General features: G+C 39.1%; 1 protein-coding gene across 2 annotated transcripts; it reads right to left on the reverse strand.

Annotated features, from left to right (window-relative positions):
- Positions 1-254: 254 nt before the first annotated feature.
- Positions 255-50,832, reverse strand: LOC141769588 (phospholipid-transporting ATPase ID-like). 2 transcript variants are annotated; one of them, XM_074638817.1, is made up of 28 exons: positions 50,648-50,832; positions 36,630-36,718; positions 35,591-35,649; positions 24,052-24,165; positions 22,327-22,425; positions 17,994-18,055; positions 15,509-15,581; positions 14,455-14,525; positions 14,118-14,200; positions 13,042-13,200; positions 12,771-12,859; positions 12,091-12,284; positions 11,801-12,009; positions 11,412-11,455; positions 10,952-11,117; positions 10,581-10,769; positions 9,995-10,110; positions 9,301-9,465; positions 9,089-9,200; positions 8,521-8,626; positions 8,302-8,434; positions 7,891-8,074; positions 7,304-7,527; positions 6,567-6,650; positions 5,471-5,716; positions 5,240-5,378; positions 4,332-4,462; positions 255-4,157 (listed from the first exon to the last, which is right to left on the reverse strand). In XM_074638817.1, exons 2-28 carry the CDS (start codon positions 36,670-36,672, stop codon positions 3,828-3,830), a joined length of 3,624 nt encoding a protein of 1,207 aa, XP_074494918.1. In that variant the 5' UTR covers positions 36,673-36,718; positions 50,648-50,832; the 3' UTR covers positions 255-3,827. The 2 variants fall into 2 exon arrangements, with proteins under 2 accessions (XP_074494918.1, XP_074494919.1); XM_074638818.1 differs by lacking the exon at positions 50,648-50,832 and adding an exon at positions 35,748-35,841 and having other exon boundaries at positions 36,630-36,720.
- Positions 50,833-55,184: the final 4,352 nt, after the last annotated feature.

A 55,184-nucleotide genomic window follows, 5' to 3' on the forward strand; every position in this document is an offset into this window, starting at 1 on the left:
AGCATTTATGGTGAAAAAGTGTGGAGGTGCAAAATATGCCACACTTTTAAAGCATTATTGAAACATAAATATGCACCTGGACCTCAATCAATCACAATTGTTAAAAAGGCCTCAGTGAGAGACTACAATGAACATCGTTTTAAGAATGATTGCATTTAGCCCTGGACAATAACAGAGAAAACTCCAGATGCATTCATAAAGAATTGGAAAATTAAACACCTTGTTCTTAATGGAAAAAAGTACAACTGCACCGATAAGACATCATTGATCTTTTAGATCCTTTTATTGCAGTTTTTTTTTTTAAGTACAAAATGATACAAAATGGTTAACAGGAAGAGCGGAGATTAAAATAGATATTTTTGACTGTCTGAGAAATAGTTATCAAAAATCCCTCGTTGCAGTTTCAGTCTTCAGGGCTGGAGATATAATGACAGTAATATATTCATAAATATCTAAAGTTTTCATCATGGCTACAATTTATTTTGGAAAGTATCACAGAAATACTGCAAACAGACATTAGTGGATTGTGTAGAGGCCACTCTGAATGAATTGATTCTGCAGACAAGGCTCTGCTGAGTGTGATTTAGGGGCTCATTTCACCAAATCTGCTAAATGCAACCTGCGATTTGGACAAAATGTGACGCTGTCACCATCTGTGATCTGTGTGTAAGCAGCGCTCGCAGATTGCTTTTGTGAAACGGGCCCCAGTACGATGAAATCAGAAACATCTGACACGAGTAGCTACCAGAAAAATCCTCAGAACACTGAAAACATACAACAAAACTTATTTTGAACTTGATGTAAAACAGAATGAACACTTGGGTGGAGATCCAAATATTACAGCAACAGTTTTACAAACATGCAGTAAATGTTTCTTCTGCATATTCAAACTTTGACATAATTTCCATAAAGAACACTTTACAGTAAATTATAACTGAGTTGTCAGTGGTGCAAACCAGCTTCACCACACTGACCGGTGAAATGAAGCTTTATTTACCTTTATTTAACCAGGTATATACGTTCTATAAGTTCAGCCAGGACAACTATTCTATCACATGCTGAGGCCTGTAGTTTATTTCTCATATTATATCCTGTCATTCACTCATAATTTCCTGCTGTCATAGTTTGGGGCTGTCAATCGTGTTATCAATATCACCAAAGACTTTCTGTCAAGACTTTATTTTTACACATCATTTGTTATAATAAACAATTATCTTTTAATTATTCACTCGTCCCTCCTGATTTAACCATTTTACTTTACAGTAACTTTAGAGTAAACTACGACACACAGAGAGCCTTAAAAAAAATATTTGGTTCACCACCACCAGTTTTAGTGGGATAGTACATTCAATTCTGGGCAACAGCCGACGAAATCACATGGTGGCAACAGATGTTCAGATACAAACAGTTGCTTCAACAAGTTAATGTTTTGAATTCAACAGTAGATAAAACCAGTAATTGCATATCCATGGATACCACGAGACATGGAAAATATGGGCAGCTATCAAATATTATTAGTGCATAATTATAAAACCAATTCTATTTGGAGTATTCTTTAAACCTTCACTTACCATATAATACTGCAAATATGACATTTAAAAATAACACCTCAAATATGTTTACGTAACACAAAAACTTGACCGGGTTGCATTAAACTTATTTCTTAACATTCTTATCTTTAATCAAACATTCTCGTCATTGTTGTTTCTGCGTTGTATAATATAAGAATTTTCTTTTCTTTTTAACAGCTTCTGTGTCTCAAAGTATTTTCAGTGAGCTGAAGAGAGGAAAGTGTCGAAAACAAGCCATATAACAGCTAAGATACACTGCTTTCTTACGAGGAGAAATACGGTTAACTAACTAATAAGTGGATTGTCAGACATACAGCAGCGGGCTCGTTGCTAAAGCAAATAGATGATTTTGAATTTATTACTACAACATGATGCAATGCACTATCTGATAAACTGATTTTAAAATGGGGTATAAAAGCATTATGATTCATGCTGCATGATTAAAAAGTTCACGGGAATTGTCTAAGCAGTGCACTAAAAAGAACCCAGGAATGGATTAAAGGATCATCCAGTCAACTTTGCAGTGTGTGTACTGCATAATAAAAACAGGTAGCTATAGATGTGGTTGATTTTCCTACAGGAAACCGCTCGGACAACGTTTTGAAGCCTGTATAGTCGGTCTAGTCCTCTTGCTGTTTGATGAGGTGAAAATGTGCGTTTTTCTTTCGCACTTCTAACAAGGCTTATTGTGAGCCAATAAATAACAACATTGGTATCACGTGGTATCTCTGGATCGTAAGGGATCAAGTTGCCAGTTAGTGTGGGAATAATGGATAAATGGAGTTTGACACTGGTGTCTCCATCAGGCCGCAGAATATGTGAATATTAACCGTGGCAACAAGTGAAAACTGACGTTAGCACATATTAGTGGTCTTAGCTTAATCGGCCGAACAACAATAACCCATAAAATTACAATTTGGCATATTTAAACAAAACCAACAGCCATAATCCTTACAACCTTAACTGATGTGTTGTCACCGGGTTGATTGTCAAAATTAGAAAAATAACAGCTTCAATCCCTGAGGAGCCACGTTAGCATCTTAGAATTAGTGACAATTGCGTCCAGTTACCTAGCGTTATAGTTCCCTCACACAATGTATAACGAAGATGCACATTAAATGGGGATTAAGAAGAGGGCGGACAACTGAGAAATAATTTATACCCTGCACTACACCACTGTTTAGATGACAAGCTAAACGTTACCTAAAACTAGATATCAATATCCTCAGATTACCATCGATAATGTTACATGAATCTTGAAACATCACTTAACAAAGTAACCTAAATCTATTGCAAAATGACTTCATTAATCTACCACGAAAGATTCATCACTTGACATGACTATCTGTCTGAGTCACTTGGTCCACTTAACCATAAAATATGCAGGTTGTGCAACAAACTGGCAACCACTTGTTGTGAAGGGAATGCAATGGAACGGGGGAGGGAGAGTGCGACATCTAGTGTCTGAATGTGATCAGTAGCACCTTTAAGTTGCATGAAATTCTTTCAGGAAGCAGAAAGTGATGAAACAAAACATACTGTAAGGAGAAAAAATGTCCAAAAAATGGTGAATCCTGAATCCTCCTGCAGAAACATTTTTTTTTAGCGACATTTCGAGCCACCGAGAAGATGAAGGCTTGTTGGGAGCAACACATTCATGATCTTTCAAACATTCAGTTATATCCCACCAATATGTGACGCTGCCAAAGTGCTACAGCTTTCAAGATAGGATAATAAAATGCTTTAAAAAGACACTTAAAGGTACAAAATATTAGAAAATATTCCTATGCAAAATGGCTTTGCTGGTTGTATCCTCTCTATAAAGCCCTGCTGTGCATCTGGACTCCCAGCGTTAAGGAAATCTGGGTAGTCTGTAAACATGATGACACTTTGTCCTTCTGGTGAAGCCAAAATGTTTACCTTCTGTGGTTGTTCCTGAAAGTGAATCACCCCGTTACTGTTTCTAGTGTAAGATTTCATCTGTTGGCTCTGCATGAGGCATGTTTTACATGAACACTCACGATCTTAGGAAAGTGACCCATCAGAAGTGGCGACACATTTTGCTGTAGTTCCCTTTGATTGGATCATGAAACATCTTTGACATGAAGCTCTCTGGAAAGCCCGAGCAAGTTCTTCATGGTAACAAATGTATAAATGGGAGCTTTAAAACACCTCCGACTGCCTGCAGCATACAGCTGTCCAGTCGGGATTATTCCTTCTCCCAGATCATCCATCTTGACGTTAACCAGCAGTCTGTCAGAGGGCAGGATCTCTGATAGTCCTGTACATCTGCAGCGACGTCACCTCCACATCCGGGACCTTGGTGTTCTGGGGGCGTCCTGTTGGGCTGTACCCAGCCGATCGTCCAATGGGACTAAAACCCATGTTGGTGCGACCCGTGTTGGCTAAACCTGAAGATCGCGACACAGCAGGACGCCGCAGGAACCGGCCAGATGTCACCAGGTCCCCGTAGCCCTGCGCGTGCGAGAAGGCGTAGCCTGAACGGCGGGAGCTGGTGCGGCGCATGCGGGTGCGTCGAGGCGGAGTGGGAAGTTTTGCTTTGGCCTGTCTCACCTTGAACATCACCTGAAAAGTTTGGGCAGACAGTTAAAATGTTGGATAGAGGCACACTTATCCAAAGATGTGCTAGCCCTTTCTGTGATTCATTTGGTAAAATACTGGGTCTACAAGAAGCCAGAAGTCTGAACACATATAACCCCCATCCCCCAAGATGTAAGTGTAGAGTAGTTCCATCTTTACCTTGTCATTGATGGTGGGGCAGAGCTGAATAAACAGGAAGCGGTAGGTAACCACAGGAAGGACACAAAGGATGGAGGTGAGAAGGATCGTCAGCCAAATGTTAGGCTGGTTCAGAGAGTTTCGAGCTGCTCCTGGACAAAACAACACACACACACATATACAAGGTTTGTATTTGTACACTTGTCGGGATCTTCTCTTGACTTTAATACTTTAACCGTCATCACTCCATATACGTACAAGCACCAAAAAGGGGAAATAAAAACAAATTCATGTACAAGATTGCAAACAAAAAGAAAAAAGATCACTTGGGTTGGATACGGTTTGATTTTTTTTTAGATAAAATTGCCAAAATAACACCTACATTTTGATGTCAACACCAAAAGGATACATTTTTTGATACCTGACATGGCGATAATTAATGTTTTTCAACAAAATTCCCTTTTTTTATTTTACAAAATAAACAAAACTTTTCGAAAGCACCAGTGTTCAAATTTGTCTCGACACACGTGTCAAGAGTGTGAATAAAATACAGTCTAAATTCAAGAATTCTGTGGCACAGAGACATTTTGGTTGGTACCAATAAAGCTCTACCGATTCAAGGGGCAGAATGAGACTATCCCAAAAAAGGTTTGGTGCACACAGCAGCGGTCTGGGACAGTTTTGGTATTTAGTTTTGTTGTAAACCAGATATTTTGCCTGTGCAAACACACCTAACTCCATTTAGACACTGCATTTGGAAGTATAATTCAACCCATTTGAATTATGCTGTCACCTTTACTCTGGAAGAGCCTCGTATAAAAGAATGAGCAAAGCTTTCCTTAGGAGCAGACCAACTCGCTAACCAACAGAAATGTGGAAACGTACACAAGAAGTCAATTGTTTGGCGAGTTTATGAGGTTACAACTCACCTATGAAAGGGAAGGCTGACGGCAACGTGAGAAACAATCCGTTACTGTACATGGTGAACGTGACAGCAAAGTACATGCCCAGACTGCCCAACACGAAGAAAGTGTTCACTGCTGTCCAGTAAGACATCTCCAACCCCAACTATAGACACGGAGAGAAAACAAAAAATATGTGTAATTCTTTTTATTCTTTAGTCGGACAAATACAAAAGAGAGGATTAATGTTTCTGGTACCTGGATGGTGACGGCAAACAGCAGACATGTCTGGGTGGTGAGGGCGAAGGACTGGTAGTCGGCGACGTCCATCCCGTCGTCCCTCACGGTGTCGTGCATGGCTGCGTAGGGGATGAAGAAGAGCACCATGGAGCTGTAGATGCTGTGGAGGGCACACTTGAAGAAGGCCTTCTTGCTGAAGTACAGGTTGAGTTGACCGGGAACATAGAGTTGAGGATGCTGGAAACTCCACACAGCGTTCACATCCTGACGAGTAGGCAGAGACAAAGATATCAAGCCCTGCACAAAGCGGCGCACAGCGCAGCGCAAACGGTCATTGCTAGTTTCAGACTGACTCAGTTGTTCATTTTCACGCCGAGCGCCCACGTTGTGTAAGTAGAAAATGTACGTGCGCCAATCTGTGTGTCCATGGCCGTGTCAGGCACATTGTTGTCGCATTGCTATCTTTAGGCAGCAAAAAAGATTGCACCATTGACCAACAAAAACCTGGTCTAAAGTCTGGCAAAGTATTTTCCTACTATTTAAAGGGCACATTATTCAGATAGTAAGATGCTCCTACATAGGCGGTTTCGCAGCGGAAATTTTGAGCGTCAAACACTTTCCTTGTTTCCAGCTCATGTGATCTAAACATTTCCAATATCTCCAGAGTGTGTAAAGTCCAAAAGTCCAAATATATTGAGAAAAGATGTAATCATGTACAAAATTCCCATGTTTTAATCAGACGAAATATTCTGCTTCAGTCCATATTTGCTGCCGTTTAGCCTTTCAAAAACAAAGTTTTCACTGCAGAAAACCGCTCACTTCTCTAATTTGCTGAATGCGCCAGGTGCAGGCACACTTGGCTTTTATAGGGAATGGGAGATGACACTCTGATTGACACCCCTTTGCAGGTTGCGCCTTACTTTGTGCCCAGATTATGCGCCGTTTAACTAGCAAAAGTGGAGTTGGACACGCCGTAAATGCATTGGGACCGTGCACTTTAGACCATGCGCTATAGATCGTTTGAATCCTGTGTATTTGTGTTTTCTGCTCTGTCAGCTTTGTATAAAAGGTGTTCATACAAAGTTTATTTTGCATACACACATCAAATATTTACCTGATCGAACAGACTCATTCCCAGTACAGGTAGTGCTGTGTACACCAGATTGTAGAGTGTTATGAACCATTCATCGTACACCGTCTGAAAAGCAAAAGCAGAAAATCCTTTAATGACATCTTAATTCTTAAATACCAGTGGTGGAAGAAGTACTCAGATCCTTTTACTTAAGTAAAAGTACCAGTACCACAATATAAAAATACTCCCCTACAAGAAAAAGTCCAGCATTTAACATCCTTCTTAAGTAGTAATTATATCAGGAATATGATCAGCAAAATGTACTTTAAGTATCAAAAGTAAAAGTACTTGTTCTGCAGTACTGATATATTATTATATATAACATTATTGGATTGTTAATACAGATGCATCAATGTGTCAACAACATTTTACTGTTGTAGCTGCTCAAGGTGGAGATATTTTTAATTACTTTATATACAGTTACTGTATAAGTCTGGCTTCTTGACTTGAAATCTTTTTTTATGATGTTTGTATATAAAAAAAAGACTTTACAACTAAGACTTTGTCTATTTTTTATTATGTGAAATTCAAAAACAATACACCTCTATTTGTAAATGTTTTGTTCTATATTTCCTTACATACTATCCCTTTAGACTTTCCAAAAACAGTTTGTGAAGCTGATTCTTAAATCTGGTGCATTGTTCTTTCTTCTAACCCTCATTCACAGTCCTTCCTTCTCCTCCTCATCCAACCTCCTCCATCTTCCTTCACTCTCTCACCAGCGCAGAGAAGCCGCAGAAGAAGGCGAACCAGAAGTGGACGAAGGTGAAGGTGAAGTTCTTGTAGAAGAAGTAGCGCAGGAACTTGCACATACGCAGGTAGGACCAGCGGCCGTGCACCAGCAGGAGGCGCTCCAGGAAGCGGAACTGGGCGAAGGAGTAGTCGCTGGACAGCACCGCCTGCATGCCCTCCTGACCTGAGATGCCCACACCTATATGAGCCGCTGGGAGGACAACGAGAAGAAGAAGAAAAGAGTGTCTGAATTTCTCTGCATCCCAAAAACAGCAACAATAAAAAGAAGCGTATATATTTGCTATTTTTGAAGAATATTTCAGTCGCCTTTTTTCTGGTTTCAGGCGACCACAGATTATATCCTACAACTTTAGTAGTAGTATTGTATGCGGCCTCACGCGAACAGCTTTTTTCTGAGCGCTCTGCCTTTTCTTGCTCTTATTTTTTGTGTGTTTTCTTTGTTATAAACACTTGCTGTGTTTTATCTCTTAATCCTCCTATGCAGATTTCTTCCGTAAGACAAAAAACATCTTTAACTTCCACTCATAAAGCTGCTCTGTTGCCCCGCTGATACCTTTGATCATGCTGACGTCGTTGGCTCCATCTCCTATAGCCAGAGTGACCGCCTGCTTGTACTTCTTGACCAGCTCGACCACCTGCGCCTTCTGCAGAGGAGTGACCCTGCAGCAGATCACTGCTTTACACATACACGCCGCCCTCAGGAACTCCAGCTCCATGCTGCAATCCAGGGCGTACGCCTGAGGGAACATGGAGGGAAATAGGGAAGTGGTGAAAGGCAGGAATTATACAAGAGATGATAACAAAACAAATGAAAATGCAGGCACAAACGACGCCTTCATAAGGTTGATTTGACAAAGGTTGGGTTACTTTTGCACACCTGATGATCCCTTTAAGTAATAAGCAAGACAAGTCACAGAGGACAGTTACAGCATGTGTTGTAATTAGGAAACTTCTCATGGCGTACCAGGCTGTGTCCGTTGATGACCAGGCCGTACTCTCCATTTGCCACCTCGTCTGCGATCCCTTTCACTCCTTTCAGAATCCTTTCTGTCAGAAACACTGAATCCTCCGCTGGTTTCATGGAGGACAGTGCATTTCTGAAAATAAAAAAAATAAAATGGATGCATGGAAACATTTCATAAATCAGTTTAGTTCCTCATGTTGAGTCTAGACGTCCTCTGACCTCAGTTCCTCTCTGACATCCTCAGGTGAGTTGCCCGAGACGACGAAGACCTCGTTCATTTCCTCCCGCAGTAAGTTGCACGAGTACCCGATGTTTTCTGCAGTTTCTGCAACACAAATAATAAACATCAGTAAGCAGATGATAAACACAGTTATGAAGTGCAGAACAAAAATAAATGTCATATAAATATTACATTTGTTACACAGATTTGGTGCTGCATTTTGGTAAACATTTTTTACCACTCGAGAATTGATAAAAATGATCAATAATCCCTCCAAAATACCACATTAAGACACCAAGACCTTGAGGAACACCATAGAAAAAGCCATGCTGTGATTTGGTATCAAAAACTTTGGTATTAAAAAATGTGGTCAGTACAAGATCATAAGGTCTCATAATTCAAACCCATATAATCATTCATATAAATACAAAACCTTCTGATTATTGATTGCTAAAGATGACATATTACTGTGCACAACAAAACTTTCTCAGGCTTGTCTCCTCAATCCAAAACATTTATACAACATGTTATAAATTAAATGTGCTCATCATATTGGAGGTTGTGTACCTTGCTTGTCACCAGTCAAAACCCAGATTTTGATGTCAGCTTTGGACAGCTGCTCGATAGTCTGAGGTACTCCGTCTTGTAACTTGTCTTCGACGGCTGATGCTCCAAGCAGCTGGATACACACACATTCAGATACATAATCAACATGCAAATGAATAAAAATCCAGTCACAGTACATTAAGCTTTACTGAAGCATGAGTTCATTTTCCTACCAGCAGGTCCTTCTCTATCTCCTCGTACAGCTCGTCCAGTTTGTCCTCTCGGTCGTCCAGCGCGATGCTGGCCTCATAGTGGCGCTGCTTCCACTGGTTGAAATACTCCTCATCCAGATCCTTATAGGCCAGCGCCAGAGTCCGCAGGCCCTCCCCTGCAAACTCCTGCAGATCAGCATGCACACACTTATATGGATGAACAGTGCACATGTAGGTTCACACGTATACATACAACACACACATCCTGGAAGGACCAGCACACACACAAGTTCATGGCACTGGAGGTTATAAACAGAAGTCAAACTCAGCTGACCCAATAAACTCCAGACAAGCAGGAGATAATCGGTTGTTTATCTTTTCTACAACATAAACTGAACAAGAAAGAAAAAGAAATAAAGGGAGAGGAAAGGCAGATTCAATTATTTATGCTTCCAGGACAGCAAGAGGTTTTTGTCCTCTGTGGACTTCATCCAAATTTATGTTTGCAGCTGGATGGAGCACATGCATGTGATCTTGAATTGAACTTTGTCTCTATAAACACACACAAACACACTTGACACATGATGACAAAAGAACCAACACACAGGCAAACAGAGACAAACATCCAGCAAAAAGGCATGAGAAGCATAAGAAGGATTCAGATAAAGTATGAGAATCACATCATAGAAGAAATGAAATGAGAAATATTACTGACATTAAGGTGCTCTGTAGTGACGTCCATCAGTTTGCTGCAGGACTGATGCAGCCTCTCGTAAATGATTGTGTCTGCACCTTTACAGTAGAGAGACAGCTTCCCCTCTGGACTCCGAACTGTGCACAGAAATATACACATAAATGTAAAAACAAATTTAAATAAATAAATAATAATAAAAATAATAATATAAATAAATAAATAAACAAAAGGATAATTTAATAGAAGAGTAGATAGGGGACATAATACAAATATTAATTAATTAATTAATTAATTAAAACAGAAATATAAATTTATGTCTAATTTTATCAATTAATTAAGGCCTACATTTATTTTTAATATTATTTTTGGTCAATTTAATGGCATATAGTAATTTATCGAGTCATTTATTTATTTATTTTTATTTCGGCAGGTTCCGTCCTTCATAAAGAACAAATATGTGTTTCGATTTCAAGACAAGAAAAAAGGCGGTGACCTCAATTATGACTCAAAAATACAGTTAAATTCTTTAGTGACAGCAGTCTATATTAGAAATCATACTAAATAGGAACCTTTATTCCCAACAATCTGTTTTCAGATGATTATATACCTATGACGGACATCCTCTTGCGGACGTTGTTGAAATCCAGGATGGCCAGGAGTTCATAGCTGCGCTGCTTTCCCATTTCCATGATGGAAACGCTGTCTGGTGTACGTGAGCGGAAGACAAATCCAAAGTTTCTGGCTGCCGTTACCAGCGCTCCCTCATCTGGAGACTGGGCCTGGTAGAAAAGCTCACCTGAAGGAGCAAAAAGGTACATTTTTATCAGTGGAGGAAGAGGAATTGCTTTCAGGTTTATGTAAAGCTGGTCATTTCTGATCACTTTCTTCTTTTTTTTCAAAACAATATTTGCACTAATCTATAAAAGAACAGAGGCTGTGTTTCACTTGCTCACACAGACACACTTAAACCCTCCTCACCTTCTTTCTTCTCCTCGGCCATGACGGTGTGGCAGAGGGCCAGCAGCCTGAAGAAGTCCTGGACCTCTGGGTTCTCCAGCTTCACCGCCTCCACCAGGGCGTGGTCGTGGAACATGAAGCGGGGGTCAGCCAGCGGGTTGAAGGAGAAGTCCACCTTGTCTGTATGCTGTTGAGAGAGAGGGGGAGGTAGGGTAGGTAGATGGAGGATGCATCTTTAGATCTGGTTTAATCCAGTGAAATCAAGCCTAGTCTACAGGATGTAACTCTCGTGACAAGATAATTGGCAACCACTCAGTTATTTTTCGACAAGCCCCCCCACAAGCCCGTTTTTTGGTTAAGTAACTGTAGTGTTGATTAAACCCACTGGTTCTTAGATGATAAAGTAACACTGTTGTAAACACTCTAACAAATGACCTAATTTGCCATTTAGGTATAAGGATTTGCAGAATTTACAACTCACCTGAGTAATTTCTAGCCTTTGACCTTGGTAGTCAAACACATCCCCTGAGAAGAAGAGAAAGAATAGATGAAACTCGTGAGTTACAAAACACAAATGAACCAGTTACATGATGAATACAGAAGCAGCTCACAAGAAACACACGATGAGAAATTAATGACTCACTGCTTTTTGTCGTTAGGATACAACAAAAAGCATGCATGCATTATTTCTAGTTTAGCCATTTTTCATGCTATTTTTTGGGGTAAGAAACCCCAAGATGCCCATTCTCTCTATTTGTATCTTGCAAGAAACTCCTAGTCTCTTCAGACGTACTGAGATTCACAGAACCGGAAACCAACCTAACTACAGAGAACAGCTTCAGAGCTACGGATTAATGTCTTGAATCTTACCATAAGATTTTCCGTTGATGGTGCACTTGTTGAAGGTCATGATATTCTGGGTGAGCGTCCCCGTTTTGTCACTGAAGACGTACTTGATCTGGCCGAGCTCCTCGTTCAGCGTGGTGGTGCGAGCCTCGGCGGGGGTGTCTTTCCGTGAGTAGTACATCTTCCTGTCCCAGTCGATGTAGAAGCTGTTCCCCAGCCGAATGAACTCCACACTGCCGAAAGATGTATGTACGGGAATTGAGAAGAAGCAGATATAATCTTGTTATGTTATGTTGCTCTGTTTATTTTGTTACCTGACATAGAGAGAGATGGGCACCACGGTGTTGAGGATGATGACGTAGGACCAGAATGTGAGGAAGGCGGAGAAGGCAGCATCGTTGCCATCTTGTCTGGGCAGGAAGACCATGAACTGTGAGCCTTCGTTCATCTCCCAGAGGTAGTTTCCTATCGCCAGGATGGTGCACATGAAGGCCAGGAAACCAAAAATCTGCATGGAAAGTTTTGGACAGAATTCAGAGGTCAAAGGATGGTCTAAGGGTCAAAAAGGTGAGCTAATACTTTATACTGTAGAAGTAGAAATATCTGGAAAACAAAAAACTAACCAAACCAAATTAAACAAAAGGTTCGTGCTAATAATTAATGTTGTGTAGTGTGAACTAGGCATAAGTGGAATGCAGCCATCATTAATGTTATTACACACGTCAAAATGTCTGCTGTAAAAAAGGTCTATCGCTGCTGCCGTAAACTTTAAACACATCGTCAGTATCGCAGAAGAAGAACTGCAATTTTAAAGATATCTTGTCACAAGTTCCTTTCATGTAATAACTTGATTTATCCGTAAGCACCGATTTCAAACCCAATCAACTGATGTACTGAAAATGGACTGCTAAATTATCAACACCTCAAATTACGAAATAATTAAGTGTTGGCCGTCCTGAGATCAGATAAACAGGCGAATAATTAGAGGACTCACACAAAGGACTAAGACATTCATCAGTCGGTCTATGCTGGTCCTCTTGAAGGTGCTCTTCCCACAGTTCTGCATCAGCTTTGTCTCTGGACCTGCAAATAAAGAGGAACAGAAACAAGTTAAATGTCAAATGATCTCACCTCTTCCTCTATTTAAAACCATCTTCGTGTTTCTTTATGTCAAATCAGACACTTAAGTTTTGTTCTTCATATCTCTCTCCTAACATGGTAACAAGATTCCACTAGTTCCCTATTGATGACAAGACCTTCCTCACCTCCAAACAGCACTAGTCCGAAGCACCACTCGGTGTTCCTCAGGGTGCAGCCTCGCAGCAGGATCTTCTCGTTGTCCAACGAGTATTTCTGACTGGTGTAGGTTAGCGTTCCTGTGAAGCGGTCGAGGCGGTTGTTGGGGGGTTCACAGCGTACCTCGCCTTGAGGGAGAGCGAGAGAGACAAATTAATTATTAAAGCATGAATGCATACAATATGTGTGACTATTACATGTTTGCATTTATTCTGATTAGAACAGAAGGTTTTGTTTGTAGAAAATATAGACATTTTAGTGAAAATATATGCCCTCTGTGTCACAACCCGTTCATTAACGTGTTCCTGGGTCAGATTAGGAGATGGTTATAGTACCACTAGGAGTTTACGAAAGACCTTCTTAGCACACTTTCACAAGCCATGGTCCGTTTGGCTAGTCCGAATCAGAGTGAAATTTATACTTTTGGCTTCTATTTAGTCCGGTTCGGTTTCACAGTGTACAAATTAAAGTGGACCAAATGCAAAAAAAGATTTGCTGAGGGGCGTGTACGAAAGAGCGAATTTATCTTTTTCATCTCCAGAGCTGCCACTTCTATGCAGGGAATCACAGACTTTGATATATTGCTGTCAACGTGTTTTCGCTTTGACTCGGCACTGATCTACTGTGCACATGAATCCCTTCTCCTCCAGTTCATCTCCAGTGACTTTATTTAAACTTTAACATATTCTGTATGTTCTCTTTGGCCCAGATGTCAAGCATACATCAGACTTCTGCAGAACACCAGGTCCGTCCTCTCCCACTCATGTTAACCTCGTTTACCTGTGTCCATCTCAACAAATGCCCGCACAGGCAGCCTGCAGAACTGCATTCACAACTGCCCAAACGAACCGCACTAGAGTTCAATTAAAACAGACTAAATGTTGGCTTGTGAAAGTCAAATCACGGAACACAGTAACTGAGATGGTGAGAAATCAGGACACAACTGCACACAGATGATCAGAAACCTGGACACTTTGTGTGTTTATATACTGTGCACGCTTGCAATTTGAGAAACCAACAGTTGGTTGTCCTCTAGTAGTCTTACCGTTGAAGTCTGCCAGTTTTTCGCTATCCTCTCCCAGGTCTCCTGTCACGGGCAGCGCCTGTCTCACCTTCAGGTTAGTCTCTCTGAGGAAGAGGAAGAGAGGAGGACAATAAAGAGAAGAAAGAGGAGGGAGGATGATATGGTAGACACAAAGAGAAGAAGGAAGAGAAAGTGGCACGGAGGAAGAGGTTGAAGAAAAGCAGAAACAGATGATGACAAAAAGGAGGAAGAGGAGGACAAAATGACAGACAACGAATAATAGTGTGAATACCTGTTGGTGCGTTAATTGTACGTTAAACAAGCTCACATCATGGCGTTACACAAATACTAGACTAACCCATCCAGTTCTGCTGTCTCGATGTACACCAGGTTGAGCGGTTCACTGCTGGAGAGCAACAAGAGGTCGGCCTGAAATTACAGCACAGAGGGATTCATCAGTGAAATACGTTGCTAGTTTGTCTTTCTGATAAACAAAACAAATATGAATACAACTCTGAACATCAGTTTTATTATTCATCATACTATTGGAGCTGTATATGGAGCAGTGTCCAACATATTTAGACTACAGTTGCCTGCATGCGTTATTGTAAATCTGTGATCAATAACAGAGACAAATAGAGTGATTTCCAGCAATAATAATACAATATCCCTTTTCTAATAAAGTTTCTATCAAAGAAGGAAGTCATTGTAACTTAACACTAGTTGAAAACTTTGTTTTTGCTGACAGCTTTGTGGGTTTTCTTTCTTTTGCAAAGGAAAACTAGAATGACCTCCTCGCGGTTGTATGCCTCCGCCAACCTGTCAAGTTGAAGTTTACATCCATGTCTGTCCAAAATGTTTTCACTTCATCATTTTATCTTGTTAGACAATTGTGTAAAATTGTCATAATTAGCATAATGTGTTTTGTGAGGACACAGTGACCTTCACCTTTGACCTTTGTCAACCAAAATCGAATCAGGTCATCCTTGGATCCGAGTGGACATTTGTGCCAAATTTGAAGAAATTCCCTCCAGGCGTTCCGGAGATATCACGCTCACAAGAATGGGATGAATGAACAGACAGACTTTTTATGCCTTCTGGCGCGGAGGCATAAAAAGAGAGGTTGTCCAAACACTGAATATTGCAAACACCCAAAAAATGTAGTGATGCAACATTTCAATCTTCAATGGTCTTTTAAAAATTCTAAAAAATGTTCATGGTATAAAAAAGAGCTCCAAAGATAAAGGTTTTAAAAAAAAATGTTAACTCACAGAAATAAAACAATAAATCAAGATGACAAACAGAGTACAACTGCGCAACAAAATGCAAAATATAAAGGAAATAAGCGCAGGTGAAATCTGTTAGGAGAAGAAGTTTATATATATATATATATATTTCACCAATTTACTCACCGTGACAAACTGGTTGTTTTCCAGCTTGATGATGTCTCCCACCTGGACGTCCATCCATTTCTCGCTCTGCAGTCTGAGAACAGGAAACAGGCTGTTAAGTGGATGTTTGGACTCTGTGAGTTCAGAGAAAACTAATGTTTTTCTTTTCTCTTTTCTTTCAAGAGAGTCGGGAAATAAACTGTCCATAAATAAACACTGAACACCAAGGTCATTCTCATATTAGTTCCCGTTCCCTCACTGCATGTTCCTGCCAGCTTCCTGTATTATCTGTCTGCCAATAATAGGTTTTAAAACTTGGCTGGAACACAAATATTTGATGCTTTTCAGGGTTTCTATTTCATCTCTCAGTCCAGGCTGACGATTCAAATTTGAGCAGAAGACATTGTTGACTTTAATTTGGAGTAATTAGTATTAAAGTATTATAACATGTTTATCGTTTTTCTTTAAAGCCTCATACACTTTAAGATTAAATGCACAATTTTATAAACTTTTATACTTTTTGACAAATTAACCTTTACCCTGAAGATAACAAGTAGCCTACAATGGATTTGACATTCCTCAGTACATTTTAAATTAGGTTTCAGTAGATTTTTGCTCAAGTTATTTCATTAAGTTAATTATTTTTGTGCTCTTTTCACCACATTGTAAAATGTTTTTTGAATGCCAAATAATTAACTTCATAATCACTATAGTGCTTGTGATGATTATTTGTCATTCGTTTCCAACACTTGTAAAATAACTGATTAATAGAGTAATTGAAAGAATATTTAATACAATCATCAAACATGAGAAAACAATTACTTTTTACCGTCCATCTGGCCTCTCAATCAATATTGATGCAAATATGCATGTTTGATAATAAAACTCACATTCAGTCTTTGCTGGAAATAAAATCTGCTTCATAAAATGGTAAAAGCATGAATTTTATCCACTTTACAGTTTTTGTTATTGAGAAAACAATAACTTTTAAATGAAAAAAAAAACTCTACTAATGAACATGACAACCGAATCTGTAGAAAACAATGTTTGTACTCCAACACACGCCACATCGAGCACTCCTCTCGTATTAGCAGACATCAAGTCAACAGGAAGAGAACTGACTCTTCCTACCATCCAGCAGCTGCTTCCTGTGGAGCCCTGAACACTGACCAGTTGGCACAGAGCCGCTGCCCAACAGCCAACCAGAGCAAACCCAGGAGGAAAAACAGACGCCACATACGTGCAAATATCTGTATCCAGTGCACCAAACACATCTAAATATACAGTTAATGTTGGGATCTTACTGTATACCCACAAAGGTCTAAGCTCATCAATAATGTTAATCACAACATGTTGATCATATGTATTGTCCTTGTTGTATTATGTTTGCACAGAAGCAAATCATTGATTGATATCATTGAGGACACTGAGGTCATGTGTTCGGCATTGTTTCTGGATATTTGGGGATTTTAACAATCTGAGGACGAGTTTACATTTTACAAATAGACACATGGTGGAGTTTTAAGGGGTGATTCTGATTTTTTTTTTAATTCAGTAACTCTAAATTTGGTTTTAGCTTACGATAAAACCTAACAAACAAAACATAAAATACATTTAAATTAAATTTAAAAGTATTTATTACAGCTTTTTGCCAACAGAATTATATATCTGGCTTTGCATCAGCCAGTAAACCTTATAGGAAGATAAACTTACATCTTTAATAAATTAAGTAAAATCTAAAATGTTTTTTTTTTTATGCCTAGTCAATAATTTCTCAAGGGGGTGCGGTTGTGTTAGGAAATTTGGACCCTATTGTCTTAAATGCATATTTAAAGCTCACTTTCACCTTTGTATGACTTTCAGTTCTTTTGTTTACAGGACAAGCCCACTAGATATTTTTGACCTTCCCTTTATATTTTTAGTGTGTATTCCTGTATTTTGACCCATCTTCGTATTCCTCGCGTGCTGCATAACCTAAACTGGCCGACAGGAAGCAGCTGCAGGACGGTGGGGAGCGCTTGTTTTGTGTCCTGTTTGACCTGAAGTCTGCTATTTCAAATATGTAAGGTATTCTTGATTTGTACGTGGGATCTGATGGGCTTTATTTTATATGTTATATATTGCATGTCTTTAATGCACATATTTGTACATATTTCTTATATTCTCATTTCTTATTTACTTATATTTCTCTACATATATTGTGTTATATATTGTAGCATAATGTATGTATGTAATTTACATGTTACTCCTTTATTTCTATTTTCTTACATTTCTTAATGTTTATATAAGAGCAACTGTAACGTCACAATTTCCCATATCTGATTCTGATTCAGATATGAGCTGAAACAAGCAAACACTATAACTTTAATAAAGCTAAAGGGCACCCAAGATGGTTCCCTGAGGAACACCAACCTGTACAGAAAAGTAAAAGGACCCTGATGGTGCGACACAAAAACCAGGATGTAGCTACCTGAAAATTTGGATATATGCACATGAACAAACTTACTTTCTGTCAATAAGGACTTGAACTTTTCTGTTGTTGACTTGATTGTCGCTCCTGTGGCGATTCTGGGAAGAAGAAACACAATGAAACAGCACTGAGTCATAAAGAAACTAAATGGTATCACTGAATGACTCATTAGTTCTGACGACAATTCCCATGAAAGGGAATTATTAGTCAGTAATTAACATATTGCGTTATAATTTGTCATAGAGATACTGAGGTCTCAATGTGTGGGAGGTGATATGTTGTTGGAGTTACAGTATCAAACGGGAACCTCCCGTTAGAGATAGGCAGTTAGGCCTTTGACCTTTTCTCAAACCTCTAATTAGCACTTATGGGTCTCCTTTGTCTCATTCTGTCTCGCTCTTTAGTTTCTGATCAGTATTTGTACAGAGACAGTCAGGCGGTTTCCCTTTTATAATGACCTACACAACTGTCAACTGTTTTCTGAAGCAATTTTTAACACTACCCTAACGGACAAATTTACTGCTTCATCTAGTTAGTTACTACTTAATTTACTATTTTAAATCATTAAAATTGCACAGGTCAGATATTACAAAGAGTCAGTCAAGCTTTGCACAGAACAGAAACTCTCGTACTTCTTTCTGTCCAGAAGCCAAAGGGTTTAAGTCCAGATTTCTTGCTCTGTCAAACAGCAGTCGGAGTGAAAATGAAGGAATGACATACGTTAAATATACTATCAAAGGAAGCTAAATTTTAAAAGAAAATTAACTTGTTCTTCCTGTGCCAAACCCAGAGGGGTTTTTGGGGGGTTTTGTGATTTACTTCCTGGTAGGTCAAGGAGTTTCTGTTTTCAACTTTTACATTATTTTTTAAATGATCTCTATGAAATCTAGTTGACTGAAAGGCCTCAGGTAAAGGAACAACCAATTACAATTTGGTCACCATCCTAATTTATGACACCAACAATTAGGTTCCCAACTTTTTACCCCTTAAAACAAAACAAAACCTACTACTAAATCCATTTTTCCCCCTTGCTTTAAAAAAAATAATCTGAAAAGGTAAAATCAGAGTCATTTGCAAGGGGAAAAAAAACAAAAATTAGAGGCTATGATGCAGCCACGGGTGTGCCAGTGTGTGTCTGTGCCACCCAAAGAGGCAGCTGGCACACCCAAAAATCAGATGCAGAATTAATTTTTAGTTATATTCTTACTTAAACGAGTCACTATTACTAAACAAAACAACCCACCATTACCCATCTGCAGCCGTTCTATAATTTTACTAGTGGACGTTGGCAACCCAACACACGCGTTTACAGGAAAAAGGTCATGAGAGGTCGTCGCGTGGGGCTGGTGTTACACCGAAATCTGTGACCGCAGAAAGCCAGCAACACCAGGTCACCATTTCTGACGGCTATTGTCATAAAATGTGTACTTAAAATAAATAAATACCTGTGTAATAAATGAGCCAAATATGTGACAGAAAACACATGAAACTAAATTGTTAAAAAAACATAATGTATTTTAATATTTTTTACTTTAAAGATATATTCACAAAACTCTAAAATAAAAGCAAAAGATAAGTACAGTGGGGTCACATTATCTGACGACAGCCGTCAGAAATGGTGACCTCATGTGTTGCTTGCTCTCTGCGGTCTCCGATTTCGGTGGTCACAGATTTTGGTGTAACACCGGGACCGGGAGAGGCTGCACAGAAAGCTACTGGGGCCGGTAGGAAACAGAGTGGCAGCTGGCAGTTTTGCTTACACAACTTTTCATAAATATATCCTGACGTGGCTGTATTAGTGCCCAACTGTCTCCTCCTCAAAGTTATCTTAGTAGGGGTACCGTACCACAATTTGGGAGCCATTGGAAAATGAGGCTTAATCCAAATGAAATGTAGAAACTACTGTTTATCCATGGAAATAAAACTAAGCAATCACTACAATATAAGAAATACAAAAACTGCAGTTCAGTAGGCGGAAGCTCTTAAAAAAAACGTCCTTTCACAGCAGCTTTCCCAACACTGGCAGTGTTTCAGCATTTGTTTTGCAAGGTCATCCACCTTGCCATACATGGTCAGTCTGGAGTTGCTGTGTACCTGCTAATATCAACTCAAACCTGAACGCAGTGACATCACTAAAGGAACAGATGGGTACCGGCGGCGAGGAAGACCGTTCCGGCTCGCCACTGCTGCCAAACAAAAGGACTCTTGTTCTCCTCCTGCAGCTAATGTTTAACCCATGACAACACTAATTTCCTCATGCTGGTTTGGCATTAGGTTATTGGATGCCACACACACGCTTTTGCACACATACTGTACATACACGTTTGTTTGGTTGACCATGGCGGGTGAAACGAAAAGTCATTTTCCTTTAATTGTTTTAGAGGTAAGTTTCCTTCCGTTTTGGTTCCCGTAAAGTGAGAAGAGAAAAAGAAAACAGTTTGTCAGCCATTAACTAAAAGAGTCTACTTCCTGATGAACTATCAGTAGAGGTCAGCTGTGATATGGGGAGGGGAACTTTTGTTATTACTTAATCAGTCAACTCCCATATGGCATCATTTTTTATCACCAAAGGAGAACTGCATCACAAGATTTCACAAATCTGACTAATGAAACAGTCTGTTGAGGAATATTTTTACAGAAAAGTAATCCCTTGACTAAAAAACTGAATGTAGTGTGTTGTTTTGAAAATGTTAGGTTTGTATTTGCCAAAATACTTCTTGGAATAAGGGAAATAAAATGCCAACCTGAGCTCGACTCAGTTTAAAATATGCTTATATTAAAACTTAATCAAACAGAGAAACAGTTAATTTGACGTTGAGCTAGATCACACGAGTTAGGAAGAGTGTGAAGTGTTTTGTACATGAGACTGCTGATGTTAGTGGAACTGTTTATCCCACAATCAGAGAGTAAACGATGATTATCAGCTACATGAGATAACATGAAATAACATGCAGTACTGTGTCGTTTTGTAAAAGCGTTGGACTGATATATTTTAGTTTAGGTGAGACCAGTCTTTGGTCGGAGTCTTAGGAGTCTTTGGTCTCAAAGTCTCAAGCTTTGTAGGCACAACAATCCACCCTGACACATTTTGGGACAGTCTAACAGCATCACGCTACTTCCACCGTTGCCACTGAAAAAAGACAGTCTTTGTTCACACCACCTGAAGAGGTTACTTGTTGGGAAAACTTAAACATATCTCGTTTTAAGTCAGAGGTTCCCAAACTGAGACGGTGTTCTTTTTTCCCTACTTAGAGGCATGTTACTCAGTTTCTATATTAAAGGGACTGTTTGTAAGAATCAGAAATGCTTGTTAACAGCGACACCTGTGGCCGTTAAGTCAACGAAAGTCAGCGTCGGGCTCGCGCTTGTGTTCGCCCTACATAGACATGAACGAGCATCGCTCAAAACAGTGAGGCGACACACGTCAGCTAAAACCACAATATCACTCTATATTTCACCTGCTTGGCAGTAATGTTAGCTGACCAGACAAAGGTCTCTCCATGAATCAATGCTGATCCTAGTGTTGGCTTTTCCTGCATCAGCCTCCTGACCGCGGCCGGAGGGAACAGGGGAGACACCGGAGTTTTGGTCGGGGATGATAACGGTTGTCGCTGCGGAGCCCCGTCACTTCACAAGACACGGGAAACCTCTGTTGGTCTGGAGGAGCTGCAGCATTTATTTCTGCACAAACGTTCACTGTACATTTACTAGATATTCTCAGAGCTACTAACTCTTCTACAGTGTGTCGTGTGCGCGCATAAACGTGAGAGTGGAGCGAAATAGCGAGAACGAGCGCGGTGTGTTAGTAAAGGCAAGCAGACAGAGGAGCAGAGGAGCAGAGTACAGCAGAGTCTCCGGCCCTGGAGACCAAAGCTACTGTCTCCCCCGCGTCCTCCGACCGCGGCCAACACTGTTTTGCAAGACGGGCTTCACTAGATATAACTTTGCAGTTTTGGTGCTTCCGTGTAGTTTGTGTTGGAGTCTTGTCTGAACAGCGTAGCCACACACGAGCACGTGTGGGACACCGACCCAGATAGATTTATACGTGTAAGAAGTTACAAACAGTCCCTTTAAATGTGTAAAACACTGTTTTACACCAACCAAACTACCAACGCTGTCATTTTTCAGGTGACAGTCTCTACACAGCTTCTTAGGGGTTGTAAAGTCTGCAGTGAAATCTGGTTCTACATGCTTTAAATCAACTGGGAACTGAAAAAAAATCTGGTACATTATACGTATTGCACGATTCTTCTGATCAGTATGTGTATTTTGATGCCGGCCAAGATTCAGGAGCAGACTACTGTACTAGTACCTCAAAAGTCAAAGTGGTAAAAATTGTTAAAAGTGAGATGCTACTCAAAACACTTACGATATCGTCAGTGGCATCCTTGGCAGCGGTGACTGTCAGCACAAGGACCAGAGGTACGACCGTGGTGAACCAGGACAGAGATGAGATCTGAGGAATCACCTGAAGAACACACACACACACATACAGAAAACTGTCTTTAATTCACTTTAGTTTAATGAAAAGAGACTTTTAAAGAAAAGTAAAGATACTTCAACCAAAAGAGAAAATGAGGACAAAGAAAACATGCATATGACAACAGAAATGATGTGACATTAAGACTCAAGTAGACAAACAATCAACAGGATGCACAAATGATTATACAAGATTACATTTATTTTAAACTGCTCTAAAAGGAAATATTTGTGGTAGAGAGAAGCAACAAAAAGAAAGATGTTTGTGGGTGTTAAGGAGAGAAGAGTGCGTGCGTTGTGTTAATGAAGGTAAAACTGATGTCATTACCAAAATAACCACAATTTAGAGATTAAAGGAACTAAATAAGAGGAAGACGACAAAACAAGTTTAACAACGCTGCATTGCAAAAGCATTCCTGTGTCTACAAGGAAAGTTGCAACATTTTTTGACTCTACAAGCTTTTTAATCAATATTATTGTCCAACCCGTGTGTATGTGCATTTAATTGGATCTATAAACATAAATAAATCTATAAGACAAGTTTATACTGCAAAATAATATAGTTTTTCTTGATTTTAAGATAAGATACTTTATCTTTATTTATCCCGTGGGGAATTGTTGTACAGCATTTGCAGTACAAAGTATGAAAAAAAAGTGCAAATAAAACAATATATATATATTTAAAAAAAAAAATTAAATATAAACGTGCAAATTTTGCAGACAACTTTAATAATAATATGTGCTCATTATGTATACCAAGGAGGAATTGTTCGGTCCCATTCTGGTTTGTCTGTCTCCGTTTGTTGCTCAAAAACTTGTTTCCAGATTTAAATGAAATTTGGTTGAACATCAAGTTTTGTGACAAGGAGGAGCTGATCCAAGAACATTTTAAAGTTGTTTCCTGTTGTTTTATTAAATGTGCAATAAAGACCAGATAGATTCTGATGCATACTGAAAATATATGAAACTATTGAATATTATTCATTTAAAGCTGCTGTTGAATTCCTCCTCCTCCTCCATGACCTCTCTGGTGCAACATGAATGTTTTGCAAACGATGAGGCAATTTCCTGTACTGGATATTACACTTCCTTAATCTCACTGCGCTTGATTCATGCATTTCCTGTTTGGTTAACACACACAGCTTCAGTGTGAACAGCAGTTGCTCGCTGCAGATTGGGTTGTGTTGTACTGTATGTGTGTGACGGTGATTCTCACAACGCAGACTGTCAGCGGCCTTCGACAGTTTTATATAGTAATATAATAGTTTCATTTCCCTATGATCTAAAGATGATCTGTGTGGACGATAATGCTTTTTTGTCTTACATTCTGCATAATGAATTTTGGTACTTTAAGTATATTTCGGTGATAATACTTTATTTTACTCAAGTACAGTTTTGAATGCAGGACTTTACTGGTAACAGAGTATTTTTACAATGTAGTATTGCTACTTTTACTGAAGTAAAAGATCTGAATTGAAGCTTGGGGCATGGTAAAACTGTAAAATGTGCATTTTATTATTTGAGACATTTCATCACATTTTGCATAAAATTTGCTTGACAGCTGGATGGCAGCCTGTATGTTTCCTGCATGTATGTATGCGTTTGCTTCTCTCACCTGGAGCACCAGCAGAAACATGAAGTAGGCATTAGCGATCCTCTGGAACTGCTCAAACAGGTTAAGAGGTAGGAAGGTGAAGGGGTTGTACTTGGAGGTCTTGATGGCGTTCGTCTGGAAGAGGTGTAAAGAGAGAATATACTCAATGAATGTAAGCGCCATTTACTAGTGCCAAGCTTATGTTTATTGTGTTGATAATATTATTTGCTGAAGTTCAGTCAGAAATATATTTCAGTTAAATGTAAGAGAATATTATGACTATATATGGTGATTCCTTCCTGTATGTTTACCACTGTGACTTTGAGTTTAGTCCTGTGAGGCTTCCGTACACATGTAATTTAGGGACAGGAAGTGAACTTTTATTGTGAAATGACTTTTATTGTGAAACGGTTCAGTTGTGAATAAATGAGTTACCGGCGGAGCAACACGGTTGTTTTACCGTTGCCGTTGGCGTTGGCGTTGCTACCGGGCCGACTCAACGCGTAAAACATTGTGATGTCGTCCTTGAAGTGTGGTTAACGAAAGAAAGTAAGTTAATACGAAGATAGAAGTATGAAGACTAAAGATAGCCACTACATTAAGTAAAACAACCCGCTCACGAGGAGCAGGCCTACTGCTGCGTCGCCATGACGACAAAAGAACTGAACAGAAGGAATAAACTACGGTTTCAGATAAGTGCCCAAAGTTATAAGAAGACATAATGAAACTATCTGAAGACAGCATGGACAAAGATATGCTGCAGAAATGTCCCGAAAATGAATAAATACAAGATACCCAGCTTCTAAAGAAAATGAGACAGCAAGGACGTTTTGGTCTTAAGAAGATGACATTTGTGAAGAAAGCCTGCTGTGCTTTGTGTCATAGACCATTTCTCATGAACACTTGTTGAACTAGAAGTTGTGTAAAAAGCTAAGATGGCGGACGACGACAGACAGAATTCGACGTCGAGAGCCCAGAGCTGCAGCGGCAGGTCTGGCCACAAGAGGGCACCAAAATACACCGAAAGAGGTTTGGAAGATCGACTGACCAGGCATATAAATGCAAGGAGATCTAAACTGTCACAGTTAACATCAAAAACAAATAAGATTAATGGACTAATGAAAGATAATGAGAGTCCAGAAATTGTTGATGAACATTTGTATGAATGCTCAAAACTACTAAAGGAGTTTATTGATGCAAATGAGGATGTACTGTTGCTGTTACCTGAAGAAGAAAAGGATGCTGACCAAAGGTTTTGGTACAAGCCAAAAGAGGAACAATTCAGTAATTTCAGGAATGAAGTTGAAAAATGGATTTCTACAACGAGGGAGCAACATCAAGAAGATGTGAATCCAGATGATAGTGTATCTGTAACTGATACACCAGCAAAAAAGAAATCTGGTTCATATGTTGCACGAAGCACAGTTACCAGCAGCTCATCAAAATCATCTAGAGTCTCCACCATATCATCTATACGACACAAGGAAGAAGCAGAACGCGCCGCTTTACTTGCACATGCAGCATCCCTGAAACAGAGACAAGCATTAGACATCGAAGAATGCAAGTTAAAGGCAAAAATGGAACATGAAGAATGCAAGTTAAAGGCAAAAAGGGAACAGCTTGATATCGACACAGCTATTGCTGCCTCTACAGCCAAAATAAAGGCGTTGGAAAATTGTGAGTATGAGAGCTGTAACAGTGATGTAATTGATCACCGCGATGCAAGCTTAGTGGTCAATCAGCAGCTAAGCAGCCAAGAGCCAGAAATACGTTATGAACATAACGAGCAGTCAAATGCAAATGACTATCAAGTGAAACAAGAAGATGACATACAGCAAAATGATTACAATGGAAATGCAATCAACCTATGTGAAGTGATGTTGAAACAAAATGACATCACTGAGATGTTAGTCAAACAACAGAGACTGTCACATCTGCCCCAAAGAGATGTTCCTGTTTTCAGTGGTGATCCACTTGAGTTTAGATCATTCTTAAGGGCTTTTGACCATACTATTCATGACAAAGCTGATGGTGATGGTGACAGGTTATATTACCTTGAACAGTTTACCAGAGGTGAACCCAGAGACTTGGTCAGAAGTTGTCAGCACATGAGTCCTCATCAAGGCTACATCGAGGCAAGGAAATTGCTGACATATCACTATGGTAACGAACTGAAAATTGCATCTGCATACATAAACAGGGCCCTCAACTGGCCGCAAATTAAACCAGATGACGCTAAGGCTCTTCATAGTTACTCCCTGTTTCTCACAGGTTGTAACAATGCAATGAAAGACATTGACCAGCTTCAAGACATGGAGAATCCTACTAACATCAGAGTCATTGTCTCTAAGCTACCATACAAAATGAGAGAAATGTGGAGAGTTTCTGCCTTCGACATTCAAGAGAAAAGTGGAAAAAGAGCAAAGTTTCCAGATTTGATCAGATTCATAAACAGGCAAGCTAAAATAGCTGCAGATCCTGTGTTTGGGGACATAAAGAGTGCTGAAGATAAGGGAAAACCTTATGCAAATGTGAGAATGAATCAAGCACCTAGGCCAAAGGGGACTGCATTTGCCACAAGTGTAGCACCAGCATCAAATGAAAGTTCATCTGAAAACAGTAAAGATTTCTCATGTTACACCAGTAATGCCTTCTACAAGCCATGTGTATACTGTGAAAAACAACATGTCTTGGCAGAATGCCACAAAATCAGAAACCAGCCTTACAAGGAAAGAATACAGTTTCTCAAAGTAAAGGGTCTATGCTTTGCATGTTTGACACCAGGACATTTGAGTAAAGACTGTAAGAAAAGAGCTACATGTGAGCACTGCTCTAAGAGACATCCAAGCATGCTTCATTTCACAAGGGAAGATAAGGAAGCATTTGAAAGCAGACAGAAAAGCACCACTGAAAGTACTACGACTAATGAAACAACACACATTTCAGGTGGAACTTGTGGAGCCACCGGGGCCGGAGAGGACAGTCGTGTTCTGTCAATTGTGCCAGTGTGTGTCAAGTTAAAGAAAAGCAACAAGATAATTGAGACCTATGCATTCATGGATAATGGAAGCCAAGCCACATTCTGCTCCGAGAAGCTGATGAGACAGCTTGAGACTGAAGGCAAGAAAACTCAAATTCTGCTTCGCACTATGGGTCAGGAAAAGTTAGAGTCAAGCTACCATCTTTCAGGATTAGAGGTGTGTGGTTTGAAAGAGAACATTTATGTTGACTTACCTGACATTTACACCCACAAAGACATTCCAGTGTCCAAAGACAACATTCCAATGCAGGAAGATTTGGAACAGTGGCCACACCTTCAGAGAATCGAGCTGCCACACATAGATGCAGACATTGGACTGTTGATAGGATGTGATGTTTACAAGGCTATGGAGCCATGGGAGGTCATTCACAGTGTGGATGACGGTCCATATGCAGTTCGCACAATCCTAGGATGGGTCATCAACGGTCCTCTCAGGAGAGATGATTGTACTACGCCACCTGAAAGTGGACTAAGTGTTTCTGTAAATCGCATCTCTATTGCAAGGGTAGAAGACATGCTGATGCAACAATTCAACCACGATTTTCCAGAAAAGGCAAGTGAAGAAAAACAGGAAATGTCACAAGAAGACATTCAGTTTATGGACTCTGTCAATGAAACAGTTAAAGTGGTTGATGGACACTACAGTATACGTCTTCCTTTAAGAAACAAGGCTGTCAAAATGCCTAACAACCGCAGTGTAGTTGTGCAGAGAACAGAAAACCTGAAAAGGAAACTTACCAAAAACAAGGAGTTTCACAGAGAATATCAAAGCTTCATGTCTGACCTGTTGATTAAAGGTTACGCAGTTCCAGTACCAAATGAAGAGACTGTGTCTGAAGATGAGAGAGTTTGGTACATACCTCATCATGGGGTGTACCACCCCCAAAAAGGGAAGCTCCGTGTAGTTTTTGACTGTGCAGTAACATATCAAGGCAAGTCATTAAATGGAGAACTTTTGCAAGGTCCAGATTTAACAAACTCAGTTGTTGGAGTATTGACACGATTCAGACATGACCACATTGCCTTAATGTCAGACATAGAGGCTATGTATCACCAAGTGAGGGTACCACCAGAGGACAGTGACCTTCTGCGTTTTTCTATGGTGGCCGAATGGAGACTTGAACGAACCTCTGCAAGAATACAAGATGGTTGTGCACTTGTTTGGGGCGACTTCCTCCCCCAGCTGTGCCAACTTTGCACTGAGGAGGACAGCTGAAGATGCTAAAGACAAAATGCCACCTGCTGCAGTTAAAGCAGTTCTGAACAATTTTTATGTAGATGATTGTCTACAGTCAGTATCAGATGAAACCCAAGCGTGTGCTATGGTCAAGGACTTAACAGCACTGTGTGAGAGTGGAGGATTCCATTTAACAAAGTGGATGAGCAATAGCAGAGCCGTCCTTGCCTCCATACCTGAAACAGAAAGGGCAAAGGAGGTTAAGGATTTGGATCTCAGTCATGATGTGTTACCTGATGAAAGAGTCTTAGGAGTAAACTGGTGCACAGAGTCAGATGTATTCAAGATCAGGATAAATGCAAAACATACGCCACAGACAAGACGTGGTATCCTCTCATTTGTGAGTGATATATATGATCCATTAGGATTTCTGTCACCAGTCATCCTTCCAGCAAAAATGATCCTGCAGGAGCTATGTGGCAGGAAAGTCTCCTGGGATGAGGATATCCCTGCTGAATTGGCTCAAAGGTCACAAAGGTGGCTTTCTGACCTCACAAAGCTTCATGGTTTCACTGTGGATAGATGCCTGAAACCAACTGGATTTGGAAAAATCACATCAGCACAGTTGCATCACTTCGCTGATGCGAGTGAAAAAGGCTACGGAGTTGTTACCTACCTTCGCATAACAAATGGAAAAGGAGAAACTCACTGTTCATTCATCATCAGCAAGTCGAGAGTGTCACCGCTGAAACAAACAACGATTCCGAGGCTGGAATTAACAGCAGCTGCAGTTGCTGTAAAAATGGACCGGCTCATGAGAAAGGAGCTGCAAATGCCGCTGGAAGAATCAGTGCTTTGGTCTGATAGTACTACTGTGTTAAGGTACATTGCTAATAAAAATGTCAGGTACAAAACATTTGTAGCAAACAGAGTGTCACTCATCAGCGACAATACTAAACCAAGTCAGTGGATGTATGTTAATTCAGAGTTGAATCCCGCTGATTATACATCACGAGGAATGAATGCAGACACATTCACAAGATGTCAAACCTGGATTGCTGGGCCACAGTTTTTGACAAAGGACAAGGAACATTGGCCAGTTTCACCAGACATGAGAGAAATACACACAGATGATGTTGAAGTTAAAGGAGCAATGTGTGTGAATGCCACAGATGTGCATGAAAACCCACTTAACAAGCTGATTTGTCACTATTCAGAGTGGCACTGTCTAAAAAAGGCAGTTTCCTGGATGATGAGATTCAAACAACTGCTTCATAAGCTGAGCACACATCGTAAGTTTCTCATCTCACAGGCAAGTGACACTTGGAGTCATGAGAAGAAAACTGAGATGGTTACAAGCAAAATGCACAAGTTCAGATCAACCATGAAGGGATCTCTGCTCACTGCTGAAGATGTTGCAATGGGAGAAAGTGAGATTATCAAGTTTTGTCAAAGTCAAGGCTTTGGTGATGAGCTTATTTCTCTTCAGAAAGGTGACAAGCTTAAAGGGAGCAGTCACATAGTCAAGCTTGATCCTGTTCTTCAAAATGGGATTTTAAGAGTTGGAGGGAGGTTGCATCAGTCTGCATTGCCAGAAGATGCTAAGCATCCTGTGATTCTTCCTAAAGGTCATCATGTTTCCACTTTGATTCTCAGACATATTCACCAAGAAACAGGACATGGCGGAAGGAATTATACACTATCCAGACTGAGAGAGAGATTCTGGATTCCACAAGCAGACTCTGCCATTAGGAAAATACTGTCTAAGTGTGTCACATGCAAAAGGATCTCAGCAAAACCTGGTGAACAGAGAATGGCAAATCTGCCACAAGATCGTTTGATACCTGACAAGCCCCCATTCACTAATGTGGGAATAGACTTTTTTGGACCCTTTGAGGTCAAGCGTGGGCGGAGTAGAGTCAAGAGGTATGGTGTATTGTTCACATGTCTTACTGTTAGAGCTATTCACATAGAAGTTGCCCATTCACTCGACACTGACTCATGCATAAATGCATTTAGGAGATTTATTGCTAGGAGAGGTCAAGTGTCTGTTATGAGATCAGATAATGGCACAAACCTGGTGGGAGCAGAGAAAGAAATGCGTGAAGCAATTAAAGGTTGGAATCAATCAAAAATCTCAGACATGCTCATCCAGAAAGGCATTACCTGGATATTCAACCCACCAGCAGGTTCACATTTTGGTGGCGTTTGGGAGAGGCAGATACGATCTGTAAGGAAAATTCTTAACCAGACTCTGAAACAGCAGCCCCTCGACGATGAATGCCTCCAGACATTGTTATGTGAAGTTGAGGCAATTATCAATAGCAGGCCAATAACAAGAGTCTCAAATGATCCAGATGATCTAGAAGCGCTGACACCAAACCACATACTTCTTCTTAAAAGACAACCAGTGCTACCACCTGGAGTATTTCAAAAGGAAGATCTGTATGTCAAGAGGAGGTGGAAACAGGTGCAGTACCTGTGACATCTTTTGGAAGCGTTGGACAAAGGAGTACTTGCCGCTTTTGCAAGAATGACAGAAATGGTTAGTACCCAGGAGAAATCTGAAACCAGGAGATGTCGTCCTCATAGTTGATGACAGTGCACCAAGAAGCTCCTGGTTGATGGCAAAAGTTGAAAGGACAATATCTGATTCAAACGGACTTGTCAGACGTGTTTTTGTGAAAACTAAAACTAGTCTTTTGGAAAGGCCAACAGATAAGTTATGTCTGTTGCTTGAAATGGATGACCAAGTGTAGATGTTCATATTTCATGTATGATATACTTGTGCTTAAAGCATGAGATTTATGCTACATACTACATTTGAGTGAATTTTGTATTCAAACTAAATGTGTATTTGAAATGTACTGTTTAGGAGATGAATATAAGTTCATGTTTAAATAAGTCAGTCATATAAATCCTGAGTTTTAAGTTACATGACGCTTTAATGTGTTAATGTGTAATTGTTATGCCTCAGCAGTAACAATTAGGGGCCGGAATGTAAGCGCCATTTACTAGTGCCAAGCTTATGTTTATTGTGTTGATAATATTATTTGCTGAAGTTCAGTCAGAAATATATTTCAGTTAAATGTAAGAGAATATTATGACTATATATGGTGATTCCTTCCTGTATGTTTACCACTGTGACTTTGAGTTTAGTCCTGTGAGGCTTCCGTACACATGTAATTTAGGGACAGGAAGTGAACTTTTATTGTGAAATGACTTTTATTGTGAAACGGTTCAGTTGTGAATAAATGAGTTACCGGCGGAGCAACACGGTTGTTTTACCGTTGCCGTTGGCGTTGCCGTTGGCGTTGCTACCGGGCCGACTCAACGCGTAAAACATTGTGATGTCGTCCTTGAAGTGTGGTTAACGAAAGAAAGTAAGTTAATACGAAGATAGAAGTATGAAGACTAAAGATAGCCACTACAATGAATATACATACGGACACTTAACAAGATATTTTAAGCTTTATGTTTCAGTGAGAAATGACTTAGCAGTTCTCTTTTAATGATGGAGGAACCGTTTCTTGAGTGTTGGTGGTTGACATGCTGAAAACATTTTGTCTGTGCGAAACTGAGGTCAAACAACACATCAAAACAGGAAACACAAATTCTCGATCACAAGGTTGGTCAGAACGACATTTACAACATGCTTTGTGTGACCTCTCGTCCTTGCTGTCATTATCGTAAAAGTTAAATTCTTATAATAAATGTTACAGTTCACTGTTTTTTCAGAGGAAACCAACATGCAGGCATGATGAGGTTACCGTTTCCTTCTCCCTGACAGAGAAGATAGCTCAGTTCTGTGAAGACACAGCCGACTGTTTCCCCTTTTGAACTATGGTGTATTGAGGTATTTTCTTTGTTTTCTCAAGGAACAAGGGGCAATAAAAATAAATATTTTTTTACTTTTGTCCTTTTTACCATTACCACAATGTTAGCTAATGTCTTTATCACCTGCCACTGCCCCTGGTGTGACCTGACAATCTCTGCTATTTGATATACCGGTATGTATAAAGGAAAGGATTTTGCAAAAATTACCTTTTCAAGCAGATCCTTCACGTTATTAAAATAATTGTTCAATAATGTATTTCGTAAATCAATTTTGCAGTTCTTTATCTCACAAATGAATTGCCTTCACACATTGAATATCTGCCTACAAATGTGGTCAAAAAGTTGTTTCAGAAGATTGCATATCCTGAGAAAAATTCTAGAGGAGTCCTTTTATTTCAGCATTAAGCCACAGAAAGATCTATATCATCCATTACAAAGCTATATTTTAAAGAAAACACTTTCTGATAGCACAACAAACAAATAAAACACAATAACCGGGTTGCTACTGGAGACGTAAGCTGGTCACAAACAGACAACCTCACCAGTGGAAAAACACACACACTGGTTCTCTACATGATAGGTCAGTGTGTGCAGCTTGCGTCATTCTGTGGACGGTGTTTATATGGATCCATAAAAAACTTCATTATGGAAATCTGGCTTTCTGCATCCGGGATGATAAGATAGAAGCATGCTGGGTAATAACATTCATGGCTTGAACAAATATTTGCCCATGTTTGTGGTCCTTTGGATATTCAGAGGCCAAAATGTTATGTCAGGGTGTAGATGTTAACAGACAGATGGACTGACGGCCATATTGAATGTACTACTCCCACCTCATAAAACATTTGTAATGCATTTTTTAAGCTTGAATTGTTCACACCAAAGAGGGCAAATAAAAACGTTTGAGTTTGTCCTCACCGGAAGAAGTATTAACATTTATTTTTTTTAATTTTTTTTTTTTATTTACATTAATGTAGAGTTGTTTGTTGGGCCCAATCCCCAAAACAAGGCGCGTTAGGTGTGAAAAATTAAAAATAAGGTGAAAAAGTGTCAGACTTTTGGTAACATTAATGTTAGTCCAGTCAATAATAAATTCATTATGTGTGATTAAACAAACTGATAATACATAAAATATTACATTTTGGAGGCTGTAGCTGTTAATTGTATTGAGTTGCACTGAGAAAAATACTAATATTCAGTCAAACCTCACTGATATTAACATAATCAGAATCAGTTTTATTTGCCAAGTACATACATACGAGGAATTTGACTCCGTTTTTTATGCATCTCTCTAAATGTACTTACACAGAAATAGAAATAACAGCTAGGGACAAGGACAACAGAGCGGGATAAATAAAGGTGAGGAATAAACAATACTGGTTTGTACACAAGTAGTGAAAAAATAGGTGTGTATGTAAATATTATATAAACATATACAGTATATAAAGCACCAATGACCAACAATAAAATAAGAAATAAAATAGTCTATATAAATTACATCTGGCAGCCTCTGTTGCACTCTCTCTAGAATCAGGAAATCATAAATACAAACATCTTATTCTGAACTACTTTGTTTCTATTTTATACACAGTTCGTGGTGATAACATGATTATTCTGGTACATGAATATGTGGATGTTGATGTCATACAGTCACAATGATGTTTATGTTTACAATATTTATCACAGTCCTGTGCTATCCCCTTATTTTGTACAGCCTTGAGATGTGCATGTCTTCTCCTATTGTCTCAGCTGTAGTCTGTCCTATACGTATGATGGCACTCAGTTTCAGTGAATTCATTATTTTGTATTGTATCGTATCATGTTGTATCGTATTGTGTCGTATCGTATCGTATCGTGTTGTATCGTATCGTGTCGTGTTGTATCGTATCGTGTCGTATTGTGTCGTATCGTATCGTATCGTGTTGTATCGTATCGTGTCGTGTCGTATTGTATCGTATCGTATCGTATCATGTCGTGTCGTATCGTATCATATCGTATTGTATCGTGTCGTGTCGTATCGTATCGTACCTAATGGGCAGGTAACTGATAAGCAAGTGTGTAAGTAAAAGTTGAATGTCTGACTGAAATAGTTGAGTGAATTTCTTGGAAGTGTATTTCCTAGAAACACGTCTCAGGTCAAAAACTCTCTCTGGATAAAACTACTCTAAAATGTTGAATCAAAGGTTCTTTCGTGACCAAAACAGATTTCCCCACATGTTAGACATCTCTGTGTTGTAGCTTAGTTAATCTGTAATGAAATATGTTTGACTTTATGAGAGTGTAATCTGGTGGGAGGCCTTTGCTCTGTGCCAGGTGGATGTTATCAGGAGGCTGAAAGCTCTTAACCAGCCGGATGTGACTCCCATCTTAGTTTATCACTGGATCTCTTTACTAACAACACCGCCACCCACAGATTTGGTTCTGACTGTAAATGCTTAAATAAAAACACCCTTTTTGGTATTTTCCACTAGGTTTACATGTATGGAGGAGGATTTTAACCAAAAACATAATCAAAAAGGAAAATGGAATATTAAAATGTTAGGAAAAATGCTAATTTACGCTACTTCTCATTTTCCACTGACGTTTTCAACTTTCCATTTTCCTTTTTAAGTTTTTCAGTTACATACCCTATGTGTCTTTATATGTCTGCCTACCAGTATGTGTACATTTATGTATATATACTGGGGCTGTTAAAGTTAACGCCATAATAACGTGTAAATGCAAATTCGTTTTAACGTCACTAATTTCTTAATGCATTAACACATCGATCTTTAAGTGGTTGTAGCAGGCTCAGTTTTAAAGCTAGAGTGAAGATACTGACATCATATGAAACTAGAAAAACCTAAAGAATCCATTGGTACCAACCATGTCATACTAGCTCATTGTGAAGGAGGCTAAATAACGTCTTATAATAGGACACTAAGTCTGAATGTCTATTTGTCGTTTCAATATCCAATTTTTCTTTTCTTCTTTTTTAACACTATGTCCTGATTATTCTTAGTAGTAGAGCAAAATAATAATTTATTTACAATTTTCTTTTCTATTTACCCTTTCTGAATAAAATCATCCTCAATACAGACGTAGCAGCAGAGATTTTAGAAGTGACACCTCTTACACAACTCATTGGCCTTATTAATCATATTAGAACCAATCAGAAAAATGCATGCCAGTTCTTTCAAACTTAATAATGATACAGAGTTTTGACCTTGACTGCAGCGACACAGAGAACAAACTGAGGAGAACGAGTTTACCCAGAGGCCGAACTCAACTCTTTGACTCTGGCTGACATCCAGTCTCCTGATAAGACTAAGACACTCGAGCAGAAAGACACACCCCGAAGGAGGGTTTCTCTTGTAAATATTTGCACTGAGCGATATGTGGTAGTAAACTGTTTTGTCTATAAGGATAGTGGGCTGCATCCGCTGTACACCCCCTTCTCTGTTTTAGAAGTCTTTTAGAGGACAATAGAAACTCACTTTGATGAACTGTGTGAGTGCAATACTTACCGCATACTTAAAGGAGAGGTTGTACTCGCGGTCGTTGGCGCGGAGTTTCCTCTCCAGCTCTGATTTGAAAAGACAGAAAGAAAATATTATTATTCATTTACAAGTCAGTTTACAGATGTATAACATAATGTATAATGGGAACTAAACCCCTACTAACCGCAGCAGTGGTAGGGCTTAAGCTTTGTTTAATACTCGCGCGTTGTTCGTTGCAGTATTCTCCGAAACGCAAGAGGGCATGCAAACAAAATATTCTGTGAAGAAGCAACAAGTCAACATGAGTTACCGGCAAAACGTTATAAACCAAACTCCTCAATGTCGGGGAGGAATTGTAATGAACTGTAAACTCATATCTCATATTCATGGAATTTGAATCAGCCGGCAGAATATTTACTCAAATGTAGATTTCAATGATCTCCTGCTTTTAAGTATTTAAAAACAAATTGGCCATCTTTCTAATTTATTATTTTACTTCTTCATTTAATTTATTTGCTTTTATATTATTGTGGCAGTCATGTCTGAAAAGCCCCCCTGCGCAGCGACAGCTTGCGGCGCCTTCGCGCTTTACGCACAATACGTTAGGGAAGTCATTTTTGGCTCGCGGATCCTCGCGCCGGGGACACTACGGCGAGCATAAACACGGCTTTAGTCTCCCCACAGAAAAGAACACAAAGAAAGACGTTCATTTCAAGTACTGTATGTTTTTCTTTGTAAAACGCTCTTAATTTTTATCTTTTGAAAGAAAAAATGTATTGGTGTTTATTTGGACTATTAAAGAATGTGTGAAAGTGAAACGCATGGGACACGAACATGGATCTCCTGGATGACATTTTTTCTGCTCTCTAAACTATGTCACCAGACTCTCCGACCACTTTCTCTGAGTGTTTAATATTGGCACAGATGGGTTTGAAAGCCCGGTGCGTCTCATACAGACGCTAAAGGTATTTGACGCCCTGGGAATGAGAACAGGCTGGCTGTTTCCAAGGTCAAGAATGAAAGTTGAACCTTAATGAAAAGTAAAATCCATGTGGTCAAGTTTTACCTTTCTCTTTCTTCTTGACACAATCCACGCCAAAGAACGACATCTTCTCTTCTTCTCCTTCTGCTATCTATCCATCATACTGTACCGGTCTGTGAAGAAGGAGAGACAGCTGTTACATTGCGGCTGAATAAAAGCATAAATCTGAGTCACCTAATATCTTCATAACCAGGAAATAAACACACCCCAGCCTGCTCACGTCAAACATCAGCTTTCTCCTGGAAACTGGAGTTTAAACCTCATTGCTGTTAAAGTGAGAATGACTTAATGCCCGCCAGCTGCCATTAGGACAGTTTCCGTAATGTGCCCTATGAGGTAATCATTCCCCAGTCGCATGGCTTTTTAAACTAACGTTAAAGCAGGTTTTAGGTTCCCAGTACAGCTGTTTTTATAAAAATACATTTTGTTTCTGACTGTAAAACAGTTAGAGAAGAGTAGAGAAGGTGTAAACATCTAAAAAGTGGAGACATTTATTGTTAAAGGGCCACCATGCATGAGAGAAATGGTCCTCTTAAAACTGAGACATGTTGTGGTTAATGTGATGGACTGCTCATCCATTGTGCTCTCTGTATGTGTGGGTTCAAATCCCATCCTTGTTGCAATCAAGTTTACTTTAGTCTGCCATGTCAACAAGCTAACATGCTCCTTCATAACAACCCTCTATACAACACGATCCATTTCTTCATCAGAAATGTTCTCTTCCTCATTGATGTACTGAAACGAAACCAATGACAATGCAAGTTTTTTTAAGTTTTAAGAAGGGCTGTCAAAGTTAACGCGATAATGCTGTAACGCAGATTCATTTTAACGGCACTAATTTCTTTAACGCGTTAACACAATCAATCTTTATGAGGTTGTAGCAGGCTCAGTTTTAAAGCTAGAGAGACGATACTGGCATCATATGAAACTAGAAAACCTAAGAATCCAACCATGTCATACTAGCTTGTCGCAAAGGAGGCTAAATAAAGCTCCAAACTTACGCAACATTTTGGTGAGAAAAAACTGTCAGGGCCATTTTGAAAGGGGTCCTTGACCTCTGACCTCAAGATATGTGAATGAAAATGGGTCCTATGGGTATCCACGAGTCTCCCCTTTACTGACATGCCCACTTTATGATAATCACATGCAGTTTGGGGCAAGTCATAGTCAAGTCAGCACACTGACACACTGACAGCTGTTGTTGCCTGTTGGGCTTGAGTTTGCCATGTTATGATTTGAGCATATTTTTTATGCTAAATGCAGTACCTGTGAGGGTTTCAGGACAATATCTGTCATTGTTTTGTGTTGTTAATTGATTTACAGTAATAACTATATTACATACATTTGCATAAAGCAAGCATATTTGCCCACTCCCATGTTGATAGGAGTATTAAATACTTGATAAATTTCCCTTTAAGGTACATTTTGAACAGATAACAAATGTGATTAATTTGCGATTAATCACGATTAACTATTATTAACTAAACATCAAAAACCTCTCTACAACGAGCACTCACAGGGGAATGTGTGCGACCTGCAACACATGAGGCAACAAACAGCAACAACGAATTAAAAACCCCTTAAGAAGAAAAGAGGAAGGAAAGCCTCAACATTTTTTCACAGTCCAGTCTTGAGTTCGTTTACGTTCGCTCCACAACATGTGGGTGTGTATCTGCCTTAACTTCCTCCTTTCGATCAGAAAGTTATTACTTCAGGTTTGCATCAGCCCTCCAGTCTGTTAATGTTCTTCCCATGTAGGGCAGAGTGACTCAGAGGGAGGCTCCAGACATCCACTCATTCAGCTATCTGCTCCTTCTGACAGTAAGAGTTCAAAATCAGGAGCCGCGTCTGGTCCCTGCGGTCTGTCTTAGCCGAAAAGTAGCTGTTGGTATATGCCGCTGTTATTTTAGTGGTTTACAGCCCTGCCACACCAACAATCGTCAGTGGTCACCTGTGGTTGTTGCAGTGTGCCAAGCACCACGGCTCTTTATCAGCAGTCCGAAACACAAATCCAATTAACTGGTCCAAGCCAACTGAATACTTTGTGTCGTAATAGTGAGAAAGTTATGTCAACATAACATGATAAATATCTTCTTATATCGTGAAAAGGATCTTGTGAAAACGAGAAAAGTTTGACGTTCACATGTGAAAAACTTTTTTTGCGTGTTAAACACGGAAAAGACAAAAACAAATACAAACTGTTTAACCAAATTCCCCAGAGAAAAATAACTTAATGAAGTGCAAATGTCGTCATAAGTGAGGGAAAAAGTGTGTGTGTGTGCCCTCTGCCCAGGTTAAGGATTCCTGGACAGGAAGCGGTGGCTTTTGAGCGTTGGTTGCCAAGGTGACGTCAGCGCTTGAGCTATAAATATCAACCACATGTGTTTGTTGAAGAATGTGTGTGTTTTAACAGGAATGCCAGCTCTGGAAAACACCACACACGCACACAGGCAAGACAGTGTGTGTTTTGTCTGCATCATTGTTTTTTTATGTGTGTGTCCACATGTCCCCTCTGGCGTTTTGGGGTCTTATGTTACATGTGCAAACATATTAACACAACTCTATAAAGAGAGTAAATGTAACTTGTAACCGCCCACCGCATTATCCGCTCTTTGAAAAAGTCCCATAATAAAAAAAACCAAAGCAAACAGTCCACTCATTCATTCACTCCAAATTAACACCCAGTTTATTCCACAGCCAAAAACACAGTCATGTGACCCGACAAAAAAAACTCACTGCAATCATCATGAAGATTTAACGAGCCTTTAAATGTGAATGTCAGACGGCGTGGACGGGAGAGTGTTGGGGAGTTGTTTTGGGGGTTTGGCAGATACTCGGACTTTCCAGGCTTTACTACAGCACTGACACACCACAGACACAAAACTGGTCCCAGTGAATTAGTTATGGAGATGCTGGGAACACTGCTCTCGAGTAAAGAGAAAGTTACTTGCATGTTAGTAGACTTTTGAAACACCAGAATCAGGGTCAGTTAAAGGATAATGCTGGTGTTATTAGAACATTTAATAAATGATCAAAAGAAATGTACTCTACTACAAAGTATTTCCACTGCCTGACATATCTTGTAAATAAGTTAGAACACTGTCATCCCAACTCGATCTCATCGCAACTCGTCACATACCGCCGCTTTGTCGTCACGCCCTTTGTCGTCGTGCCCGTTTCGGCAACAAAACCACATAGTTACCTCCACAAATGCCAAAGGCATTGAAGGATGCTATGTTTTCACCAGCGTTGGTTTGTTTGTTTGTTGGTCTGTTAGCACTGGCAGGATTACTCCAAAGACTGCGATGGATTTGAATGAACATTTTTTGGAGGGGTGGAGTTTGGCACAATGAACAATCCATTAGATTTTGGTGGCGGTCCGGATCATGATCCGGATTCAGGAATTTTTTTTAAGGATTCCGATCAGCCTGAGCATTAAGACCACATGGTATAACATATGCGCAGTGTAACTGATGACATGTTGATGACGCGTGACCCCGCCTCCTTCTTCGAGCAGAGAGATACGTGTGGTGGTGTGTGCACCGCGACCGAGGTCTGCTTGGAAAGGCCCGACCGTGAGTTTTACAGCACCCCTCGCCAGGACTTCGCCGCTGCCCGGGGCCGTTGAGTTTTCGCTGCGCAGTGCACCCTTTCTCCCTGTAAGGAGGGACGGGATTCCCAGCGCAAATGTCAACCGGGGCGGACTGTCCTCAGTGCGAGGGTTCTGCGGCGATGCCGGCACCTCGTCTCGTTTACCATGTTTATGCTGTGACTTTTTGCCATCAGCATTCATAACCATTCAACCTTTATGATTAAGTTGTTTACTAGAGCACACTAAGTTCTTCATGGATTTAGCCTTGTAATTTTGCTCCCAAAGTGCTCCAGATTGATGCATTTAACTTTAATATGTTCCAAATTTTCTTCCGGAGGAGCACCATACCACAGTCTCTCAAACCCTGTGGGAAACACTGTATTAAGTCATCCAAAGCTAGCCCCCCACCCACTTCAAAACTCATTTCGGCGCCACTGGTTTCAGTTAATGGAACGCCCAATGCGTTTCATACCGGCGCTGAGGGGTGCTTTGTGCGGCGGTATCGAAAGCCGCGACAAAGCCTCGGTATTTGATGCTCTGAGAATGAGAACGGGCTGGTCATCCAAACACTAATGAAACACACATCAGAGAAGCCATATTGTTGCATTAGGGTTACGTATTCCTTTCTTAAAATGACCATTATAACACCATAGTTTTAAACTGGTCAAACATTATAAACACACAAAACTAGATGTTCACTGCAGACGGATTACAAAACACAAGCAAGATTCAAGAATCTGCCGATTTATTTTTATAACGTGCAAAAACTCAATGGAAGCCAATTTCAGATTTTTGGGAAATTGTTTGTTAAAAAATGCAATAAAATGTCTAAATGTCATAGTATGGTTTGCAAAATGGTTAGCAGTGATAAACAAGTACATGTGATAATGGGCTAAACCACAGGTATAGTCCTTTAATATCTCATCAAACTTGGCAAACTGTAAACATGGTATTCTGCCGATCGAAACTTTGGTAAAATGTGTTGCTACATCTCACCTCCATATCCAGATATGTGACTTGTGGTGTTTAAATAGGTCAGAAGGTAAAAACTGTTTCACATGTAGCTTTAAAGCCACAGTGGAAAAACACAAGTGGGTCCCGGGGAGGTTGAATCAGAACAAGTCGTGGTTTAACTCAAACCACCTTTACCGATGAAACTCAGCGATGCTTTGTCTTTGTCCTACTTTTCTGTCTCTGCTTTTATTTTCTCACAAACACACACAACCTTTTACTTTTTAAAGTGCAGGCAACAAACACGGGAATTAATGCTATTCCAGGCAAACAAAGGTGGGTAACAGTATCCTAGTGTCACAGCCACCTGTGACTGGCTCAACAGGTCAGAGGTCACACAGATGAATGGGTGTCTTGTCCGATTAGTGATCTCTGGTTTCTAAAACTGAACAGTGCGGTCTATTATCAAAACTGACCGCTTGTTTGCAGCTGAAAGAAACAACCTTTTCCTCTGAGTGTGTGTGCGTGTGTGCAGACAGATGCCTGATGTGTATCCAACTGGCTGAAGAGCCCTTTTGTGTTTGTATGTTGTTATTTTTTTAAAAGGATGGTTTTCCTTCAAGGCTAAATTCTTTAAAGCCTGAAAACAAAGCCATGAGGAGGTGCAGAAGTCTTGTTTTCTCTCAGAACACTTGAATTACAATACGCTGTAAGGTTATTATTTAATTTTTGCCCAATGATGCCAAAAGCTTGTTGCCTATTGAAGCTTTAAGGGCCTAACGTATTTGATCCTTAAGCGTAATAGAGCAACCGTTATGAATATATTTGTTTTATCTACCTTGAAACATGCTGTAGTCCATCCAGCCCCACCTTAAATCCAACTTGACGCACGTCCAAACCACTGCTCTTATCAAAAACTACACCAGTACAATGATGTGAAACACACCTCTCCTAGAAAGAAAAACAGTTCTCACAGGGATGTACTGTGTGACTTTACCAAGGCCAAAAATACTTAAAACAACTGGGGAAAGATTGGAGTTGTTGCATAATAGTTTCCATAGATCAGCCAATCACACAGTGACCTACAGTAACAGATAAGCCAATGAGCACAGCTGCTGCGTTTTCAGCATGTTTCCTCTCTCTTTGTGTGTTTTGTCTAATGGCAAACAGAGCTCTGGATAAATGAGGTCTATTTCCAAGAGGAGGAGGAGGAGAGAAAGGTGTGTAGAGGAGAAAGAGTTAGCTGCTTTTTTTGTGTTTCCAAGACGAGACGAGAGGAGTCTAACTTTCTCAGAGTTGCTACAGCGGAGAGGCTCTTCATGGCTTCATGTGCTCTCAGAATAAACAAAGAGCTTGAAGTTAACTTTAAGGGTTTCTCAGGCTACAAACATTAATGGCATGGATGGATTCAGAGACAATGGGCCCCTGAGCACAAACATGTACAGTTTAAGGCCCCCCACCCCTCCTACATACAAGCAAGACAATCAGATTGAAATACGAGTCATCGTGTGTCTCTTTGTGGTAATTATGCATCTTTGTGGTTGTTTAGGGTCTATTTGAGGACATTTTGAGTCTCTTTGTAGCCGTTTTGTGTCTCTTTGTGGTCGGTTTGTGTCTCTTTGTAGCTGGTTTGTGTCTCCTTGTGATTGTCTTGTGTCTCTTTGTAGTTGTTTTGCATCTCTTTGTAGTCTATGTCTCTTTGTAGTACTTTTGTGTCTCCTTGTGGTTGTTTTGTGTCTCTTTGTAGTCTTTTTGCGACCCTTTGTGGTTGTCTAGCTTCTCTTTGTAGTTGTTTTGCATTTCATTGTGGTTGTGGTGCATGTCTTTGCAGTTGTTTTGCGTCTCCTTCTGGTCATTTCGTGTCTCTTTTTAGCAGTTTTGCATCTCCTTGAGGTTGTTTTGCGTCTCTTTGTGGTCATTTTGAGGCTCTTTGTAGTCGTTTTCTGTCTCTTTGTAGTCGTTTTGTGTCTCCTTGTGGTCATTTTATGTCTCTTGTAGCTGTCTAGCGTCTCCTTGTGGTTGTTTTGTGACTCTTTGTAGTCATTTTGCGTCTCTTTGTAGCCGTTTCGTGTCACTTTGTAGTCTTTTTGTGTCTCTTTGTTGCTGTTTTGCATCTTCTTGTGGCTGTTTTGTGAGTCTTTGTAGTCATTTTGTGTCTCTTTGTAGCCGTTTTCCAGTAGGCCTGTTCAATAATCCATTCATGATTACAGGAAACACAGAAAGTTGCCTGAAAGACTTCCTCCATAAAGCATCCACAAACTCTGACAGGGCTTTCATGAAACTGTGTTCTGTGAACAACTTTAAAGTTTTTATATAAATCTCAGAAGAAACCTTAAAATACAAAGTCCTAGTGCTCAGCTTTCAAAAATCCACCAGGCTACATTTTCTGTTGCATCTCTCTCAACAGGTACTTGTCTTATCAGGCTGCTAGCTAATAATAGCTGCCAGCCCAGACTGTATTTTACAGAGCAACTAAGCAATAAAGCCACCTATAGAGCGAAGCAGAGCTACAACGAGCAGTCAATTAATCGATTAGTTGGTCGACAGAAGATTAATCTGCTACTATTTTAATAATAAATTGATAATTTCAGTCTTTTTTAACGGCAACTTTGATGGTTATTGTAGTAAACTAAATATCTTTGAATTTCAAAACAAGACGTTTGATGATGTCACTGTGATGATCACTGTTACGGACCAAACCGTTGGTCAGTTCATCAAGAAAACAATCTGCAGATAAATCAATAATGAAATGATTTGTTAGTTAGTTGCAGCCCCGGACTTCTCCTTCATCATTATTTTGTCAGTCCTTCAACAATTCCCCGGTCAGCTCCTCTCTGTGGATTCCACAGTACATCCTGTATTGTTACTGAATCCTTCAGATCGTTGGCCAACGCAACTAATACCACAAAGGAAGGCAGGGGAGGAAATTGCACAGTAGCACAGAATCAAAACAGAAATGCCAACTAGATCCAAACTTTAACTGTCTAAAAGGTGAATATTTTGATTTTCTATCCGGCGAAAGGTCTTAACAATCAGACCTCCCACCAGACCTGCACCTGCAACTGTTGCTTTTGCAAAACCCTTAAAATTGTGTTGTTTCACCATATCTGCCTTCAGATTTCAGCCCAGAAATCTGTCACAGCGACTGAACAATTGCAGGAAGTGTCAGTGAGAGCGAATTCTTGCTAATTGCCAACAAACAGTAACTTCTGGGAAAAAAGGGCACGTACAGCATGCTATTAAAACAAGGCTGTGAGCCAACTGAGAGGGATTCTGAGACAATGATTTTAAACCAACATGAAACGTTCATACTCAAACACACATTGCTGAATAAAAGACATCAACGGTCTCCAAACTGTGCTACTGATGTTGTAACAAGTTCAAAATCCCTTTTGTGCATTTATATAGTGTATCTTCCTTGCAGAATACTTTACCCTTTTGGACAATAAATTCTGATATCATATGCGATCACTTCTTTTGTGGCAAATCAAAAAACTAAGAGAGAAATCCAATCTGTACCCTAAACAGCAGCAAGTGAGTACTTGATAAATGAGGATTAACAAATACAAAGCAGCTTATATTGAACATGTAGAGGTGAGTTCAGAAGGAAGGTGAAATACTAGGGCTGTCAGTCGATTAAAATATTTAATCACGATTAATCACATGATTGTCCATAGTTAATCACGATTAATCATTTATTTTGTATCTGTTCAAAGTGTACCTTAAAGGGAGATTTGTCCAGTGTATCATACTTTTATCAACATGGGAGTGGGCAAATATGTTTGCTTTATGCAAATGTATGAATATATTTATTACTGGAAATCAATTAACAACACAAAACAATGACAAATATTGTCCAGAAACCCTCACAGGTATTTAGTATAAAAAAATATGCTCAAATCATAACATGGCAAACTCAAGCCCAACGGGCAACAACAGCTGTCAGTGTGTAGTTGCTGATTAAATGTTAATGTTTCAAACCAATCGTTTCAGCTTTACTTTATATTAAAACAACACTGATGCATTTGAGAAGATGGATTATTTTGTCAAATTTTTCAAAAAGCATTTTGTAGAAAAACAAAACACTGTCAACATGTGAAGGCACCTTAAGGATGCTCAGTGTTTAAGGACATTTAAACAACAGGATGCTGCAGATATTTAAAGCAAACAGAAACTATTTTTATACATGTATTGTTACTCTAAAGAAAAAGATGTATTTGAGGCGAACGTAAAGTTCAGAAACTAGTAAAAGTTTCACTCTGCAGAGGGCTCTGGGATTCACCTGCCCACAGTTCAACCGCATCTCAACTGAAACTCACCCTCCCAAGCTCAATGCCTTTGGTCTGTGGTGGAGGTGGAGGTCTGAACAGTTGGAGCTGTTTGCAGAGTGAAATGTTAACTGCTGCTGAGATGATGACATGGAAAAGCCCAAAGATGCTAAATGGCCAACTGTCAACATGTTGTTTCAGCACTCTTACACTGTGTTTTACACAGAAGACACAACACTTTAACAGAGCAGCAGCTTCTCTGTCTGTCTGCTCAGGATGCGTTCAGGCACAATATTGAGTGTAGGTCACCTGTGTCTTTGCAGCGCTCATAGCCCAACACACAATCACTGTAGTTGCACATGTAAAACAGAAGAAAAAAGACTGTAAACTACATTTTGGGGCACTTGTATGGCACAAGCAAAATGCCAGATGACGTTTATTTCATGCGTGCCAAAGTTTTTTTTTTTTTTTTTAAAACTTCATTTACTCCTAAAGGCTAAACATAGGCATATATAAACGGACACAATCTGTGACGTGACGTTCACATTTTTTACTCCTACTGGTTAGCCTATCATATGACTTTATATATTTATTTTCTCTATGTTTGGCAGAGATTTACAAGCAGAACCTACAACATGATCAAATAACATCATTTTGTTGATGCAGTATGGGTTTTAGGGTGCTACAAAACATTTTTGGTCAATAAAGTTTTGGGGGAAAAAAAGTTGATAACCAACTTCTACAGATTTTATTTTCTTCGTTAGTCTGCTATTAATCATCTCAGGACCTCTCAGATTTATCTGGCGACCTTTTGGAGGGGCCCCGACCCCTAGGTTGAGAACCACATAGCTAAACTACTGAGCTGTGTATAAAGCAGTTAAAACGACCTCCAGCAATCTAATGATGTAATATCAGATAACGTATCAGGGCCCAAGTACTTTCCCTTTTGATGCTTGTGTACTTTTGAATGCTTTTACTTGTAATTGAATATTATTACATTGTCGTATTGGTACTTTTACTTAAGTAAAGGTTTTGAGTACTTCACAACGTACCACAGAATCAGCTTCGATCTAACCGACAACAAGGCTGAATGACCAAACAGAAGCCAACATACTGACCGTGTTCCTGTGAGTTACTGATTAATGAATTACTGCGTGAACGTGTGATCACAGGATAAGTCAAACCCTCTAATTATTCTGTGATTTATGTCTGAAATAAAGAAGCATCATTCTACCACCACTGGGTTGGGGGGGATATTTGTATTTTCTTCCTTTTGAGAACATTAAAAACTGATTTGTGACTCTGATGTACGTATGAATAGAGATGTCGCCTGTTGAGACCTCTTTCTCCACCATCGATGAACATTAACAAAGCAACAATGGGAAAGTGAGATGCAGTTATGACACAAGGGCACAATACAGTGTCGAGCCCCGAGCGCCGCACCAAAAGACCCGAACAATCAACCTCTGAATAATTCACCTGACCTCTCAGGCCACAGAGCCACTCCTCCTCTCATCTTACCCGATAAAACCCCGACATTTTGATTGACCTTTTAAACTCAATAATCTCCTTTATGCACCATAAAGACTCAGACACGGCGTCACATCAGTCTAACAACGAGTGACCTTTAAGCTGCCACACAAACTAGGATTTTAACCTGCGTTAGATTCATTTGTTCACTGGCTGGAAGTTATTGATCAAGATAAGATTCAAGGATTTACCTTACGTGACCCTTTCACACCTCTGGTCAGTGTCTGTGTTCAGTTTAGATGAAGCTGCTGAGTTTCAGTCATCATGCATAAGTTTATAATTCACTTCTCTCAGCATTTTCTTTCTTATTAACCAAACTTTTTCTAACTGTAACGCACATAAACAGTCTGTCTCTACAATAATTTGCTTCATCTTCCTGCTTTTTCAACTTGTGCACACACTTCGATTCATGACGAAATTCATTCCTCATTATTAAGTTTTAATCTCATTTATGTTTGTAATATTTACTGTTTTCTTGTATTTTTGTTGCTTTTTTTGTATTTTTATATGTTGGTTGGGGTTGTCGCTTCACAGCAAGAGGGTCGCAGGTTCAAACTCAGCTTGGGGCCCTTCTGTGTGGAGTTTGCATGTTACTCCCCGTGTTAGCGTGGAGATTTCTCCGGGTTCTCCGGCTTCCTCCCACAGTCCAATGCGAGTAGGTTAGGTTCATTGTTAACTCTAAGTGTGAATGGTTGTCTATCTCTACGTGTCAGCTCTATGATAGGCTGGGGACCTGTCCAAGGTGTACCCCACCTTCGCCCAATGTCAGCTGGGATCAGCTCCAGCACCCCCGCGACCCTGAATAGGATAAGCGGTTATGGATGTTGGTTGGTTGACATCTTTGGTACAGACCAGGGTTATTATAGCATGCATGCCTGCATGAAAAACGAATAAAAATGAACGTAAATCAATTTCAGTTTTATTTTTTTAGCTATAATATATCACTACTGAAAAACGGAGACCGTCAGCTCTCGTGATGTTGAACCAGAGGGCAACCTCCGGGTCTGAAAAGTGAAGCCAATGCTGAAGTGCCTTAAACTTGCATTCTTTCTAACAGCCAGCAGGGGGCGACTCCTCTGGTTACCGAACAAAGATTGATTGTATAGAAGTCTATGAGAAAATGAGCCTACTTCTCACTTGATTTATTACCTCAGTAAACATTGTAAACATGAGTTTATGGTCTCAATCGCTAGTTTCAAGTCTTCTTCAATACAGCATGATGTTCATTTAGTAAATTATGGTCCCATTTAGAGTCAAACAGACCATAAAACAGGGTATGCTTTAGGGCGTGGCTACCTTGTGATTGACAGGTCACTACCACGACGTTGTCCAGTCTTGGAGTTGTCCATGTTTTCGTCTTACATCTTAAACCCTTTCACAGTGTGTTTTCAGTTCATGAAAGTTAATTATAACACTTTGGTCGCCTAAAAAATGTCTTCTTCAGCGTTCGGTTGTACTTAGCTCCATCCTCTCGTGCCACTTCTGGTTGCAAAAAAACAAGATGGCGATGGCAATAATGACATGGATTTTGAATTAGTCAAAATATACAGAGTATTCCTGATCTTGTCATGTTCAGGGAGATGCCAACATCAGTTTTTGACTATGGCTCTGTACTTAAATCTCTGTACTGGTAATATGGTGTGACTATTGTGCTAACCACTGAGGCTTACAGATAAGAACAGATAGGTTTCCTTTTCTCTGTAATTAAGATATCTATCAAGTTGAGAGACGTCAGAGATGTGCGTAGAGATAAAGCATGACAAGGTGTGAAAAGTTACACATATAGCTAGAAGAAGAAAAGCAGACGTAATGTTTCAGGTGGCTTTAAAAAGAAACTCAAACTCTATGAAGACACAACCTGACACCAGTGTAAACAGTGCCAACATGTCACAGCAGCACACACAAATAGTGATGATTTTATAAAGGCACAGAAAACAAACGTTAATTAAAATTAGGGATGCACCAATCCAACTTTTTCAGTCTCGATACCGATAGCGATACCTGGGCTTTGGGTATCGGCCGATACCAAGTACCGATCTGATACCAGTGTTTAATTAATAAGCTGTATGCCTCACTGTGTGGAAGTGATGGGATCATTCTTTTATGTGTAAGGCAACAACAGGCTTGACTTAAACATTGCTTTCATAACTTTGTAAAGCAAAATGTTACCAATAAATTTACATTTAGTGAATCGTTATTCATTGTTAAATAAACACATAACACACAAAAATCTTCAAAATTAACAGGAATTAAAATTCCAGTAAACAATGTATATCATATATAAACATAGAATTGAATTTAATAGATCGACCCCATTGTTACCGATACCCGATCCAGCTATTTGAGTCAGTATTTGATGCGGTATCGGTGTCGGTGCATCCCTAATTAAAGTGCATCTTATTTCAGATGTTTCAGGGGCTCCTGACCTTTTTGATACACCCATAAGTTCAGCGGTGGAAAGTAACTAAGTACATTTACACAAGTACTGTACTCAAGTACATTTTTTTGCACTTTACTTGATTATTTCCATTTTCTGCTACTTTATATTTATACTCCACTACATTTCAGAGGGAAATATTGTACTTTTTTACTTCACTCTAATTATTTGACAACATGAGTTACTTTGCAGATTCAGATTAATAATACAAAATATAAATCAACTAATGATTTATAATGTTTTATTATAGGTACCCAGAAGTATATAATGTGTTAAAATCAGCTCCATCTTTAACAGCTGTTACACCAGTATGCTTAGACATCAATGCATCAATAATTATAAATCAGTAAAATACTGTATATGATTCTGAAATGGGACATTCTGCATAATGAGTACTTTTGGTAGTTTAATTTTGATGCAAATAATTTTGTACTTTTACTTAAAGTAGCCTATTGTGGATGCAGGACTTTTACCACTGTACACAGTGGTATTGCTACTTTTACTTCAGTAAACTTCTTCCACTATTGTGTATTTTAGAGTCAAATGTCTCCTTGAAGTCACAGCTGAAAAGTATCATCAAACTACTTTACTGTCTTCACTGTCTGACACTGAATAGAAAATGATCCGCACCACTAATACAGGATATGAATGAGTATACTTCACCACCTTCCGCTGCACAATGCTGTAGAAATGACTCATCACTGTTTACTGATATTAATCTGTATCATCACATATTTACACCTAGGAAACCCCCACAGACTGCAACCTTCATTTCTGAGCAAAGACATGACATCAAAGTTTTGAACAATCCTGCACAAAAACAACCAAACACACTTTGATTGTATTTAAAAAGAAAGTTTAGGTAAAAAGAAGAAGTTTTGGAGAAGTTTGACGACAGCTCTGATAAACCAACATAAGACAAAAGTAATAGTAGTGTTGTTGTTGTGGAAATACACACATGATTGGAATTTAGAGGGAAAAAGAAAGAGGTTTTTCTCTTTCCCAACCCAGACATACCAACTCTCCTCTCTCTCTACTTTAACTCAGTGTTTTGAGTCTTTCCGTTACTTTTGAGGACTCAGAAACAGAGAGTGAGGAGACATCCACGACAGCTTCCTGTTCGCCTGTCTGCCTTTCTTTCTTTCTTTCTTCCTCCTCCATCTCTTCCCTTTTCTCCCTCCCAAAATAAATCCATCTCAGCATGTCAACCACATTCTCCACTTCACCTTGATGCCTCCAAGGTCAATAAACAGCGTCTTCCTACCGTGAGTCCTGCTGCTGCTGCTGCTGCTGAGCTGCGCGTCGCCAAAAACAAACGTCCTGGAGAGAAATAAGAAAGTCTCCAAACTACGAGGAGAAACGAGGGCTAATGTTTTTCCTCCTGGCTTCCCACCACCCGCCTCTCCTCTCCTCTCATCTCCCCTCCCTCTCTCATGCTCTCCACTCCTCCTCCTCCTCCTCCTCCTCTTCCTCCTCCTCCTCCTCACTGTGTGTGTTTTGCTCCGTTAAGTTAGAATTCAACTCTTGGCACTGAAACACGGAAACCCACATTAACAATAAACATTTAGCGTGATAATTTTCTATTCAGGGTCAGACAGTAAAGTAGTTTGATGATACTTTTCAGCTGTGACTTCAAGGAGACATTTTACTGTAAAATACACAATAGTGGAAGAAGTTTACTGAAGTAAAAGTAGCAATACTAGTGTGTACAGTGGTAAAAGTCATGCATCCACAATAGGCTACTTAAGTAAAAGTACAAAATTATTGAAATCAAAATATACTTAAACTACCAAAAGTACTCATTATGCAGAATCATATATAGTATTTTATTGGTTTATAATTATTGATGCATTGATGTCTAAGCATACTGGTGTAACAGCTGCTAAAGATGGAGCTGATTTTTACTACTTTATATACTTCTGGGTAGCTTAACCTATAATAAAACATCATAATTTATTAGTTAATTTATATTTTGTATTATTAATCTGAATCTGCAAAGTAACTCATGTTGTCAAATAATTAGAGTGAAGTAAAAAGTACAATATTTCCCTCTGAAATGTAGTGGAGTAGAAATATAAAGTAGCAGAAAATGGAAATACTCAAGTAAAGTGCAAAATCTTTTACTTAAGTACAGTACTTGAGTAAATGTACTTAGTTACCTTCCAACGCTGAATTGTAAAAGTACAAAATTACTACTTAAAAAAGTACTCATTATGCAGAATGTCCCATTTCAGAATCATATATTAGCATTTTATTGGTTTATAATTATTGATGCATTGATGTCTAAGCATACTGGTGTAACAGCTGCTAAAGATGGAGCTGATTTTAACTACTTTATATACTTCTGGGTAGTTTAACCTATAATAAAACAAACTAGGTATAAAATAAACACACACTTTCACAAGGCTTTTAGAAAAGCAGCAGTGGTTTAAGTACTAATTTGGAGACAGTGGTGGATGAAGTATTCAGGCCTTTTACTTAAATAAAAGTGCTAATCCTTGAATTTCCCTCGGGATCAATAAAGTTACTATCTATCTATCTATCTATCTATCTATCTATCTATCTATCTATCTATCTATCTATCTATTTATCTATCTATCTATCTATCTATCTATCTATCTATCTATCTATCTATCTATCTATCTATCTATCTATCTATCAATCTAATACCACACTGTGAAAATACTCTGTTACAAGTAAAAGCATTGCTGCATTGACAATTAAGTCACACAACTTATTTTGCCCCACCAACAGTCCAAACCTCAAAATCATTGAACAAATAAATCAAAGATTTTATAAAACAGACCACAACACAAAACGGTTTTGTAGCCTATGAACTCTAAAGTAACTGGTAACTGTAAGCGATGCTGTAGCCGTCAGATAAATGTAATAAAAAGTAAAAATGTTCCCTCTGAACTGTAGAGTAGAAGTATCTTTACTGTTTACATAGGCTATACTTATTTATGATATCTTGCTTTTCTTCACTGATGCTTCTTGTTGGTGCGCTGTCCTCTTTGTAGCTGTCACACTGCAAATTCCCCCGCTTTGGGACTAATAAAATATTATCTTATCTGATAATGTAGCATAAATATTATATTTTTATTAGGGCTGTCAATCGATTATAATATTTAATCACAATTAATCATATGATTGTTCATATATATATTAATTGCAAATAATCACACATTAGTTATCTGTTCAAAATGTACCTTAAAGGGAGATTTGTCAAGTATTTAATAATCTTATCAACATGGGAGTGGGCAAATATGCTGCTTTATGCAAATATATGTACATGTTTATTATTGGAAATCAATTAACAACACAAAAAAAATGACAGATATTGTCCAGAAACCCTCACAGGTACTGCATTTAGCATAAAAATATTCTCAAATCATAACATGGCAAACTGCAGCCCAACAGGCAACAACAGCTGTCAGTGTGTCAGTGTGCTGACTTGACTATGACTTGCCCCAAACTGCATGTGATTATCATAAAGTGGGCATGTCTGTAAAGGGGAGACTCGTGGCTACCCATAGAACCCATTTTTCATTCACATATCTTGAGGTCAGAGGTCAAGGGACCCCTTTGAAAATGGCCATGACAGTTTTTCCTCACCAGCGATTAGCACAAGTTTGGAGCGTTATTTAGCTTCCTTACTGACACTCTAGCTTTAAAACTGAGCCTGCTACATCCTAACAATCTATATATATATATGTGTTGGGAGCTTATGACTTGGGAGTCATTAGAACACCTGTGTGGGTGTCCAGAGCCTTTAATATGTAAAGTAACCAAAGCTGTCAAATAAATGTAGTGCAGTAAAAAGTACAATATTTGCCTCCGAAATGTAGTGTAAACTTCAGAAATTTCAGTGAGTACTTCAAATTTGAAGTACAGTACTTGAGTAAATATACAGTACTGGTAAAACCTGAAATCTTTGTCAGTATCTCACACAAACTCTTTTTTCTCATCCCTCCTTCTTCTATTATTTCTTTGTCCTATGCAGTGGTGGAAAAATAACTAAGTACATATACTCAATTGCAATTCTGAGGTACCTGCATTTACTTGAGTATTTCCATTTCATGTTGCTTTCTACTTCACTACATTTGAGAGGCAATATTGTACTTTTTTACTGCGCTACATTTATTTGACAGCTTTGGTTACTTTACACCCACACAGGTCTTTTAATGACCCCTCTAATTAGGAGTAAATTAAGTGCAGCTGTGCTCTGTAATTACACAACTTCACCAAACTCTCTATGCACTTAGAACAACTTTCCAACAAGTACAACACAGGGAGACGTCAATCAATGAGTGAAAACACCTGTGTGGATATGCAGAGCCTTTACATATGATACTTTAATAAAATATGATGCATTACTATTGATTAAACCACCAAATACATGTAGTATACTGAGTCTATTGCTGCATCTAGACTAGCAACAACATTACAATGCAGCTTATACTTAAACGCAAAGTAATATTTTGAATGCAGGACTTGAATACAATACTGACTGGTATTTTTGGCGTACTGTATTTGACAGACTATGTACTGGGACATACTAAATCTTTTTCTGGCATACTTAATAGTATGGTAGTATAGGTATTGGAATGCACAGCATGTGTTTCACAATTTCCACAGCCGTCCATCAGACTGCACTGTGTGTGGTTTGACCACAAGATGGAGCTCTGTTCTCAGTAAAGACATTTACATTCTGATGTTTCAAAAGAAAAAGAGGTTTAAAGTTATTTTTTAAATTTTAATCCAGGGGTTCCTAACTTCTCAAATTAATCTTTCCTTATCACACCTATACAGACTTTTGTCCAATGGTCAGATTGGAAGAGTTGACACAATAACTGATACTAGGAGACTGACTTTCTGTGTGTTTTTGCTTTCTCTCACACAAACATTAGTAGGTTCATATAGTGCACATAAATGTTACTATATGGCAATGTGAACTTAATTGGTATTCTGTCTTATAGAAAACTATTTTATTTATAATTGACTTGTTCTCAGGAGGACCCCAACAATTTAAAATCCTTTTTAATCCCATTTATCCTTCAATATACAGTATATATAACCTTTATTTAACTAGGAAGTCACATTGAGATTAAAACCTCTTTTACAAGTGAGACTTAGCCAAAACAGGGTCAAATAGAAGCATCCAACAAATAGAGACAACATTGAATCACGACAGCAACAATAGGTACGACAAAATACATTACATCATTATACAGTGCATTAACAATGCAGCATGTTGGTCATGTGTTTGCTATTTAATTGAAACAACTGCAGCTTGCAGTGACCTCTTCCTTTATTCTATGTTTAAAATAATTAATTTAAAAAACAAAATAAAAACAAAAACATATATATACATATATACAATTCATTAAACAAATTACATATAGATATTTAAAAAGAACATGCATGTAAATGGTAGAAAACAATAAAGAAGTAATTAATGTTTGTTGTGTCAATAAAAAACAAAAAAAAACAAATAAAAAACAATTAATAACAATATATTGCAATATCAAAGGATAATGTAAAAACAAAACAAAAAAAACATGAAGTAGAGGAGTAAATAAAAGGCAGAGTGTGAGTTACATCTATTATGTGTTGTTGTTGTGGTTGTCTCTTAGGCTGTGACATGCACTGACATATCCTGCAGCTTCTATGGCGATGACCCTATTTTCTCCAAGTAGATGTTGTATTTTATTTTGGTCAGAGAGGGAATCAAAATCTTGGAGTTTATATTTAATTTTTTTAAAGAATTTTTCCTAATTTCTTCATTATGTGCTACATTG

The sequence above is a fragment of the Sebastes fasciatus genome, chromosome 6, assembly GCF_043250625.1.
Source record: "Sebastes fasciatus isolate fSebFas1 chromosome 6, fSebFas1.pri, whole genome shotgun sequence".
In the NCBI taxonomy this organism is placed as follows: Eukaryota; Metazoa; Chordata; class Actinopteri; order Perciformes; family Sebastidae; genus Sebastes; species Sebastes fasciatus.

Bases quoted from the DNA above. Each gene is read 5' to 3' on its own strand.
- LOC141769588 (XM_074638817.1), bottom strand. From the start codon at position 36,672: ATGTCGTTCTTTGGCGTGGATTGTGTCAAGAAGAAAGAGAAAG. The intron at 12,010-12,090 runs GTAACAAAATAA...ATCTTTCGGCAG, and splicing joins CCCATCTCTCTCTATGTCAG to TGTGGAGTTCATTCGGCTGG. The intron at 8,435-8,520 runs GTCAGAGGACGT...TTTTATTTTCAG, and splicing joins GATGTCAGAGAGGAACTGAG to AAATGCACTGTCCTCCATGA.